This window comes from Lynx rufus, unplaced genomic scaffold (genome assembly GCF_022079265.1).
Source record: "Lynx rufus isolate CCGP_SWC_20201006 ecotype Redwood Valley unplaced genomic scaffold, mLynRuf1.p SCAF_17, whole genome shotgun sequence".
NCBI lineage: Eukaryota > Metazoa > Chordata > Mammalia > Carnivora > Felidae > Lynx > Lynx rufus.
Genome location: NW_025814831.1, coordinates 32,410,898 through 32,474,502, shown reverse-complemented (window position 1 = coordinate 32,474,502; position 63,605 = coordinate 32,410,898). Strand labels below are relative to the sequence as shown.

At 40.8% G+C, this 63,605-nt stretch overlaps 1 protein-coding gene across 1 annotated transcript; it reads right to left on the bottom strand.

Annotated features, from left to right (window-relative positions):
• Positions 1-5,223: 5,223 nt before the first annotated feature.
• On the bottom strand, positions 5,224-41,225 carry SYNJ2BP (synaptojanin 2 binding protein). The gene is made up of 4 exons (XM_047079422.1): positions 41,070-41,225; positions 20,076-20,212; positions 10,230-10,325; positions 5,224-8,248 (listed from the first exon to the last, which is right to left on the bottom strand). The coding sequence occupies exons 1-4, from the start codon at positions 41,131-41,133 to the stop codon at positions 8,108-8,110; spliced, it is 438 nt and encodes a 145-aa protein (XP_046935378.1). The 5' UTR covers positions 41,134-41,225; the 3' UTR covers positions 5,224-8,107.
• Between the last annotated feature and the right edge of the window lie 22,380 nt (positions 41,226-63,605).

Genomic DNA, 63,605 nt, shown 5'->3' with positions numbered 1-63,605 from the left:
GTGCTGGCCTTCGAGTATTTTGGACGGAATCCTAAGTGCAATGGGAAACTTCTAGGGGTTTTTAAGCAGAGGAGAGACATGTTTGAGATTTGTTTTTACCAGAATCTTTGGTCTAAGATAAGCAAATTGGAGGGAGACACAGTGGCTAACGACGAGGGCAGTTAGAAAGCTAATGCAGTGGTCCAAGCAAAACTGGATGGTGGTTTAGACTACGACTCAAGGAACAGTGTGACAGTCTGGGAATGGTCAGTACGAGATGGAGTAAAATGTGTAAAGCGACATGCCACTGAAATAAATGGGCACAAGGACTATAGGGTACCCAGGGTCGTTTGACATGGCTGGAGATGGACCATTTTTCTTTGCCTTAGATAATAGTTGCCCAGAAAAGCGAACTTAAAACTTCCTTTTCCATAAAGTGGTTTCTAGTTAACCATTGACCTCAGATACAAAGTTTGAAACACCATCGCACTGTGGTTGAGGGTGGATTAAAGTTGTGATATGAGAGAATCACTCCCCATTAACTACTTGGGGGCCCTGGAGGGTAAATATTGCCAGACCCCGCAGGCAGTGGAACTAGCCATAATTTTAACTAGTAATTTATTATGGATTAGGAAACCAGCTAACTGAACTTGTTAGAAAATTATATAAAATAAAACTGAAGACTTTTAGCACATGGATTTGGTGATATTTAGTTGTTTGGGTTTAAAAAAAATCTTGTTGCTGCTTCCGTCCTTCTTGGTTATTTTCTAGATAGTTCAGATTACCTTTGGATATCTCAGTCACGTCTGTAGGTTTGGGAGTAAAGGTAGAAATTAGAGGGACAGAGAGCCCACTATAGTAGTAATGGTAGTGTATTCACTATGTATTTTATTTTCTGTATTTTGATGTTTTGACATCTGGGGCCTTGCTGACCCAGAAGGGACTGCTCCTCCCAGGGTTAGATGGTTTTTACAGACAGTAAACAGCTGACTCTCTCATGAGCCTACTTTTCAAATACAAACCAACCAACCCGGAGCCTACGCTCCTTTGTGGAGCTCTCACACTCAGGGTCACTTATACACATGCCCTAAACACCCCAAGGCCAGGTACCAGAAAACTAGGGAGAGCTCCTCTGCCACACAGGCCACTGCAGTTGTTCAAACTAGCCAATCCTAACCCTATATATCTGGTCTTGCCTGTTCCTTCCCATGCCACCATCGTGAAGGTTCTTGTCCATACTTCCTCCCTTTCCCTCTGCCTTATGCCCAATGCTAGTACTTCCCTGTATGGTCCCCATGGCATGGTGTGTCCCCTTCTCTTGGGAACTGTGCATAACGAACTATCTTTTCCATGTCAGCGATCTCCTGATCTTCTGGCCTTACTATACCTCAATTACTCTATTAATACCCAAGATCTAAAACAGGAAAACTACCAACCCTTTCTGATTCCCTATCTTCTATCTGCACCCAAATAGGTTTCTAGCAAACAAATTTTCCATGAAAAAGTTATTATTCATTCTTCTACATTCTTCATTATTACTCATTCTTATATATTACTTATTATATATATTTTTCCTCTTAAACACACAAGAGCAATGTGATGGAGTATAAGGAGCACAGAAAAAGTTCTGGTCTGGCTTCAAATCTTGACCCCTATCCCCCATACTGTGAAGAGCTCAATCTAGCCTATTGGAAGATGAGAGGCCATGTGAAGAATCAAGGCACCCTAGCCAATAGCCAGCACTAAACGCCAAAATAAGGCCATTCTGGACTACCTACTTCTGTTCCACCATCAGATGGATGAAGCTGCATGTGACCCAGGTGTTAGCAGAAGAAACACTCTGAAACCCACAGAATATCACTAAAATATTGTGTTAACCCACTAGGTTTTGCAGTGGTTTATTACATAATTGACAACTGACATATCTTCTTAGCTCCTCAAGGGAGAAAAGCCATTCTGTACACACAACGATAGACTAGTCCTTGGACTTCAGGTCTGAACTTTGTTTAAGCCATGTGACAGAGCAATGATGACCAAGATAAACTGCCTTTTCTCTTCATACCAAGGTCAGCTACATGCAAAGTAACTTGGACCAAAGGTCAATATTCAGTTTTGACCAGTCCGTTCTCATTCTGTGGCACAAACCTATTTCTGCCTTCTATGTATCTTGTCAGGCTTTGGGGGAGTAGAGAGGGTACAAATAAGATAGTAAATGTTGGTAACTGTATGTGCCCTTATCCTTATCTCCTGTATCAAAGCTAAGCCCCAAACTGGTCATTTAGATTTCTTCCTTTCCTCCTTCCATTGTTCTGTCAGAGATGCTATGCTGTTAGAAAAATAAGGACGTATTTATTCAATAGCCTCCAGAATAATGTGGAAAAGATATTGTAAAGGTTCACTGACAAATGCAACAAGTTTTTGTTGAATGCCAATAGGGCTAGGCAGTTAGATCTACTTTTACTTTATTTGCTATACCTGGTATCAATAGCAAAGCTTAGGAGAGATTATCAGCTTTTTAATGGCTTCCTTTACACATTTAATCTCTGGTGATATTCCCTAAGGACTAGGGTTTCATGTCCATGTGTTTTCCATTCCAAGTTGCAACAGGGCATCTATTTGATCTGAGAAACCGACAGCTGTTCAGATCCAGGCATGCAATGTGACATTAAGACCAAAGTAGAAAGGAAGCAAAATACGGTTCACAAGGAAAATAATCTTATAAGAACTAACATTTTAGCCTGCGGGTAAAATGCACATATATTCAGGAATAAGAAACTCGTATTCAAATCAGCATTGCAAATACAGAATTAAATTGGAATTCAATTCAGAAATCTATAAACTAGTAAGAAGGGTCATCCCATTTGCCTGTGATTGGTTAATAAATTTAATGATTACAGTAAATACAAAGTTCTTTTGTAAATGACTCTGTTAATGATTGTCTTGCATTTGAAAACACACTTCAGCCCTCTCCCCCTGAAAAAAGAACATGAACAGTATGGACAACGTTTAGGAACAAGACCTAATGTTTGTATAACTTCTTTAGACACAGCAATACTTTCTTTATAATATAGGCTGATATGGTCCCAAGTGCATCAGGTAAGCAGACCAAGTGCTTTATAGTATGTGTGTGTATATATAAATGTCAACACCAGGCAAGAGTCTATGGCAGTTAAGAACCTGGTTCCGATCAGAATTCCTTCAAATACTGTCCTCCTTCTGATCACAGTTGTCCTTTTGGATGTGAATGCTGGTCTCAAGATCTGAAGACAAAAGAGGAACAGCAAAAGGGGCCTATTCCAGGACAGTAACCAAGTCTAAACCCATTATAGGTAAGAGGTTGAGAGCTTCGTAACTTAATCACCTGCTTCTAGATGATGTTAGCAAAATACTTTAACATCAAGATCCCCAGCAAATACTCCCCCACGATCAAATAGTGAGCCATTTCAGCTTAGAGTGACTGTATCTTATTTATCTTTGTATCCACCACCTAGTGCACACTAGACGCTCACTTGTTGAGAGAAACAACTCTCATCCGTCCAAAGATAAATTCTGACTAAAATTGACTAGAGTAAAATCTTTATTGGCTCCACGTGAGATTACATGAATACCACTCCCCCTCCACACTTGACAGCCTAATGGTTATGTTCCGTTTCTTTACATATTCCGTTTAAATTGCTATTTACACAATATAAACAATGTCCAACATCAAAACACACACACACACTTCTCTAGTTTAAAACTACTGGAATTTGTTTCAGAAGAGCTTGTGTGATTGAATTTGATATTAGTGCTTTCACAGATGATTCTGTGGGATCTCCCAGTTTTGCCCAATGGCCTGCAATACCCTTCAGCTGTCAGCTCTTCCCGTCTCTGTTCAAGGCCCAAAGACAGAAGATACAAGTGGACGGAGATAGAAAGGACATTGTCTATGTTCATGTAGTGGATACATTCAAGTCACAAATATGAGATGGAAAGGGCACTTCTACAATAGACTAAGTCTTTGATCTGACTTAGATCTCAGATCTGTCAGTTTCCTCTCTGAGCTTGGATTTTCTCATCTCTAAGATAGATTAATCCTAGAATCTTTCTGGTTCCCTTTTAGCTCTAATGTTCTATGATTTGGCTCTAATTTATTTACTAGCTGCACACACTGAATCACTAATAACATTTTGCTGGCCAGTCCTTAGCAAATCAGAAGCCACAGAATGCTCCACTTCTCATTCCACATCCACACTTGGGCAGAAGCCCACAGTTCGGCTCTAAAATGCCCAAGTGAGGGGCGCCTGGGTGGCTCAGTCGGTTAAGCGTCCGACTTCAGTTCAGGTCATGATCTCACAGTCCGTGAGTTTGAGCCCCGCGTCGGGCTCTGTGCTGACAGCTCGGGGCCTGGAGCCTGTTTCGGATTCTGTGTCTCCCTCTCTCTGCCCCTCACCTGCTCACGCTCTGTCTCTGTCTCAAAAATAAATAAAAACATTAAAAAAAAAAAAAAGGCCCAAGTGAAATTCTCATTTTAGACTGGAGCAATGCCTGCATGTGATTTGACTATTCAAGTTATTTAAGAATTTAAATGCCACAGGGCATTGTTTACTGACACTGCATACTGGAATGACCCCATGAACTTTATTTTACTGCTGCCTGAGTCCCACCCCCAGAGATTCTATTGAGTTGGTCTAGGTGCTTCCGGGAACCAGAATTTTATAAGCTCTCCAGATGATTCTAGCCTAAGAAAAAGAGGACAACTATTGGCATAGAGCAGAGATTCTCAAAGTTCACTGTCAACCAGTCACCTGGAGGGATTGTTACAACACAGATTACTCAGTGCTGTACTGCTTCTGATTCAGCAGGTCTGGGATGAAGCCCAAGAATTTACTTTTCTAACAAGGTCCCCAGTGATGCTGATGTTTTGACACTTTGATAACCACTGCGAATAAGAAATATCACTGACAGTGGCATCCAATGTCCTGAGTTAAATCCTGATTCTACCACTACCACCTATGTAATCTTAGAAAAGCAATTTATTGGGGCGCCTGGGTGGCGCAGTCGGTTAAGCATCCGACTTCAGCCAGGTCACGATCTCGCGGTCCGTGAGTTCGAGCCCCGCGTCGGGCTCTGGGCTGATGGCTCAGAGCCTGGAGCCTGTTTCCGACTCTGTGACTCCCTCTCTCTCTGCCCCCCCCCCCATTCATGCTCTGTCTCTCTCTGTCCCAAAAATAAATAAACGTTGGAAAAAAAAAAAAATTAAAAAAAAAAAAAGTAATTTATTATCTTTCCTTTGGTGTCTTTTTAAACAATACTTAGACCTCAGAATTGTGAGTCATAAACATACAGTGTACCAATCAGGATTTAGTACACTATCTAGCACAAAATATGGTAACAAGTATTAATTTCCTTTTCTATTGTACATGGCTAGATGGTGTGAATAATTAAGTTAAATCAATAGCACAGATTAAAACTTGGCAGGAAAAGAAAACAGAGACAATGGAAGCAAATGATGTCTTATTAAAATTATTCATATAAGATGATAAATACAGAAGTGTTTTAAGTATATTGTCTTAAAATACTTTCATTCAATTTTTAAAACTTGTACATAGTAATTTAGGTAGCAGGAATATTAGACACAATCTATAAAGTGAAAGATCTATATAGATCATGAATTTTTTAAATGACCTACAATGGACTTCAATACTTCATCCAGAATAAAAGTTTTCTAGAGAATCAGGAAAGTTGAATGGCATACTTGCCTAAAACTTGAATCATGCCTAAAACTTGGATCTTTTAATGCTGTTTAATTCCAGAAAAAAACTAAATTATTAAAGTGCATAAGAATCCCTATTATTAGACAAAGCAAAACTTCTACCAACAAGGGGATAAGTGTCCTATTTATTTTGAATGTCTCAAGGTCCTCTCAAGAGTTGATGTCCAAACCCTGAGATGAGTCCCGGGAGGTAAGCAGGCCCTTTGCGGAAGCTTCTGCACCAGCCTCCAAACGCAGGGCGGGCACCCAGCGTGGTGCCTCCACAGCGGGACTGGTTGAGGTGAGAACTAGAACACCGTCCGTGCTCTCTGTGGGCCCTACAGGTACAGTCGTCTAAGTGAGTCTCAAAGGTACTGAACAGTTCAGGTGTAAGAGCCTAAGTCCTACTGCGATTGTTTAAAGCAAGTTTCTCCTTAGAGCAATGGTTGGCCCAGAGGAAAGGTCTTACTAAGGTTTTTATTTTTAAAAGCCTTCCCTTTACACTCTGGCCTGATGTCATTATGTGACAGCTTTCTTTTTTGGAATTCCTGAAAAAAAAAATGTGATGGCTGCCTGCACATCTCTGTTGCTACATCATGTTCTGAGTTTCTTTTTCTTTATTGTTTTCAACTGTTACTTAACCTGATGATATACTTTTAACTTCTCATCTATTTATGAATTGCCTTAATTAGACTGTGAGCTCCTCAAGGGTCCTCAATTTGTCCCCTTTCTCCAGGGAACTTTCCCAAGTGTTTTGAGTCTCAGGAACTGTTCCCGTTTGCTGTCTGCAGTATAAATTTGACATTCTTTGTAAAAGTGTCTTAACAAAGCTGGTGTCCAACCAACAAGTGTAAAATATTGACTAGATTATCCACGCTAAAAGTCGGACACGGCTGGTTGCCTCAGGGCAGGTGTTCACACTATTGCTGTCGGGATCATGTAAGGCCTGTAGCTGATAGCCAGTATATCTGGAGGGCGGAAATGATTTCTTTTTAAGCTAGAGAATCTGTCTTGGTTCAGCTCTCCTTAGTTAGGGCCTTAAAACCAACATTCAGTAGCACATGAACGGACTGGTTCCTGTCTATTAATGTCTTTGGTATTCCTGAGCATCCATTCATCCATCTCCTTCTCTCAAGGTCTCCCCATGAAACATCCACCAAACTTCCCTATCCACTAAGATAAAACTCTTTTCTTCCCCTTCCCTGCAAAATAGTTTGTTCATTCAAAGCCACAGCCGGTGTTTAGATCCTCTCAAAACTACCTGTGATCCGAACCCTCTCAACTGAGTTGTAAGCAGAGCTGCTTCATGCCTGTCCTGACAGAGAGCAGCTCCATCACTCAGAATTTGCCTATTTCTAGAGACCAAAAGTCTGTTAGATGGCCTGAGAGGGTTCAGGTGCCACCTTGGAGGCACCGTCCTTGTGCCTTTTAGAGTTTTCTCACTGGTTTGGTTTGGCCCCATCACCATAGCCCTGACCACAATCATGCCAGCTGATCCTTTAACAGGACTGTGAGGTACCAAAAAGGTCTCTAGGGCAGCCCAGAGACCAGTCAGATTTATCTTTGCATTTCAAAGGTTGGGGAACGGACTGACTTATGTGAAGCTGGATTATGGCATTTTACCTCCACTCCACCACAGCTATTGTAAAAAGAAATATTGTTCTAAGATTTCTGATTAGTTGGTTTGGTCTTCTCTTTTTCTTTTTGGGCATCTTTGTAAGGCTCACTCCCTCAACTTCTGCTACGCATTGCATTCTTCCATTCAGAACATCCCTTATAACAGAAACCTGAAACCACAGAGCCGCTTTCCACTTCTTTAATTCTCCACGAGGCATCACTATTATACTGTCATATATGGATGTGTGTGTGTGTGTGTGTGTGTGTGTGTGCATTTGCTTTTTTGAAAAAGCAAAAATGCTCTCCTCACCATCCTGTGTTTGATATAGGCACCCAAGTATGTAGTTAGAAATTAAATAAAGGCCACAAAAACTTCCCAAGGAAGATCATTAAGGAGAAAAATCCTCTCTTCTCTTGCAGCACACAGCTGGCCTTTGAGGCATGCCAGCTAAGGAACAGGTATCACCCGTGCTGATGGGAAGACTGGACCTTTCCCTCTTTGGGTTGTAGCTGAACTTCTATTGGTGGTCCTAGCAAAACAGATTAACTCCCCATTTGTTCCAAGCCAAGTCTTGTCTTCAAACAATGCCTTCACTCTCCCATTAGAATATAAGGACTTGGAGATTTGGGTGGCGAGGTCCTGGCTAGGTAGCAGTCTCTTAAAATGATGTGTTGGCTACGCAGAGAGGGAAGGATATGGGAGAATGGCAGGGGAGGAGGGTGAGAGGGAGAGAGAAATGTATCTTCTATTGGGAGCACTGGAAGACAGCAAGCTTTTCAAAGTCGTTGCCGGTATCTCATGAAGGCCCATGCTGCTACCATGGTGAGGGCAAACACTGGCACCAGCACCAGAGCTATGGGGATACCACTCGGCTCCCCTTCACTTCGATGTCCTATAGGCCCATTCTGCACCTGTAACTGGAAGGAAAAGAAAAACATTACTCAAGTGACCAATGTGTGTTTACCCCAACTGAAATGTCCACGCTGACACATGACCCGGGTCCAGACCACCCAAAGCTGTAACCTCCAAGAACTATCTAGCGGGAGCCCTCTCAGTTTGTTCCAGATTGACACATCAGCGTCATCAATTCTCTGGATATAAGTCTGATGGGGAGGTGTTTAACCTTGCTGTGCTACTGACCTAAAAGGATCCGAAGGTAAGCAAGTAACCTCTTTCTGTTTCTGTACTGCCTCCACCAAGCTCTATGTCTATCATATTAGGACAATGAAGACATGAGCTGAAGCCTATTGATCCTGTGGGGAAGCTAGAAATTATGGGGCGGGGGCAGGGAGTGTCGACCTTCCTAGAAATGTTTACTTAGAAAGATTCCCAGTCATCAGAAAACAGTAAGAGCAGATCTGAGCAATGTTAACACAGGTACGGTGCCATTTTGGGAAATACTTTGCAATTCCCAAAAGGCACCCACTCCCTCCTAATATAGGGTCATGTCCTTCATCTCTACTTTCTAGCACTGGGCACAGTAAAGATGAAGTTTATATGAAACAGAAGTAAAAGACTCGGAGGAAAATAAGGAAAAAGAAAAAATCATATCCAAGTGGTAATAACCTTCCACTGCCTAGGCATTCCCTTTTGAGGCTGGTGGCCTTTCTTAATATTAACTTTTAATAGCTAACCTGCAATTATGAGTCATAATACCATCTTGTTTCAGTTCAATGGTATCGACCTCCTCATTGCAACCAGTGAAAGTCTGATCATTCCATCTGAAAGGCAACACTGCACAAACTACCTTTTCTATCCTCTCTCCCACCTACCTCTACATCTTTCACTCATTTCCTGTTGAGATCTCCTGAGAAGGCATGCCAATAGAAAGTATGGTTTTTAGGGCTAGGCCAATTCTCTGACCAGAAATTTTATCAGGAGTTATTTATGGATGTTTCCTAAAATGTGAACTTTGAAAATCATTTCCCACATGCCTTCAAAAAGCACTAATCATACCTGAAGTGTATACCTGTGTTCGTTACTTGCCTTTATCTATTGCACAAAGCCTTCCATGCTTTAGAAACAGAAGAGCCAAGGCAGAAACAGCTGATTACCAATACTGTCACTTATGGATCTGTTTTCGAATCCATCACATGCAGATTCTGCTTGCAACCATGGCTGTTTTCCCAAGTGTCTTTCATGCCTAGCCCCTTCCAATTTTGTACTATCTCCTGTTAGGCCCTTCTTCAGCCTCTGAAGCCTCACTCAAGAGCTGAGTGAGGCAGGACAGCATTAATTTAAGAGGGAGTAACTTTAAAGGCACACTGAACCTATGCTGTAAATGCACTCTGAAGACCTTGGTGCTATGGAAAGAATTAGGTCTACCTGGCTTCTCCACCCATCATCCAAATTATAAAACACTAGGAACTAAGACGTGGATGCAGGGATAGGTGCTGCTTTGATGAAACTCCGAAATCCATTTCCTTTTTCCTGGAGTTCCCCTTTGAGCATTATAGCTTTGGTCAACAGTGTCATCAAGATGGTAAGAAATGGGGTTCATGGTGGTGACAGGGAAAAGCACATAGTGGGTATCAGAAAATCCACCATCTTTCGTTTACACTTTGAGTTTCCTTAATAAGTATGTTCAAGGGCAGACATAGGCTTCCCTCCCTACTAAAATAAAACTGATGCTGGTTGTATTTTTCCCCATTTATTTAAATTTTGTTGTCACGCTTTATATTTAAGGCACGTCACCTTGAAGCCAGGACCTAGGCTGCAAGCATACTGTTTGAATTTCCTTTCATGATAAGCAGAAGTCCCTGCAGACCCCTGCCTGTGCCAGACAAGCTCTTTAAAAAAGTGAGAATGGGAGGGGGAAAAAAAGCCAAACGCACTACCGGAGAGGCTTTATTCCCACAAAAGCCTGGTGCCAGCTCGCTGGCTGCAAATAACACCTACCCTGTGCTGTACTCTTAGGGACACAGCATAGCCTGCGTTACGAAAGAGGTCTACAGCATCCTGGTGCAGCAAGTTCTTTAGGTCTTGGCCATTTACCTGTCAAAAACAGCAAGAAAAGTAGTAAGGGAGGGAGAATGTGAATTCTCCTAAGTCAAAGATTTACATTCATGTGACTGGACATTTAAAAAACTACAGAGCAAATTCCAAGGGCTAGGAGAATGGGAATGTTACGTAGAACTCAGAGTAACTTTCGTCATTTTTAAAGCTATGTTTTCCTAGAACTGAGGTTCCATGGGCCATTTGAAGAGCACCAAGGTTTAAAAAAAAAAAAAAAAAAAGTCTCTCCTTCACCTTAGCTCTTACTGCCGGTCTCATTTTGACACTTGGGTTTCTGTTACAGTATTTGTGTGTCTTCCATGAGCATCAGCCTGCTTCCCTACAGCCGACATGGTCTTCCGAGTTATCCTCTATCCTTTATATTCCTAATCCTTGGCATTGCCAGTGTCAACCCCAGAAATATAACTTGATGAAACTCTACAAATGTAACTCTACGAAACAAACCTACTAGCCCATTTTATTGGTCTTGTTCAATTGTGAACAATTTCCCTTGATTCCATGAATACTCCCATCCTTCTCCAATTTACTATTTTTACACTATTTCTTTGATGATATAAAGTCCTAAAAAAATGTTTCAGTGTAGGTCAGTCCTACCATTTAGAGGTGAGAGGTGACCGGTGGTAGTAATACTTTTTAGCGTCAGGAGTGACAGTGTCCGCAAGTGACATCTATCCTATGCTGTACTCAGTGACACAGCATAGCCCACTCTATGCAAGATTTACACATCTTTGGTACATGTTGGTGTCCGCAACAGCAACAGCACCAAGAACGCTTAATGTATTTACTTGGTAGGTTCTGTGCTGTATGCTTCACATATACTACGTAATGTACTTCTCACAATAATCCTATGAGGTAGACACCATTTTTATCTTGTCTTCACAATGAAGAAACTCTACCCTAAGTCATAGTAGGTATAGGAGCTAGGGCTAGTGTTTTTAAATACTGGAAGGTTAAAGTGCCCTTGCAATTTACTGTTCCTTCTGTGCTATTATTCTTCCACCTTGACTATTCTATTCCACTTTGACTATTCTTTTTTTGTTCATTTATTTTGAGAGAGAGAGACAGAGAGATAGCACTAGTAGGGGAGGGGCAGAGAGACAGAGAGGGAGAGAAAGAATCCCAAGCTTTACTGCATCCTTACCCATCTAGGAGTTCTTGCTGTCAGCAAGGAGCCTGATGTGAGCCTTGATCCCATTAACCATGAGATCATGACCTGAGCTGAAATCAAGTGCTTTGTTGAAATAACAGCACTTGCTGTTGGTTAAGAGTTGGACACTTAACCAACTATTGTCAGCTGAAGCTCAAGCCATTGACTTATTCAAGCCTCTCATCTTGTTACTATCCTCCTTCTCCAAGAGGTTCTCCATACAATCCCCTGCCAATGCCCTTGGTGAATTAATCTAACTAACAACACTTTGGTGTTACAGACTGTCTACCTTTCCATATTAACAGTTTCCTGCTCTATTCCACTTTAGCCACCAACTGGCATATGCCTTTGACTTCAGCAATGGGCATGCTTCAGCTCCAATATCTCAAACTCCCGGACCACAATTTATACTCCTTTCACACTTCATATTCCTCTACTCAATGTGCTCATTATCCTCATCAAAATCTTTTAACCTTTTTAGGCTTTACTTGCATCCTTACCCATCTAGGAGTTCTTGCTGTTATTTCAACAAAGCACTTGGTAAACTATTCGAATCCCTAGCCCCTATGATCTTCTGCCATCTTTCCAGACCTGTACAACACACTGCATTTACTTTCCTTGTCCTGAGTTTAATGTTCCTGGGGAAAAATACACACACACACTTTCCAGCACAGATCCATGCTGGCTGACACTTGCTATATCCTCATGACCTCTCTACTAACCTGGTGAAACCCCTAATGAATTCCCAGCAGCAGCTGTTCCAGACCATTCCTACCATCAAACCCCAACTCCAACCCCATCTCTTCTCTCTGCAGATTCCTTTGCCTTATCTTTCTTGAGAATATGGATAACTTTCCACACACTCTCCATTTTCTTTCCACCTCGTTCCAAGTTTCACGACAGCCTCCCACTGCTGCTTTGCCCTTCTTTCTGAATTAGATGTTTCCTTTACCAAGGCTAAGCTATTCCCTAGTGCTCTTGGTCATATCCCTTCTAGCCTTCTTATAGAACTTAAGTGGTCCCTTGCTCCTCTTGATCCCTTTATTATTGCTCTTGGCTCCTTCTCAACTAAAATTATCCTCATTTACACAGAAAACAGTATAAATATTTCTTGAACCCACTATCACCCTCTTCCCATCTTTTCTCCTCTTCCTTTCATTGCAAACTTCGTTTGAAAGCACTATCCTCCACTTCTTCAGCAGCCATTCACTCTTTATTCCCTGGTACTCTCGTAATATAAGGTGGGAGGAAAGCATACGCTGTCCTGCAGCTCAGCAGTGACTTCCCATTACCAAATCCTACAGCCCTTCCTGTCTTCAGACCTTCTCCCTTTTGCAGTTCTCTCCAATCTCAGCTTATGCATACGTAGCTCTCCTAGTTCTTGAATGATTCCTTTCCTGATGCCTCTTCCCTTCCTTCCTCTTTAAGGCGAGTAAATATTCCTCCATGTCAGTAGTCCTCTGTCTTCTGAACTTCTCTGCCATGATGACCTTTCACAATTTCACCTGTAATCTGCAACACAACTCCCAAATGTTTATCCTTATTTCTACTTCTGGATTTGCCAGTTTCTTGTTGGGTGCCTGAACCCAAATATTCTGTTAGATCCCAATCAATATATCCAACGCCTCCTTTTTTACTTCCCACAAAACCAGACTATCCCAACTTCCCTCTTTTTGCTACTACCATTCCTTCAGACTAAAACTCTGATAATATTTTTAAACTCCACTCTTTGTCAATCTTCACATACAACAGACTGTCAAATCCTATAGCCTAACACAGTATAATTCCTCATACACGATTTTCTTTGAATTGCCTCTCTCTTTAGGCTGTGGATGCTTTCAGATGAACTATCATGATCACCTTCTCTCTGATTCACTTTCCTCTAGGCCCTCCCCCACTCTAACCTATTCAAACACTAGGTCTCCAGATCAATCCTCCTAAAGTACAATCCTATGTATACCACTTTACTGCTTAAAAACAAAAACAAAACTGGAGGCAGGGAGAATGACTGATTTTTCATTCTGGTATGCAAAGTCCTCCAGGAAATGGCTCCAACCCACATTCCCAGTTTAATCTCACGTTATTCCTTTTCATAACTGTGCTCTAAGTCACATAACTCACTGTCCCTAGGACATAAAACATATATTCTTACCTTCATACCTGTGCCCTAGCTATTTCCACCATCTGAATACACTTCCCGTTTTAAAAATTCTATGTATCTAACAAGATCAGTCCTGCTATCTATAGTGTAGAAGTGAATATAGTTTTCTAGTTGATGGACTTTGATTTCATGCTACAAAAGCCACCTTCTGATTAGTGTGTCTGTGTGTGTGTGTGTGTGTGTGTGTGTGTGTGTGTGTGTTTTGGTAGCCATGCCACAGGGAAAGAACTTCAGGAGTCCTAGAACCATCACAATGAATTCTCAACAACTCAACTTTCCAGTTAATTCCTGAGGGAGAGAATAGGTGTGAGACTGCTGATTATACTGAGAAGGCTCCTGTAACTAATCTACCCCATGTGATAACTGTATTTTTCATTGTAAGGAAATAAGTGTTTTCTCTTAGAGACAAATAATGAAGCAGTCATGTCAACAAATGCCAAAGATACCAGAGCTCAGTATGAGAGCCACGTTTCATAATGACATGAATGCAAGTGGGAGAACTGAGTCACTACATGACATGCGATGGCAGGAGTACTGAGGTCAAAGTCATCTTTGCAATCACAGCCAACACTAATTGCTAGGAATCACTGCATATTTATCATCATGTCTGGAGAGGTCTCTTCATTTTACACGTACTAACCTATTTAGTCTTCGCGATGATCCCATGAGTTAGGAACCCCCCATGTTATAGATGAAAAACTTGAAAGGCTAAGCAGCTTGTCCACAGGCATAAAGAATGGAAGCAGCAAAGCCAGGACTCAAATAGCCTGGCCGCAAAACCTTCACTTTAAAATGCAAAACCATACGGGTGCCTGGATGGCTCAGTTGGTTAAGCAGCCCACTTCGGCTCAGGTCATGATCTCGCAGGTTCGTGGGTTCGAGCCCCGCATTGGGCTCTGTGCTGACAGCTCAGAGTCTGGAGCCTGCTTTGGATTCTGTGTCTCCCTCTCTCTCTTTCTCTGCCCCTCCCCCACTCCTGCTCTCTCAAAAATAAAAAAACAACAACACGAACCCATAGAAGTTTACATTGTAAGTAAGGATTTGATTTCAGGAACATATCACTATCCATCATATTGATGTTGTTCACTGAATTTTTACTGGTTTTACAGTTTCATTTGTTTCAAACGTTATACATTTAAAAAATTTTAGTTGTATAAAATATAAGTTGTTCATATATTTTTATTCATGTGCATATATTGAAGCAGCATTAAAATTTAAGAAGCTAAAATTTAGTCAAGTGCCACTTCATTGACAAGACCTTTCTAAAGAATTCTAGTGTGAGTGATTTACTTTTCTGTATCTCCATACTATTTAGTGATCTTAAAGCTCAAAGCGAACTCTGTCCTATATTACATCACTTTACATTGTACTGTAAATAACTTGGAAAGGCTGTATTGCAAAACTCATCGTTATAGCTCCTGTTATATCTAAAGAGTACTTTGAACAACACTTGAGTAGAATAAATGTTACGTGATCTCCTGAGGTTTGCTCATAGACTGCATCCTGTAAGAGCCCGACTGACCTATTATCAGTATTATACAATGCTGAAAGGCCTGGACTCTGACAGCAGCTTTATCTGCCAGTGACTCAGTGTGTAACCTTGGTCCTCACCTGAGCCTCCTTCTGCCAATGGGGAAGAAAGACATTGGTAATATCAGGCAAAAGAAGGTGCTAGACTGGGCACACGCCAATTATACCAATTATGCCTTTCTTTCAACTCTCCTAGTTAAGCCTAAAGGTATTCTAATATAAAAGGACACTTACTCTAATTACTTAAAAAACCAAAATAAAACCCACGGGGGCACTTGGGTGGCTCAGTTAGTTAAGCGTCTGACTCTTGATTTTGGCTCAGGTCATGGTCTCGTGGTTTCGTGGTTTCGAGGCCCACTCTGTGCACTGACTGCATATGGAGCCTGCTTAGGATTCTCCTCTCTCCACCCCTCCTCTGCTTGTACTCTCTCTGCCTCTCTCAAAATAAATAAATAAACTAAAAACAAAAAACAAAAAAACAAACCCAAACAAGAGGCTTTTAGACATTCCAAGGGAATTTCTTTTTTAAACCATTTCTTATCCTCAAGGTAAAACAGCCCCATAAAACAAATCATGATTCTTTGTCTCATGACAAGGCCACCTCTAATCCAAAGCCAAACTGGCTTTCCAAAATTTGCCTCCTCTAAGCATTTTTAGATTCTACCTCATACTGACTAACCACCAAGTTCTGTAGATTTTACCCCTAAATGTATGTGGAGCTCACTCTTTGTCACCACCCATACTAATAAATGGAGGTTCTCGATACGTGATCCCAGAACCAGCAGCATTAGCATTCACTTGGGAACTTAAAAGTTAAAAGCAATCCATGCTTTCACAAGCCATCCACGTGATTCTGAGTTTGAGTTAATTCTAATCTAAACTAACTGAAACAAACTTTAGTGGTCTCTACATCCAGCCTACTTACCCTATTTAATACATATGCTGTGCATACACAGATTTCATCAGTGATTTTCCATTTACCAAAGTAGTGATTTTCAAATATGAGTCTATTGACCCATCACAGAAGACAGTGAGGTCAATCCAGTGGGTCAAGAGCAGTATTTAACTTTAAAAAAGTGAAATTAGAAGAAAACATAACAGAATGTATCACATATAGAAGAGATATTATTTTCTTAAACTTTGCTTCAATTATGTCTGTATGCATGTGCATGTGTGTGTGTATTACCTACTATAGGTCATAACGTGAAACGTTTCAATAGCACTTGCCTACAGTAATGCCTCTCAAAATTTATTCACATTTTTTATTCATACCCCAGGGATCGTGTTATAATGAAGATTTTGATTCCAGTACGTCTGGGAGGGTTTCTGAGACTGCATTTCTAATAAGATCGCAAGTAATGGCCAGATGGTCCGTGGATCTCACTTTTAGTACCAAGCTACTCAACCAAGAAACCTAGAACATTGCTAAACTTGCTACTTCAGCTTCCTTAACTCATGGCATAGTTTTATTGAACTTGAGATATGGCAGATTTGCAACATGCTAGAAAATTTTGCTGACTGAATGTTCGGAGAACTGTAATGGTGGTGTTCTAGTTAACATATATGTTTTTCCCTTTAACTATAGTTGTTAGCAGTCTTCAAAATGGAGTTTCCTATTTTCTGTCTTAGGAAATTAATAAACTGAGTTAAATTTAGTTTTCTTTGATGATTAACAATTTTGAATAGCCTGAAAAAAATTTTTTGAATTGCCTCAAGAGCTCTAACTATAGAATAATATCAATATAAATGTATAAAATGTAGAGAAGAAATGGACTCAATTTAATAAGCACTGACTTCTGATTATACTCTGGATATTTTAATTTCTTGCCAAGATCCTGAAATGAACTTTCAGTCACCAAATTAAGAATTATATTTGACAAGAACAAGAAATGGAGCTGACTAGTGGCCCAATCTGTGTGTACCATTTTGTTATTACAAGGGGTTTGGTCAAAATGGAATATTCATTTATTCAATGCAAAACTCAGCCACATCACCTTGAGCTCCTGAGCTTCATAAAAATGTTGAGTTGGCCAAGGACTGACTATTCTTGACTATCCACCTCCCTTCATTGAGTCAGACACACAAGGAAAATAAACCTAGGCAGTTTAATTTTTTTCAGAAAAATAAAATTTCCCCAGGTTCCCTGGTAACCTATACAAATATTAAATCACCCTCACTATCACATGCACAAAATAAACTTTGGTGAGGAATCTCCATCTCCAGCCCTCATGTCAACCTCAGCTCTATTCCATCGGTAAGATCTGTTTTTGTTTCATGGTGGTCAGATGCAATAGGGCCTTAAATTGCATGGTAAGTCATGCAATTACTTAATATTCCTTGAAAAACATGGGCATAATCTGGGGAGAAATGGAAAGATTGTATTGTCAATAATAATTCACAGGAAACCTAGATCCCTTAATGATACTTCTATTAGTTATCCAAAATGAATGTGCTAAGGAAGTGACTCCAAAGCCAGTAATCGGGTACTTAAGTACATCAAAGGTTAAAGTGAGTTACAGAGGAGACATAACCATTTAGTGGTTAATGCCTAACAAGTTAACCTAAGGACAGAAAGGGGATAAGATGGTAAGGCAACAGAAGCTTATTTCTTAAGGAACAGGGTCTAGAAAGAAGAATTTTGGAGCAAACCTCTGGAAGGGAAACTGGAGTCAAATAAGATAGCCCCAGAAAGAACAGAGAAGGGTGCCTGGGTGGCTCAGTCGGCTAAGTGTCCAACTTCAGCTTAGGTCATGAGTTTGTGAGATCAAGCCCTGTGTCAGGCTCTATGCTGACAGCTCAGAGCCTGGAGCCTGCTTCGGAGTCTATGTCTCCCTCTCTCTGCCCCTCTCCCGCTCACGTTCTGTCTCTCTTTCTCTCAAAAATTAACATAAAGAAATTTAAAAAAAGAAAAAAGAATGGAGAGAATATACTGGCCTTGTCCTCCTGTACATGCTTTTTCTCTTTCTCAGCTTTCCTTTATTTCTCTCCATATCTGTCTTAAAATTTTGCCTTTTCTTTGCTGGGCATTTCCTCCCTCTTTTCTTTGCCATGTCTTAACTGGCCAAAACATAAACTTGAATCATTCTTTGTTATGTGTCTTACAGATATTTGTTTAATACTTAATATCTTTTATAGATCTTTGTAATATTTCTCATATTTCTTTTACTTTGATAAAGTAAAATCCTCCTTGCTATAAATTTTAAAAAGAAGCGAGTTGAGTTTTTTCGACATCTACTTTTTCTTTTCATGGACATTTATCTCCTACCATACCCTTTTAAAAAACTTGAGCGGACCTTCCAGTAATTTCTTTTCTCCGTGAGGCAATGACCCACATAAGTAAGGCCCCTCATCTCAGCTTATGTCTAATAAATTCTCTCATAATGAGCTTTATGTCCTTTTTTCCCCTAATTCTATCCCTTATATTCAGTTTTGATATGAAACCATACATAAAATCTATTAATTCACATGCAACTTTCTGTTTAGGAGAACGAGTCTGAGCTCCTCATTTACCTCTTAGGAAGCAGTACAGTATACTGATTAAGAGTAAAGTCTCCAAATTCAGACAGACCAGTTTTAGCCCTCTGCCACCTACTAGCTGTGTGACCTTGGGCGAGCGGCTTGACTTCACTAAGAACTCAGCTTCTTTAGCTGCAAAATAGTCATAATAAACGTATCCACCTCGTAGGATTACCACAATATTAAACAAATTTAAAGTTCTCAGCATATTGCTCAGCATATGGTGCTCAAAAACTAACCATTCTCATTCTTCAATAATCTATCTTTTACCAAACTTTTTTGAATAACATGGTTGTCCTCTTAACCCCTATACTTTTCAAATGTAACCCAGGCCCCAGTTTCCTGGAGACAATGTGGTAAATGGCACTTTAAAATGCATAGTTTCTAACTACATGCTATACCTTTAACAACTCACTCTCAAATTTTCCTTAATGTACCATTCAAGCTGATTTCATGTTTTTAGGATATCTTTCTCCAGGGAGCCATAGGAAATAATCTGCTTGTAAGCTTCTCAGGATCGTTTTGGGATAAAGGTATTTATCACTGTACCTCTCAAATTAATAAACAGGATCTAGCAGCTCAATGGACTGAAAAGAGGCAAAACAGTTGGTGAGAAGGACGAAAATAGGATGTTACCATCCATGACACTGTATTTATATTTTGGATCAGCCAACCTTTCTGGGCTTGCCTGGATTTCTCAACCTGTTCATCTGTTAAATATATATTGAACATTGTGCAAGGATACAAAAAATTTAAAAAGATCCAGTCCCTGCCCTTGAGGAACTTCTAGAACATTAAAAAAACAAAAACAAAAACCTAATGCTTACCATGTAGTGTCTTATTACAAAATACATAGCAGAGTGAAATGGGAGCACAGTGGACACATATCCAAATGAGAATGCATTCCGATTTCCAATTCTTAATAACAGGTGAGAAAGGATCTGAGTCTAAAAAGGACACTTTAATTCCTACCTTCCTTTTTTGTCTCTTTGGAGTAAAGGAAGACACACATTAGTGTTTCAATTAACAAAAGGGAGGTGATAAAGTATAACTGAAGAAAGACAACAATTGTGGGTTTTAAGTCCTTTTCCCCCATATCGGTCCCTCACCCTCCCTGTTCCCTGTTTTTTGAACTTGGGTAAGTAGCTTCATATTCTGGACTTACAGGCCTTGCTATCAAGTGAGGTATTATCCTCCTTGCTCCATGGCAGGGCTGGAAAAGGTGACTGATCAAGGTCCCTCCCACCGAATTCTACAATCCAGAAATTTCCAGATCCAAAAAGGCAGGCAGAAATCTTCCCAAAGAAGGGGCCAAGGGTAAGAACTGGGGTCTAGGGAGCAAGGAACAGCGAAAGAGGCCGAAGCCAGTTCTCACCGAGAGGATCTTATCACCCTCCTGGAGCCGCCCATCCAGGGCCGCAGCCCCATTCTCTTTGATGCGGCTGACGTAGATGCCACTGTCGTTGGAGACATACTGCTGATCTGTCCCACCGACGATGTTGAAGCCCAGCCCTGAGAAAATCATGGAGGAGTTGTGAAGGAGAGAGTAGCGAAGAAGAAAGGGATTAGAGAAGAAGAGGAAAAAGAAAGAGGAAAGGCCTACTGGGGAGGGGAGGCTGGCGAGTCAACTGTGACGTAACTAGTCAATAGACCCAGGCAAGGTCAATGAAAAGTATCATCAACAGAGGTCAACAGTACCCAGAGTTGCCCACTTAGACCAAGCTAGACTAAAAATACAAACAGGGTAATCAACATAGTTTGTTGAGTATGAAAACAAAAATCTATACTAAACTCAGTTAAAGAATAATGGTGATTCTTGTAAGATGTGCTTCTTACAGAATCAGAATCTGATTTTGATTCTGCTGGTGGCTTTCAGAGGACCCAATTCTCGACTTTCTCGATATTAATGTAACAGGGTAAGCAGTGTTCATGAGAAGAAGCCATGCATTTAACTAATTAGCAAATGAGCTATTTTTTTTTTAATACTTATTTAAGTAATCTCTACACACAAAGTGGGGCCTGAACTCACAACCCAGAGATAAAGCATTGTGCATGTTGTTCTGACTGAGCCAGCCAGGTGCCCCTCAACTATTTTCAATTTAGTGGAGGAGAGATTCCTAACCAAACCTTCCCCTTCATACTTCTCTTCTCCCAACCTTGAGGACAATTTGTGTATGGAGGTGTTTTGGAGGAAATGGTCTTAGGAGTTTCATTTTTCCTTCTACTTAGCATGAAGGGAACTAGGGAGGTAACTGAAGCTTCATGATGGGACCAAATCACCAAATTCACTCTTGTTTCCTTTTCTACTTTCAGTGCAAACAACTACATATTCAGGTAGTTTGCCAAGTTTTATCCACTGTAGAGAACGGACTACCCACCGATTAGCAACTCTCCATCTTGCCCCTCACCCTCACCCCTGGCAACTACCCTTCGATACTTTGCTTCTGTGAGTCATTTAAATAGGTATAAAATTTCAGTTATGCAAGATGAGTAAGTTCTAGAGATCTGAAGTACAACATGGTGCCTACAGATAATAACAGTGTTACCGTACTCTTAAAAATCAGTTAAGAGAGTAGGTCTCATCTGACCACCAAAGTATCATTTCCATGGACCCACCACTCAGCTGTTGGAAGAATTTCACTTTACAAAAACCACTTTTATAAAGGAAAGAAAAGGAAAAGAAAGAATATAAAAGAAAAGGAAAGAACCTCCTGGGGTTTTCTTTATGTCAGATACTGTAGAATTCATAGCCACAGCGAAAAGAGAAAAGGGTTTGGAAACAATGAAAAAACAAAAGTCTGGTGGCACGATTAGAAGGAATGGCCGTAATCACTAGCTTACTATTGGTTTCAACAGAAAAGATACTTAAGGAGACATACGTGGGCTTTCTTAAAAATTCTCCCCATTGATAGGATGAAAGCTTCCATGTAAAGCTCACAGTGTTAACACAAGTACTAGCAAATCAATCTGTGAGTGAAAGAAACACATGGCCAAAAGGAGAGAAGCAGCAGGAAACATCTCATTTACATAGCATACCTTGTGCACAGAGTCTCTGCAGGTAGAGAATGAAAAGGATTTAAGATACATGATAGAAAGAGCTACTTCTAGAAGATGACTATTTCAACTTCCTTGAAGGGTAGGGTATGAAAACTTAAGTTATTAAATGGTTTTTCTTAGAACACTCTTAATTTGTTTCATAGTGGGTGGGAGGTACTGGAAAGGGGATGGTGGGTAGTTATAACTATGAGAAAGGGGATGGTGGGTAGTTATGAGAGAAGACAGAAAGGTAGGTGAAGCCTGATTGTTGAAGGCTTTGAAACCACTTCAAAACTGTGACTGGTTTGAGCAAGGTGGCTGAGGACAACCAGCCTCTCACAATACTAACACAAACTATTTGGAGCAAATCTTTCAAATCTAACATCTTTACTAAACACTATAGGTGACTGGGGATTTGGGGAATAGGAAGCATCTGTTAAGCAGCCTAATGCAATGTAAGTGTTAGAAAGAGGAAGGAATTTACTACTGTTATTCAAAGCTACAGAAGAGTGCCTTAAAAAAAGGAGAGTGGGAGAAATCTAATCGAAATTTTCTATGAACATGTAAGTACAGTCTACTCTCACCCAGAAGTCATGCTTCAGTGGCATGTTTATAAGCGATCACTATGTCAGCTGTAAATGCACTACGCCATTTAACATGAAAACTCTGAGGCTGGCTTCAGGAAGTCTCCTTCTTCATTAAGAGCATTTAGAGAACTGAACTCACCCATAATTCGAAGCATTGCTGAAATAAAATGGGAGTCACCAAAGCACTGGGCAGCAGTACTACCAGTTCAAACCTGGGCCCTACATTAATCCCCAAGTCATCTGTTCATTAAAAATTCCCGATCATTTACTATGCGTCAGGCACTGTGTTATGTTCTGAGGAAGACATAAAGCTAAACTGGATAGTCCCTGCTTTAACCACAAACAGAAATTTACCCTCTTGCCTGTCCCTTTTAGATTGTGCAGAGGCTAATTAGAGGCAGAACACCTGGTCATAAATTCAACTCCATAACTTATCACATGTGTGGACTTACTAAGTCAGTGTACCTCAAATCCTCAGTTTCCTTTTCTGTAACGTAAGGATTACAAGTTCTGCCCTCTCTACCTCAAAAGGTAATTGCTAGGGTCTAATAACATCAAATCTGAAAAAATCCTTCATAATCTACAAAGTAGTTACTGTAAGAGCAGTTGTCAATAAACAGTGGTGCCTGCTACAGCCCAAACTGGACAGTTTGATGGAAAAAAGATTAAAAAAGACACAGTACAAATGTGGAAAGTCCTAAAATATAAGAAGACAGATAAAAAGTCCATCCAACTATTAGAACAAGACTGGTTTGGAACTCAAACTTATTGAAATTAAGTATATCTATGGTGACCCAGACATCCCCATCAGGAAGAGTTTCTAGCAAGGGTGGTATTTAAAATACACAACAGTCAGTCCAGCACATGTACCAATCAATTGCAACAGATGTCAGCTAGAAACAACCAGAAGGAGAAGGGCTCTCCCAGTATGTATCTGCTGATTACCAACTGTGTCTCAGGAAAATCTTCCATAAATAGGGTAGACCACCGATCCTAGTTTGTCTGGGAGTCTTGATGAATACCTGTTATAATTAAAATAGTCCCCTTCAACTTAAAAAGCATCTCATTTTGGACCACTGTGATCATCCTATCTATAAAGGATAATGTAAAAATGTTAACTGCAGCATGTTTTGTGGTAGGGTAAAACTGATGGTAATTTAGATGTCTATACATTAGGGAACTGATAACTAAAATATAGTTAAAAGTCAGAAGCACTAAGTAATCATATCTAAGGTAACAGGGTTTTAAAATGTAATGTTGGTTATTAATAGCCCAATATCTCCTTATAAATTAGAAACCCATGCACACAAAACAGTATAACCTACTTACAAAAATGCATGTATGTATAGGGGCACCTGGGCGGCTCAGTTGGTTAAGCATCTGACTCTCGATTTCAGCTCAGGTCATGATTTACGGTTCATGAGATCGAGCCTCAAGTCGGACTCTGCCCTGACAGTGCAAAGCCGCCTTGGGATTCTCTCTTTCCTTCTCTCTCCCTCTCAAAATAAATAAATATTTTTTTTAAAACACAAAAGACAAAAGTACATGTATTGTTAAAGACATGTAAAGACACGTTAGAATGGGTACCTATGGGGGAAAGGGTACAAGATGAAGTTTAGGGATAAAGGACAAAAATCAAACCAGAGAGGGACCTTGCATTTACTGATGATGACAATGTGTTATGGACCTAAAGGATACAATTAATTCAGCTCTCAGCATCTATGATCCAAAAGGGGCTGAGGGAGAGGAAAAAAGAAAAAGACTAGGACTCAATGGCTTTTTAAAAAGTGAGTGAATGAAGAAGTATTACATAGTGAACTCGGGTTATAATGTGCCAATAATTTTTTTTAAACGTGATAAGATTAAAATGCACTGCTTGGTCTCTAATTTGGAAAAGAAGTCTAAATGCAAGGAAGTAAAGATGGCATAAGAATTACACCACCGTAGGACTAGGAGAGAAAGAAAGTACATCTTGTATAGGAGCTTTGCAAAGTCAAACAAGAAATGCCTTCTTGTGGACACCCCCCAACCTGTCTCCAAGTCTGGACCTTGGGCTCATTTATGTATAAGAGCAGTAATAGTAGAAGCAACAGTTAATATTTACGGAGCATTTAATATGTACCAGCTACCATGCTATGCACTTTGCATACATTATCTCATTTAATCTTCTCAACAAACAGGTGAAGTGATTATTACATTTTACAGATGAATTTGAAGATGAGGCATGAAGAGATTAAGTAATTTTACAAAAGGTTAATCTGGATGTTTGATTCCAAAGTGTGAGTTTTAAATCATTTTGCCATACTCTATCGTTGTAGAAAATAGAAACAACTGCTTTAGGAAAAAAAATCTGCTAAGCAAGGCTGGCTATCTTGGGAGGGAACTTGCCTTTGAGCTGGCCGAACAAGCAATGTTGGAATAATGCTTGTAGAACAGTTCCCAACAGTAATATATTCCAGAGGAAGAACTGGTCATTCTGGAGTTCTGTCACTTTAATCTCAGTCCCTAGTGCTTACTTTCAGGCCAAAGAAAGAAAAGCCCTTCATTTATTTTAGATTCTTGTCTTTAAAATTTGTAAGTTATAAGGTAAAAAACAATGTTTAACCATATTGCTCTAGAAATAATAATTCTGGACATAATGAAAATGAAACAAAATAGTCCATTAACACCAATGATGGTAGCCACTTCTTGAATTAGGAATATCAGATTAACAAAACACCCTTATTTCCCTCACTATCAGCATGCAGGTTTTTTTTTTTTTATCCCAAGATAATCTCACTAATTTTCACTAGATGTCAATCAAACTCACTGTTTGTTTAGTGGTAAAATATATGTAACATAAAATTTAACTTTTTAGCCACTTTTTAAAAATGTTTATTTGTTTTTGAGAGGAAGAGAGAGAGAGAGAAAGAAGCAGAGAGACAGAATCCCAAGCAGGCTCCCCACTGTGAGCACAGAGCCCGACCCAGGGTTCGAACTCACAAACCATGAAATCACGACCTGAGCTGAAATTGAATGGATGCTTAACCAACTGAGCCACCCAGTGCCTCTAGCCATTAAAAAATTTTTTTAAATAATATTTTAATGTTTATTTATATTTGAGAGAGACAGAGTGTGAACAGGGGAGAGGCAGAGAGAGAGGGAGACAGAATCTGAAGCAGGCTCCAGGCTCTGAGCTGTCAGCACAGAGCCCGATGCGGGGCTTGAGCCCACAAACTGCAAGATCATGACCTTAGCCAAAGTCGGACACTTAACTGGCTGAGCCACCCAGGCACCCCTAAAAAATTTTTTTAATGTTTATTTATTTTTGAGAGAAAGACACAGCACGAGTGGGGGAGGGGCAGAGACAGGGAGACACAGAATCTGAAGCAGGCTCCAGGCTGTAAGCTGTCAGCACAAAGCCCAATGCATGGCTTGAACTCACAAACCATGAGATCATAAACTGAGACGAAGTCCGACACTTAACCAACTGAGCCACCCACGCGACCTATCACTAGCCATTTTTGAATGTATAATTAAATGGCATTAAGTACATGCACAATGTTGTGCAACCATCACCACTATCCATATCCAGAACTTTCTCATCATACCAAACAAAAATTCTGTACCCATTAAACAGTAATTCCTCCCCTTCACCTTGGTAACCTCTATCATACTTTAGGTCTCTAGGAGTTTGCATGTTCTGTATACCTCATGTAAGTGGAATCATACAATATTTGTCCTTTTGCGACTTGCTTCTTTTTCATTTAGCATAGTATCTTCCAGGTTCATCCATGTTGTAACATGTATCAGAATTTCATTCTTTTTAAAGGCTGAATAATATTCCATTGTATGTACATACCATATTTTGTGTATCTACTCATCTCTCAGGGGACATTTGGTTATTTCCACATTTTGGCTACTGTGAATAATGCTATGAACATTGGTGTACAAGTATCTATTTGAGTCCCTGCTTTCAATTCCTTTGGGCAATTATCTAGGAACTGAATTGCTGGATCACATAGCAATTTTTTAACAATTTGAGGAACTGCTCAAATGTTTCCCACAGTGGCTGCATCATTTAAGATTCCAACAAGCAATGTGCAGGGTTCAAATTTCTCCATATCCTTGCCAATACTTATTTTTACTTGTCTTTTAGATAATAGTCATTCTAGTGGATGTGAAGTGGTATATCATTGTGATTTTGATTTGCACTTTCCTAAGGCTGTGATGTTGAATATCTTTTCATGAGTTTATTGGCCCATATGCATATCTTCTCTGGAGAAATATCTTTCAAGTCCTTTGCTTATTCTGAATTGGTTTTGTTGTTGTTGAGTTATAAGAGTTCTTTATATACTGGATATTAATCCATTATCAGATATATGACTTGCAAATATCTTCTCTCATTCTGTGTTATCTCTGTGTCTTCTGATGCACAAAATTTTTAATTTTGGCAAAACCCAATTTATTTTTTTCACTGCCTGTACATTTTGTGTCATAGCCAAAAACCAAAAACAAAAACAAAAAAAAAACCCCACCAAACTCAAAAATGTAAATATTTTCCCTATCTTTTCTTTTAAGAGTTTTATAGTATTCGCTTGGGGGGGGGGGAAGGGTGTAGGGGGACAGATAGTCTGCTCACTTGCTTATTTACTTATTTATAAGTTTTTATTTAAATTCCTGTTAGTAAACATACAGTGTAGTAAACATACAGTGTAATATTAGTTTCAGGTGTGCAGTATAGTTATTCAACACTTCCATACAATACCCAGTGCTCATCACAACAAATGTACTTCTTAATCCCCATCACCTACTTAACCCATCCCCCGGCCCACCTCCTTTATGGTAACCCTCAGTTTGTTCTGTATAGTTAAGAGTCTGTTTCTTGGTTTGCCTCTCTCTCTTTTCCCTTTGCCCATTTGTTCTGTTTCTTAAATTTCACATATGAGTGAAATCATGTATTTGTCTTTCTCTGACTTATTTCACTTAGCATAATAGTCTCCAGCTCCATCCATGTTGTAAATGGCATGATTTCATTCTTTTTTTTATGGCTGAATAATACTCTATTGTGTAACATATATTCCAAATCTTCTTTATCCACTCATCAATCAATGGACAGAGTTAGCTCTTACATTTCGGTATCTGATGCACTTTTAGTTTTTGTATGAGATGTAAGGCAAGAATCCAACTTCAGTGCTTTGCATTTGCAGATCCAGTTTTCCCAACACCATTTATTGGAAACTGTCCTTCCACACAACGAATGGTCTTGGCACCCTTTCCAAAATCATTTAACCGTATAGGAGAGGGTTTGTTTCTGGCCCCCCTGTTTTATGCCAGTGCTCTATATATCTGTCCTTATGTCGGGGCCACACTATTTGGAACACTGTAGCTTTGTAGTAAGGCTTGAAATCAGGAAGTTTTGAGTTCCCCAACTTCGCTTTTTCTTTTCAAGATTGCTCTGGCTATTAGGGGTCCTTTGACATTTCATATGAATTGTAGAGTGTGGTTTTCTATTTCTACAAAAAGGCTGATTAGATTTTGACAAAGATTGCATTACTATACAGAATGCTTTGATAGTATTGTCTGTCATCTTAACCATATTAAGTCTTCCAGTCCATGAATGTGGAATGTATTTCTACTTATTCATGTCTTCATTTTTTTTCAGCCAAAATTTGTAGTTTTCAATGTACAAATTATTGCCCCCTTGGTTAAACTCACAAGTGTTTTATTCTTTTTGATGCTACTGTAAATGGAATTATTTACTTAATTTCCTTTGCAGATTGTTCATTGTTAATGCATAGAAACTAAACTGATCTTGTGTGTTGAGTGTGTATCCTGCAACTTTACTGAATTTGTTATAAACCCTAACAGGTATTGTTTGTTTGTAGAACATTTAGAGTTTACTACATGTAAGATCATTTCATCTGTGACTAGAGACAATTTTACTTCTTTCTTTCCAATTTGTATGCCTTTTCTTTCTTTTTCTTGTCTAGCCATTCTGGTTAGGACTTTTAATACCATATTGAACAAAAGTGGTGAAAGCACACATCCTTGTCTTTGTTCTTAATCTTAGCTTTCATGCTTACATAAGTGAGTATGTTGTCAGCTGTGGATTCTTCATACATTGCCATCATCATGCTGAGGAAGTTTCCTTCAATTCCTAGTTTGCTTTTAACATGGAAAAGTGTTGAATATCCTTAAATGCTTTTTCTGTATCTGCTGAGATGATCATGTGGGTTTTTTCCTTCATTCTATTAATATGTTGTATTACTTTGAAGGATTTTTCTTTTATTGAATCATCTTTGCATTCATGGAATAAATCCCATTTTGTCATGGCCTATATTCCTCTTAATATGTTCCTAAATTAAAACAATGTAGCTCTATGATCACCCTAGCGACCTACGTGAACGCAATTTCTGATCACAACCACAGGGAGCAGGACCCAAGCAGAACCAAGTTTATTTCTGGACTCTCTATCAAAATCAATCAACTGAGTTGATGAAATGGGGATTATGGTCTGGAGAGGGTGAGGTCGCTGGAAGCTGCAGGGCAAAGTTCTGGAAAGGAGGAAGGGAGGCAGAAAAAAAAAGAGATCCAGGTATCTTCATGAGTCTTTACAAAGTACTCGCCCAAGCAGATGCTGAGTCAAACTCCAGAAGACTGGACAAACAAAAACTAGGAAGTTGTATGCTGGATAATTCTCAGGGTTGAAAAAGGGCAGGGAGATTTTCAAGTTCTGTCCAGCCAGAATGGAAATCCTCAGTGATTCACTTGAAAATTCTGTGGATACTCACTTAGAACATAACTCATTTGTAGAGTTGAACTATCCCTGAAGTAAATACGACTTTAGAATCATCCTAGAAAAGGTTACAAACAGGCCTTCAGGAGGTCAAACTGATCTACAAGTTACTTAACTGCCTGCTAACCCAAAGTTCAGCACTGTAACATTAACAATATTCATGTAATAAAACAAAATGCAGACAGGCAACAACGTAATAGTCACAATATCCAGAATCTAAAAATTAACATGCTAAGAAGAAAACATGACCCATAATCAAGAGAAAAATCAATCATGAGAAACAAAACCAGAAACAATAAAGGATGAAACAGGCAGACAAGGATGTTTAAAAGGTTATTATAACTATGTGGAAATAATTAAAGGAAGTTAAACATAATGAAAAAATGGAAGATTTTTTTTCAAGTCTTTAATCCATTTCGAGTTGATTTTTGTATATGGTATAAGGGAGTGGTTCAGTTTCATCCCTGTGCATGTTTGCATGCCTTTTGCGTTCTGTCCAGTTTTTCCAACACCATTTTTGAAGAGACTATCTTTTCCCTATTATACATTCTTAGCCTCTTTGTTACAAATTAATTGACCATACATGCATGGGTTTATTTCTGGGCTATTTTGTTCCACTGATGTATATGTGAAAATGAAAGTTGAAAAAAAAAAAAAAGAAAACTCACAGATTTTGAAAACTACAATATCTGAAAGGAAAAATACACTAGATGTGATTAACAGCCAATGTGATACCACAAGACAAAAGATCAATGAGCCTGAAGACATAGAAGGGACCCACAGTAACATGTAAGATAAAAGCAATATGTAACTGGAGTTCCAGAAGGAGAGGAAAAGGGAAACAAAAAACGTTTGAAGAATCTACTGACTCAAATTTGTGAAAAATATACACAAGCAGATCCAAGAAGCTCAACAAACTCCAATCAGAATGAAAAGAAAAGAAAAAAAAAACAAATAGCAAAGTATATCATAACCACACTGCTCAACACTAGATATAAAGAGAATCTTGAAAGCAGTCACAGGGGAAAAGGACAAGTATATACTAAGGAGCAAAGATGAGAATGACACCAGACTTCTCCTCAGAAACTATACAAGCCTTAAGTCAATGCAACATCATCTTTAAAATGCTAAAAGAGCGGTGGGTGCCTGGGTGGCTCAGTCAGTTAAGTGTCCAACTTCGGCTCAGGTCATGATCTTGCGGTTCCTGAGTTTGAGCCCCGTGTCGGGCTCTGTGCTGACAAGTCGGGAGCCTAGAGCCTGCTTCAGGTTCTGTGTCTCCCTCTCTGCCCCTCCCCTGCTCACGCTCTCTCTCTCTCTCTCTCAAAAATAAATAAACATTAAAAATATTTTTTAAATAAATAAACTGCTAAAATAAAAATATAATTTAGAATTTCATGTCCAGTGAATACAGCCTTCAAAAGAAAGGCAAAATAAATATTTTTTTTCAGAAAAACAAAAGCAGGGAGAATTTGTCACAAGCAGATCTGCACTATGATAAATGTCAAAGAAAATCCTTCAGACAAAAGAGGAATAATACTGAACAGAAACTGGTTCTATACGCAGGAATGAATACCACCAGAAATCATAAATACATGGATAAACACTAGTGAAAAGGAAAGGGATGGGCACACACTACGCAGGTGAACTGGCCCTATGAATATTATAAAAAGTAGACTTCAGAATAAAAAATATTACAGAGAATAAAAAAGGACCTTTCCTAATGAAAAAAGTCCATTCACCAAGATGACATTAAAACACAAAATATGACCTGGGTGCCTTGGTGGCTCACAGTCAGCGGAACATCCAACTCTTGATTTTGGCTCTGGTCATAGATCTCAGGGTCATGGAACAGAGCCCTGTGTCAGGCTCTGTGCTGAGCATGGAGCCTCCTTAAGATTCTCTCTCTCTCCCTCTGTTCCTCCCCCACTCATGCTCTATCTCCCTCTCTAAAATAAAATAAAGGTTAAAACATTAAATATGAACACACCAGATAAGAGAACTTAAATATTAATGGAGCAAAAACTGAAATGAGAAAAAGGCAAATAAAAAACGACAGTTGCAGATTTCAACACTTCTTAGCAACTGATAGAACAAAAAAAAAATCAGTAAAAATACAGAACACTTGAGCAAAACTAAGAACCAACTTCATGTAATTTATCTTTACAGAACAGCACACACAACAACTACGGAATAAACATTCCTTTCTAATGCACAGGTAATGTTCACAAAGATTGACCAAAGGCTGCTCCATAAGTAAATCTCAATGAATTTCAAAAGACAGACTTAAATTAGAAATCAGCAAAAATTGGGGCACCTGGGTGGCTCAGTCGGTTAAGCATCTAACTTCAGCTCAGGTCATGATCTCTGTTCATGGGTTCAACCTCCACATCGGGCTCTGAGCCGACAGCTCAGAGCCTGGAGCCTGCTTCAGATTCTATGTCTCCCTCTCTCTCTCTGCCCCTCCCCCACTTGTTCTCTCTCTCTCTCTCGAAAATAAACATTAAAAAATTAAAAAAAAAATCAGCAAAAAAATTGTATTAGTTTTCTTGGACTGCCAAAACAAAATACTACAGACCGTATGGCTGAAATTCTGTTCTGGAGGCTTGGCAAGTCCAATGTCAAAGTACCAGCAAGACAAATTTCATGCTGAGGCCTCTTCTCTTGACGTGTAAGTGGCCACCATCTCATTGTGCGCTCACATGACTTCTTTGTGAGTTCTGAGAGAGAGATTGTGCGCACATGCACAAGCGTGCACTCTCTGGGTCTCTATAAGGACACTGATTCTATAGGATCAAGGCTCCATCCTTAACTTCATTTAACTTTAATTACTTCTGTAAAGACCTTATCTCCAAATACAGTCATATTGAGGGTTAAGGTTTCAACATCTGAATTTCCCAGGGGGGTGGGCACATGGGGACAAACATTCAGTCCATAACAATAAGATATTGCAAAAAATCCCTCAATGTTTGGAAAACAACCTATGAGTTAAAGATGAAACTATAAAGGAAAACAGAAAACATTTTAACTGAATGACAATGATATCACCATATATTAAAAATTGTGGGATGGAGCTAAAGCAACATTTAGAGAGAAATCTACAGCTTTACATGCTCACAATAGAAAATAAATAATTAAAAGGTATAAAATCAATGATCTTAAATTCTATCTTAAGAAGCTAAAAAAAAAAAAACCCCACTAAGTTAAACCTAAAGGAAGAAAAGAAGAAAATAATAAAATAAAAGCAGACTCAATAACATAGAGGGGAGCCTGGGTAGCTCAATCAGAGTCCGACTTTGGCTCAGGTCATGATCTCACTGCTCTTGGGTTCGAGCCCTGCATCAGGCTCTGTGCTGACAGCTTGCAGCCGGAGCCTGGAGCCTGCTTGGGATTCTGTCTCCATCTCTCTGCCCCTCCCCCACTCATGCTCTGTCTCTAATATAAATAAAACATTAAAAACATTTTTTTAATTTAACAGAGCCAAAAGAAAGTTCTTTGAAAGGGTTAATAAAGTTGATGAACTGCTAGCAAGACTAATCTAGAAAATGTAATTTTACAAATTACCAATTTCCAGAATACAAAATGGATTATCACTATACATATCCTAAAGATATTAAAGGGATTAATATCCTAAAGATATTAAAGATAAGGGAATATTGTGAATAATTATGGTATGTTAGATAAAATGGGAAAATTCTTTCCAAAAAAATCACAAGTTATCAAAACTGACTCAAGAAGAAACAGAATATCTGAATATCCCATCTATTAGAAATATCTTCAAGGGGCACCTGGGTGGCTCAGTCATTAAGCATCTGACTTTGGTTCAGGTCATGATCTTACAGTTGGTGAGTTCGAGTCCCACACTGGGTGAGCTTTTGCCCCACTTCTCCTTCCCCCACCCCCACCCCTCCTGGGACTCTCTCTCTCTGCCCATTGCTCACTTGCACCCTCTCTCTCTCAAAAAAAAATATCTTCAAGTGTATTAAAGATATTGAATTCATAATAAAAAAGTATTCCCACAGAGACAACTTCAGGCCCCAAGTGTTACATAAGTATGTTATAGCAAACATTTAAGGAAGAAATAATTCCCTTATGTAAAAAATTCCACAATACATTCAGTAATTTCACAAAATGTTTCTCAATCCACTTTATGAGGACAAGGTAATCTTGATACCAAAACATGAAACACAGGTTATAACATAACTACAGAAAAACATTCTGTATATGGACTCAAAAATCCTCAAGAAAATATCAGCAAAATGAATCCAGCAACATATAAAGGACGAATGTAGGGTTTACCTAAGGAATGTAAGTAAAGTGGTTTTTGCATCGGTCAATCAAATGAACAAATCCACCAGTTAATAAAGAAAAAAATCATGATTATTTCAGCACATGCAGAAATAGCAGGTGGCAAAACTCAACACCTTTTCATGATAAAAATTCTTGGCAAACTGAAAATACAAGGAAATGTCAAGTCTGATTAAAAGCATCTACAAACAGCTAACATCCCTAAAACTAGGTACAAGGAAAGGATGTCCACTCTCTCCACTAGTATTTAGCATTGTACTGGAGGTCCCAGTCAACACATGGGGCACCTGGGTGGCTCGGCTGGTTGAGTGTCTGACTTCAGCTCAGGTCATGATTCTGTGATTCTGAGCCCCATGTCGGGCTCTGCACTGACAGCTCGGAGCTCCGGAGCTCCGAGTAGGTCCCATGCACCACTCCTGTTTCAATTTGCAGAACACAAGGAACTTTTCTGACTTTTGCCAAATGGACACATTCTTCCACTTTGGACTGAAACAGAGATACTGTAACACCTGTTAGTTAAATAGCCAATCCTGCACTAGATAACCAGTTTAAACTCTGCCAGCACCGTTATGATTGTCTCAAAACAAGTTATGTCACCTTGTGGTTTTTACCTTTAAAAGCCTGTACTCCTGGCTCACAATTTAGGGCACAGTTTCCATTTCAGTTGACTCTGTCTCCCAGTGAAACCCCAAATCAACATTTTGCTTATTTTATAGCCTCCTCTTCTTGAATGACAGCTCCTTAAGTTCTCTCTGAAATACCTATGTAGGCACCTTTAGTCTCTCATTCCAGGATAAGCTTTTGCTCAAACACTAAACGAATGTATATGCCAGGTCTCCACTGGATCATGTCTCCATTTGCCTCCTTGCTTTCAAAATGTTTCAATCTCTTCTTTTTTTGCCTTATACTACAATCTGTACACTCCCCCACTACCCTCTTTTCAACTTGCTCCTACTCTACTGCTTCTTGCCCAAAATATGGTAATCTGTATGCTGTAGCAGGCATGAATACACCACAGTTTTGTACAAGGGGGAGAATGATATTACCTACTTTGTTTCCAAAACATTTCCTAAGACATTTAGTATGGTCTTGAGTCTTATTCTGTGACTCTACAAGGAACAGAACATATCTTATGAAGGTCCATAGCTATTTTGGTTATTCTACCTCAAGGGAACTTGGTATATGCCTATCATAATTAATAATTATTCTCCTATTGAACTGCAAAATTCTTAAAAATTGGGATCTTTTATTCTTTATTCTAGTATCTATAATTCTTTTTTTAAAGTTTTTTAAATGGTTTTTTTTATTTTTGAGGAAGAGAGACAAAGCATAAGCAGGGGAGGGGCAGAGAGAGAGAAAGGGAAACACAGAATCTGAAGCAGGCTCAGGCTCTGAGCTGTCAGCACAGAGCCCAACGCGGGGCTCGAACCCACAAACCGTGAGATCGTGACCTGAGCCGAAGTCAGATGCTCAACCGACTGAGCCACCCAGGCGCCCCCTAATATCTATAATTCTTAATCACAGTGTAGGCACATAGCAAACACTAAATGAATGCTTTTAAAAACAGCTACCTTTATTTCCGAGTCTCCTGAAACCAACAGTTTGTTCTGATTCTATCATCTTGGATCTTTTTCCTCAGTAAGTAATTTTGTACTTCTTCAAATACACTCAGTGGCTACTTTTCTGCCTAGTCATGTGGATTTAAAAAATGCTTTTTTTTTTTTAAAGCTTATTTATTTTGAGAGAGAGAGAAAGCATGCCCAGGAGGGGCAGAGAATGGGAGAGAGAAAGAATCCCAAGCAGGCTCTGCACTGTCAGTATAGAGCCTAACACGGGGCTTGAACTCACCAACTGTGAGATCATGACCTCAGCTGAAACAAAGAACTGGACGCTTAACCAACTGGGCCCCTAAAAAATGTTTCTATGGTTCGGCCTCTAACAGCTTGCCTTTCTACTTCTCCAAGGTAATTACTACATGTTTTCCTTTATATTATTCATAAGGATTGTCTTGAAAAAATATTAGTAAGAATGACCCTTGAAGCAACCTTAGATACTCATATAATATGCTCTTCTCACTCTATAAGGTTTTCTAGCTCTTGTATCTCCTTGTTTCTTACATCTTAGTTTCATATCCATTGTAACACATTACATCCACATTCTTTCCTTCTTTCTTGGAGTTAGTGGAGAACGCTGTTTGACTTTTTGAAATCTGAAATAGACCATGTTACTGGTTCTCTTTACTTAACAATATTCTATTATATTTTTCTGAGATTTATCAGTTTTCCTAGTCATTTCATGACACTTACTGACCACCCTGTGTCATGCCTGGCAAGGCAACAGGAAAACAAAAGAAGTGTATATCCTTTGAATCGGAAGAGCTCAGAGTGAAGTAGAGGGAGGAGGAGACACAAATAAGGAAGCAAATATAGAAATAAACACTAAGATAGGGATATGCACAGAATCCAGTTGGAGCATAAAGAGAAAAAAGAACTTTGTATGATGGTTGAGAGCCTGGATTTTTTTTCAAATTATTTTTATTTTAGACAGAAAGAGAGAGAGAGAACACATGTGAGTGGAGGAGGGAGAGTGGAGTGGAGAGAACGCATGTGGGGGAGGAGGGAAAGGGAGAGAGAATCTTAAGTAGGCTCCACACTCAGCATGAAGCCTGACGTGGGGCTTGATCCCACAATCCTGGGATCGTGACCTAAACCAAAATCAAGAGTTGGATGCTCAAGTGACTGAGCTACCTGGGTACAACCCCAGAGCCTGGATTTTTAAGTCACACAGACCTGAATCCAATTCTTAACTCGACCCCTTAAAGAACTGTGTGACATAAGAGTCAAGGTTTTCTCACTTATAAAATGGGATAATAACCATTTCATCTATTCCTAGTTGGGAGTACATGAGACAAAGTGTTTAGTTTGGCAATACATGACAAGCACTCAATAAATGGTATATGATACTCATAACAAGGGGGCAACTAGCCTATATAAAGCTTCCTGAAGGAGGTGATTCTTGAATTCAGTCTTAACCAATGAACAGGAAGGGGAAGGAGTCAAGATGGAACCTTAGAGAAAGGTTAAGTTTCCATACTAGCATTAAGAACTTGTCATAATCCAGTCTCTACCTCAGCAACCTCATCTCCTTAACTCTCCTAAATGAACCTTTCTTTCTATCCAGGCCAGTATAACCCACTGACCTCAGAATATGCTTAACTAATTTTCTTTCTTCTATTACTGTTTAGGCCACACCTTCCCTATGCCTGGCACTAGCCTATAGACTGTCTATAAGACCAACATAAGTTCCATCTTCTTGTAATTGATCAGTCTGGACCTTATCAATGGCTCCATTCTTTGAACTTTTCCAGGACAAGGTCCCCACCACACTTCCTTTGCCCTCTGATGACATGCATGTTCATCATAGTCCTTAACCATCCTTTACACTGAGATTTAACTTTTCACCTGTGACTGTAATGTCTCCATGGGGACATATATTCCATGAGGGTAAGACCTCACGTAAGCAAGAGAAAACAGGGCAGAGATATAGCACTTTAGTCTCAGATCTACTTGGCACATGAATGAACAGATCAACAACAGATCAGCAACAGTCTCAGCGTCAAACCTAAAGCATGTGACCAGTCTGTAGAGACTCACGTGCCTGGATTTAACAGGGTTTCTTGTTTTTAGGTTCTTACCTTGATATGCCCTCAGCTCTATCAACAGCAAACTATAAAAACTTTCCACTGTGGATTGTGTTAGTCATTTAAGATGCCTCAAATCCTTAACGCATGATATAACCAAATAAAGGTCAGGAGAAAGACTGGCAGTCAACTCCTTAGACATGGCTACTATATTGGAAGGTAGTTGATGGAATAGCAGAATCAAAAGCTCTAGGTTAAACTTACTGGCTTTAGAACTTGGGCAAATCTTTAACCTCTCCGAGAGATAATTTCCTCATCTAATAATGTGGATTAATCACTTAGCACTCAGGGTTGCTGTGAAAATTAAATGAGTTAATATATAAAGTAACTAACAGTGCCAGAAATATAATCCCTCTGTAACTATTCATTATTAAAACATTATACCAACCCATCATCCTCTGCAACAAAAAAGAAAAGTAGACACATAGAGATTCTCTTCCTTCTTTAAAGATAATATATCAAGAGCAACCTGCTGAAACCTATTGAGGCCTCAGTCCTGAACTAGGAATCCCAATCCTAACACATGGTGGGCAACAGAGCTGTCTTTATGGCCAATCTCTGCCTGTTACAGTAGCGGGGGGAAAAGCGACATTTGATCCCTGTGATACTTCTTAGAGTAACCACAGCTTTTCAAAATTAAAAACTCTTAATTTGATAAAGGAAAATATAGGAGACTTAGAGACTGTTACTGAGCTGAACTCCCAAAGACTGAGTTTCTTTGTCATAATTTCCCCAAGACTTCATTCTTTCCCTTGCAGTAAACAAGATTAAACAGAATAGGTTCATTTGCCTTCCAAAATGGGCCCAAACACTGAAAATATCCAAGACTCTCGCCCTTGGCGGAACACTGGCACAAAAATGCAGAATACACATTTTTGCTGCTACCTGATTAAACTATCAGGTCTCTGCATAGGAAGCTGTACATGAAGAGTGACAATGTTGCCTACAAACAGAAATGCATATTTCGAACTAGAGGCTTTTCCTATTTCTTCTACAGAAGGGAAGAGCTCTATGTGACTGCTAAAGTTACTGGAAGTTTCTAGTGGTGATAAGGGACGTCCCCGTGTATCTTCATGACCACACAATAAAGAAAAGCTGAATTAGGCTGTACAACCTACCACGTAATCAGCTCTGAGAGGTGATAAACAGAAACTTGAAACATTCTCTTGATAACCGAGGCAACCAAACTTCAAATGACTGTTTTTAGGCCAGTTCCATCCTAAATTTGTGGCTCTATTCTCCTAAAAACATACGTTTATCAACTTACATGAGCAAGACACGAAAATGCTTAGGAAAATTAAAGAAGTCACCTGGTGAACAAATATCCATTGTGAATAAAGGCACATATACTATAGTAATTAAACCACTTCTGAGGGAAATATATTAGCTAGATATAATTATTCTTCTAAATTAGTCCTTTGAAGTTTGTCCTAACACCAGTGATTGAGAAAAAAGGCAATACTAGGAACTATAGGTCTGCGAAATTAACAGGATCAGACATTGTAGCGAATGGTGAGGTGAGCATTAGTCAACCCTGCTATGCAAACACCAAAAAAGCTGAAGTGCTATTACACTGAACTTTAAAAATATTTAGTGAGTTCTGCTCTGCTATAGTCAGGAGACCCTGGAAGTACGGTGGATGCCACAGCAAAAGGACTATGTCAAAGTACGTTAAATTCTTTTTTTTTTTTTTTTTTAATTTTTTTTTTTCAACGTTTATTTATTTTTGGGACAGAGAGAGACAGAGCATGAACGGGCGAGGGGCAGAGAGAGAGGGAGACACAGAATCGGAAACAGGCTCCAGGCTCTGAGCCATCAGCCCAGAGCCCGACGCGGGGCTCGAACTCACAGACCGCAAGATCGTGACCTGGCTGAAGTCGGATGCTTAACCGACTGCGCCACCCAGGCGCCCCATAAAGTACGTTAAATTCTTAAGCAAGAGACAAGAATTAAATCCAAAATCACATCAAAACAGTTCATATAATAACTAGGGATATTTAGGCTATAGAGGAAAGAGACAAAACAGGAGAACAACTAGATATCTTTAAATACTTGGGACAATCAAGAAAAGAACTAGTATTATTTTAACTGGCTCCAAGAACAAGTACCAATGGATGAAAAGTTACAGGGAAGCAGATTTTGGCTTAAAAACACTTTCCCACATAGCCTCAAAAGTCAATAAATAGTAAGCCTCAAAGGTCAATAAATATTAAGAGTGAGAGAAGGAGAAATTTACATAAAGTAGGAAAAGTGCATCTAAAAAGGACTGGGCATACAGAATGTGCATTCAACAAAAGTTAGGAGCTCACGTAAAGCATGACACTAACACATGCAGATTAGAAAGAATTACATTTCCATAAGTTGATTTCCAATCTTCTATAGCAAAAAAAAAAAAAAAAGTATGGATGATTGTGAAAACCACATTTTATGAAGAATAATCTATAACTGGTGGTCAAGATATCGCAAAATTCCACATGAGTAATGATGATGGACTGTTCTAGATAGTGGTGAATGGAAAGGAGTGACAGATTTACAGCAACATTTCAGAGACAGAGCTCACAGTACTTGATAACTTATTGGAGGCTCCTGGAATAACAATATTTAGCAGGTTTTACTGTGCTAGTCTAGCTACTCATTTGTTAATAATAACAACGACAGTAGCAAACACACAGTGCTTAAGAGGTGTCAGGAAATGTTCTGAAAGTTTTACACAGATTAACTCATTTCATTCTCATAACCCTATGAAGTATATTCTGTTATGGGGCGTCTGGGTGGCTCAGTTGGTTAAGCGTCGACTTGGACTCAGGTCATGATCTCGCAGTTCGTGAGTTCAAGCCCTGCGCCGGGCTCTGTGATGACAGCTCAGAGCCTGGAGCCTGCTTCAGATCTGTGACTCCCTCTCTCTCTCTGCCCTTTCCCCGCTCATGCTCTGTCTCTGTCTCTCAAAAAATAAATATTTTTTTAAAAATGAAATGAAGTATATATATTCTATTATCCTGCACGTTTTATGAGAAACTAAGGCTTAGCTTACATCAGTAAAGTTAGTCAGCCAACCAATATCGAAGATCCAGTAAGAGGTTAGATACCAGATGGATCTACGTAGTCCCAAAGCTAAAGCTCTTAATCGATCCACTAGACAGCTGTAAAGGGGAGTCAACAAAACCCAAGGCATGTAGTAGTGTTAAGAGCCCAGGGAAGAGCGTGGGGTAAAAGAGGGTGTTGGAGGCGGAAATACGACTGAGGGCCAAGTGAGGATTTAGCTGTATCAGAATCACCCAACTTGCTTGTTTAAAAAAAAGAAAGAAAGAAAAGAAAAGAAAAACCCAAGCCAGCAAGCAAAACCCTGCTTTGAATCCAAATTCCTAGAGATGGGATCTAGGAACTAACTTTTTTTTTTAAAGCAAAACCGAAAACCTCGGGTAATTTTAAGGCACAAGCAGGTTTGAGAAGTGTGGTAGCAGATCTCTGAGGTTTCTTTCCGCTTTAGCATTCCAGTTGACACACTAAATGAATTTCCCAAAAATGGAAGGAAGGAGAGAGGGATTCTAGCACCAAGAAAACGGCTGTGCCTTTACAGTCGACGCCGCTGATGCTCCCCTTTTTACTCAACAGTCTGTCACAGGCACAGGAATAAAGTAGGCAATGGAAGGGGGGGGTTGTTAAAAAGCAGGCTTTGGGACAGGATTTTCTGGTACTATTAGCACCCGAAAAAACCCTTCCCCCTTCCTGACTATAAACACATGGGATAATCCGACTGAAAAATGACGTGGGTTCCTCAGATCCCGCTCTGGCTAACGGTGGATGCCAACACAGTCTTCTACGTGCTCAAAGAGGTGCAGGAAACCTCTAGGCTGGGGCCTGCCTGCTCCAAGGCCAAAGGAATCGGCTCAGCAGGAGACGGGGCTACTCTGCAATGACAACCTCAAGCACCCTGCTCCCGGAGGCAACCTGTGCCGCACATACCCGAGGGTCCTCTGGTAAGATTGATTTCCTCCTCGGTGACCAAATAATCCACTCTTCCGTTCATGTCTTACTGCTCGTCGGGGTTCCCCACTGAATCGGCTGGGGCTCGCGCAGGTGAAGGTGAGCCAATCTCCGCGCGGCGCTCCAAGCACTACACTTTCGGTTTCAGCGGCCCGCGGACCGGAAGAGGAAGTCGGGAGCGCTGGGGGCGCAGGGGATGCTGGGAGTCGTGGTTCCGGCGGCCGGCGTGAGGGTCTCTCTCCTCGTCGCCGCCGCGAACCGCTGGGTGAGCGACGACCCGGTTACCATTCCACTTTACCGTGGGGGGGGAGGGGGGCCGTAGAGGTAGGAGACATGAATACATCGATTTTGTGAAGAAGTTAAATGTAAAATCCTCACGCCTCAGAAAATCGTTACAAATGGGGGGGCGGTTCCAGACTGGGACGGGCGTATCAAGCAATCCGCTAATATGATTTCAGAGAATGAAATCTCACAACCTTTTATATATCCAGGCAAATACAATCCATTACATACATGGTCTCTGGCAAGAGGACTTAACACAGTTTGCTATATACATTCTTTGGTAAGTCACCCCTGTAAGTGATCATCTGTGATAGTTAATTGTCATTCAAAGGAAAAATAAAACTCTGACAGGCAGGTACTTAAACCTGGAGCAAGGCCCCTAGCCTAACTGCTATGGGGGAGAGGGGGCACGATTTTCCTCGATATTTACATTTCAAAGAGAGTTGTACCTGACAAGAGGCTTTTTGGCTTTTACAAAATTTTATATACATATAAAAGAGAGAAGGAAAGATTTATAATTACAAGCTTGCTCAAAGAGAATCTAAGGGCACCTGGGTGGCTCAGTCGTTTAAGCATCCAACTCTTGGTTTTGGCTCAGGTCATGATCTCGCGGTTTGTGAGTTCGAGCCCTGCATCCGGCTCTATGCTGACCGTGCAGAGCCTGCTTGGGATTCTCTCTCTCCCTTTCTCTCTGCCCCTCCCCCGCTCATTCTGTCTCTCCAAAATAAATAAATAAACTTTAAAAATTAAAAAAAAAAAATCTAAAAAAAGGGAGAGAAGGTAAAGGTTTCTTCTTTTTGGTAACAGGGAAAATTCAAGTTTTTATTTGGTTGTTTGTTTAATTCTTACAGTAAGACTAGTGGATGGACTTACTGTGACTTCAGCCCAGTCTTCCTGACTTTTGAAGTATACTTCCAAAACATGGCTCTAAGGAACCTTCACAGATCAAAAACATAAAAGCCTTAAAGGGTAGAAAGAGGACCTAAATGTGGGAAACAACCTGGAATTAGACCACAAGGATTTGTGGGGACCTTGGAGGGTTGAAAAGCGCAGTTCCAATTAAGGCATTTGAGTTCACATTAAATAATCACACCGGAACCTACTGTGTTTACGAAACAAAACAAGAAAGAAGCAGATTCAGCAGACAAGCCTCTTATTTGCTAATCCTTTGAGAAGTTAATATGGAATAATAGAAAGAACACAGGAGATGATGTTGGAAGACCTGGCCTCAAGTTTCAGTTCCATCTTCTTAAGAGTTGTCTGGCTTTAAGCAAGTAACCTAACATTTCCTAACTATGATTCTCCATCCAAAAAAAAGCCATGGTAATAGATCTTTAAAATGTTGTGGAAAGAATTAAATGAGATGAAACTTTAAATATCACTTCTCACCTTCAAACTCAGATTCATTCCACCCTCACTTCCAAGCCTCCTTAACATGTTGATTGATTGAATGAATAAAATGATCATAATAAAAAGCAGAATATGGTAACTGAAAAAAGTATAAGTGAGATTGAAATATCAAGAGAGAAGAGAGAAAATAGAAATGGGAAAAGAAAATCACCAGTGGAGAAATATGCAACAAATGAACAAACAAAAGAGAAATAGACTGGTAGATAAAGGGGAAAAAAACAAAACAAAACTATTGATTACTCAAGTGGGGAGGGATTGGAGGGTGAGCAAAATAGGTGAAGGGGATAAAGAGGTACAAAATTCCAGTTATAAAATAAGTCTTGGGGATATAATGTACAGTATAGGGAAGATAGCCAATATCCTAGTAACTTTGTATAGTGACAGATGGTAACTAGATTTATCATGGGAATCATTTCATAATATAAATAAATATGTACTATGATGTACACCTGAAACTAAAAGGATATTGTATGTCAGTTATGCTTTACTTAAAAACTAATTAGTTAATTTGGAAGAAAAAAAACAAAGCTTCAAAGCTTCTTCTAGACTATGGAAGGGGAGATCACTACCCTGTACCTGGAAGATTGCCCTTCTCACCTGAGCACACAACTTCAAAAGGAACACATAGGGCACTAAAAGAAAACAGGTCACCAAATAAATTTACGAAATGCTGGTAATAAGTGGGAGTGACAGATTAGGCATGTAAATTGCCTTTATACCTTAATGTAAATATAGTTCTCTTAAAGTTTATTTTGAGAGAGAGCAAGAATCCCAAGCAGGTTCTGCACTGTCAGTGCAGAGACGGATGAGGGGCTTGAACCCACGAAATCATGAGATCATGACCAAGAGTTGGATGCTTAACTGACTGAGCCACCCAGGCACCCGATGTGTCTCTCACTTTAAATCAAAAGCTAGGAAATTAAGCTTAGCAAGGAAGGCATGTGGAAAGCTGAGACAGGCCAAAAGCTAGATCTGTTGTGCCCGTTATCCAAGTTGTGAATTCAAAGGAAAAGTTCTTGAAGGAAATGAAAAAGTGGTGTGAATGTAAAAAAGTGATACAGCCTTATTGCTAATATGGAGAAAGGTTAGTGGTCTGGATAGAAGATCAAACCAGCCACAACATTATCTTAAGCCAAAGCCTAATCCAGAGCAAGGCCCTAACTCTCCAATTCTATGAAGGCTGAGAGAGGTGAAGAAGTTTCAGAAAAGCTTGAAGCTAGCAGAAGTGGGTTCATGAGGTTTAAGGAAAGAAGCCATCTCCATAATAAAAGTGCAAGGTGAAGCAGCAAGTTCTGTTGTAGAAGTTGCAAGTTTTCCAGAAGACCTAAGATAATTAATGAAGGTGGCTACACTAAACAATAGATTTTCAATGTGGATGAAACATCTATTGGAAGAAGATGTCATCTGGGACTTTTATAGCTAGAGAGAAGTCAGTGCCTGGCTACAAAGCTTCAAAGGCCAGCCTGACTTTCTTGTTAGAGGCTAATGCAGCTGGTGACTTTCAGTTGAAGCCAGTGCTCACTGACCTTTTCAAAAGTCCTAGGGCCTTTAAGAATTAGGCTGAATCTACTCTGCCTGTGCTTTATAAATAAAACAAAGCCTGGATGATGGCACGTCTGTTTACAACATGGTTTACTGAATATTTTAAGCTTACTGTTGGGAGCAACTGCTCAAAAAAAAGGATTCCTATCAAAATAGTACAGCTCATTGATAATATACCCAAGTGCTCTGATGAAGATGTACAGTGAGATTAATGTTGGTTTCATGCCTGCTAACACAAGGTACAGCACATGGGTCAAGAAGTAATTTCAACTTTCAAGTCTTATTATTTAAGAAATAGATTTCATAAGGCTATAGTTGCCCAGATAGTAATTCCTCTGATGGATCTGGGCAAAATAAATTTAAGAACTTTCAGAAAAGATTCACCATTCTAGATGGCAGTGAGAACATTTGCAATTCATGGGAAGAGGTCAAAATATCATTAACCAGATGTTGGAAGTTAATTCCAACCTTCATGGATGACTTCGAGGGATTCGAGACTTCAGTGGAAGAAGTAACTGCAGATGTGGTAGAAATAGCAAGAGAACTAGAATTAGAAGTGGAGCCTGAAGATAGGACTGAATTGCTGCGATCTCAGCATAAAACTTTAACTGAGGAGGAATTGCTTCTTATGACTGAGCAAAGAAAGTGGTTTCTGGAGATGGCATCTACTCCTGGTGAAGATGCTGTGAAGATTGTTGAAATTACAGGGGCGCCTGAGTGGCGCAGTCGGTTAAGCGTCCGACTTCAGCCAGGTCACGATCTTGCGGTCCGCGGGTTCGAGCCCCGCGTCGGGCTCTGGGCTGACGGCTCGGAGCCTGGAGCCTGTTTCCGATTCTGTGTCTCCCTCTCCCTCTGCCCCTCCCCCGTTCATGCTCTGTCTCTCTCTGTCCCAAAAATAAAAAAAAAAAAAAAAAAACGTTGAAAAAAAAAGAAATTACAGCAAAGTATTTAGAATCTTATTACATAAACTTAGTTGATCAGCAGGATTTGAGAGGATGACTCCACTTTAGAAAGAAGTTCTGTGGTCTCTACAGTGATTCTACTGTGCTATCAAATGACTACAGGAAATTGTTTGTTAAAGGAAGAGCTCATTGATGCAGCAAACTTCATTGTTGTCTTCCCTGTTTGAGGAAAGCATCCTAAGACCTTGTTTGGAAAATAAGAACTATTGAAAAATGCACTAACCAACCAATCTGCCTCTATAGACTGTTTCCAGCCTGCTGTTCTACTGTAGTGTAGACCCCGATCTTGAGCTGCAGCCTCCAACTAGCTTTCCAACTTCCAGCCCAGCCATCCTTGCTTACTGCAGACTGGTGCGAGCCAGTTCTTTCATCTATCATATTGCTACTATTTCTCCTGACTAATGGGGATTTTGTACAAGTCACTGGTTTTTGTACACTGACTCCTTAGTTTGTCTAAAGTCTGAAATCAAGGAGAGATTCTCATCAGCAACCAAGAACCTCTCCCTTTAGTCCTGAGCAGGTTTTTCCTCCAATTGCAACCCAAAGTTTTACATGTCTTCCTGTCCCTATTGTTTATTTATATTTGTGCCACTAAATGTTTAAATGTTGTATAGACAGAATTTACCACCCCATAGATTCTCTAATTATTTAATACATTCTATATATAGCCTAAGAGCTATCTGTTTACTTTTTACATTTCAAAAATCTTGACATAAAACCAGCATATATTTAGGCTCAATATTAATAGTGAAATTGAAATGTGCATAATAAAACATGAAAATATAAGATAAGGGGCGCCTGGGTGGCGCAGTCGGTTAAGCGTCCGACTTCAGCCAGGTCACGATCTCGCGGTCCGGGAGTTCGAGCCCCGCGTCAGGCTCTGGGCTGAGGGCTCAGAGCCTGGAGCCTGTTTCCGATTCTGTGTCTCCGTCTCTCTCTGCCCCTCCCCCGTTCACGCTCTGTCTCTCTCTGTCCCCAAAATAAACAAACGTTGAAAAAAAAAAAAAGAAAATATAAGATAAATTCATTGTTGTCTTGTTTTAAGAAATTGCCACAGCCACCCCAACCTCTAGCAGCCACCTCCCTGATCAGTCAGCAGCCATCAACATCAAGGCAAGACCCTCTGCCAGCAAAAAAGATTAGAGCTCACTGAAACCTCAGATGATCGTTAGTACTTTTTAGCAATAGAGTGCTTTTTTTTTTCTTGGTAATAAAGTATTTTTAAGTTAAGGTATGTACATTGTTTTCTTTTAGACATAATGCTATTGCACATTAAGACTACACTGTAATGTAAATATAACTTATGTGCACTGGGAAACAAAAAAAAATTTTTTTGCAATAATTAATTTTTTTCAATATTCACTTTATTGCAGTGGTCTGAAACCAAACCCGTAGCATCTCTAAAGGTGTGCTACCCAGGGCTCACAGGTAGCTAATGGTGGTACTTCAGGTGGGATAGCATTGCTGGTAATGAAATCACCAAAACAAGGTGGAGGTTGGAGCTAGAGCTGTGTTTTGCTGCTAGAGAAATGCTGACAGAGATTACAAACAGGAAAGAAGTCTCTTTTCCCAGATTGCAAACTCTTGCCAATGGTTCCAACTTGGCAAAACCTAGCCAGAAGGTAGCTGTCAAGGGAATATGGGAAATGTAGTTTGTAGAGAGTCCCAGCATCAGCATTAAAGAGTACTAGAGAAGGGTAGACCTGCTGCTGTGACACAAATGAATAAGTAGCAAAACACACACACACACACACACACACACACACCCAAACACACTTTTTTAAAAAAAGTGTCACATTATAAATAGGTGAACTGGGGCGCCTGGGTGGCTCAGTCGGTTGAGCATCCGACTTCAGCTCAGGTCATGATCTCACCACTTGTGGGTTCCAGCCCCACGTCGGGCTCTGTGCTGACAGCTCAGAGCCTGGAGCCTGCTTCCGATTCTGTGTCCCACTCTCTCTCTGCCCCTCCCTCGCTCATGCTCTGTCTCTCTCTCTCTCAAGAATAAATAAAACATTAAAAATTAATTAATTAATTAATTAGGTGAACCAAATAATATTAGCACACCTCTTTCTCTCTGGATTCTTTCTAGTGGAAAAAACAAAATGATCACTAGGTATATCACAAATTGGTACCAATTTTATTAATTTGGGAAGTACCCCAACCCCCCAATCTTAGTGCTTCTCATGAAACTGTGTCAGAAAATACAGCTTATATATGAGGCTAGTGTGCAATATACACTTTAGTAGCCTGCAGGTTTTCCTGAAGAGGTATGGCTAATGCTGTTGCTGCATCAATGGGGACTTCCACCTGCCTCTGGGAGGATGCACAGAGAGGGTTAGAGAACAGCTAGGGAGCCTTGGCATACAATGAATTGGCCTATAAAGTTGATTCTAAGAGGGTCAAACCCTGACCCATCAGATAAACTGTTATGTTCATTAAGCAGGTGGTTGTGGGGTTGATTTGTTTAACAGTGTAATTAGGCTGTCTGATTCACATACTATCCATAGTATAGTATAGTTCATATTGCAGATATTTCATAAGATTTTAATTTCTACTTATAGGTATTTTGGTTATTTTAAATTTTATTCCTACAACAAGCAATTCTAAGTGAAAATTTAGAATCAGTGTGAGTGTCAGGAGAATAAAATTCTAGAAGGGGATCTTCTGGGTCAGAGGGTAGGTATATACTAATTTGTGGAAAATATTACCAAATTTTACTTCAAAGATCTTGTGCAGTTATCCCTCTATGAACATTATATGAGGATGCTGTTTTCCATACTGGAATTATCATCACATCTCACATCCTTGCCAAAATGCTAAGTGGAAAATAATATTTTAATTTGAAATTTTCACTTATGAATGCTGTTGAGATTATTTTAAACATTTTTATGGCTCTTTATTTTTTATCCTTTTTTGTTTCTCTGAAAAATCTTGCCCTTTGTCCATTTTTCTGTTGGAATGTTTTTCTTTTTTCATATAGGAAATCTCGGTCTTACAGAGAAGTTACAAGAAGATGACATAGAACTTCCAGATACCTTTTACCCATTTCTCCAGTTTCTTATAATTGACCTCTCTTCACTTTATTCTCTCTCTTGCTCACTCTCGTGCATGTGCTTTCTTAGTATGTGAATATATATATATACACAAATATACATATGTACACATACATGTACATATTCATGTACATACATATGTATCCTAGACATAGATTAATAGAAAGAAAGAAGATAGTGGGAGAAAAGAAAGGAAAGCAAGGAAAAAGACAGATGGATAGGGACATATATACACGAAAAGGCATTCTAGTATATAAGTTACAATATAGTTATCAAAATCAAGATTTTTAATATTGATACAATACTATTATCTATTTTGTAGATGTTCATCAACTGTTCCCTAAATGCCCTTTACATCTTTTTTTTTCCCCCTGCCCAAAGTCCAAGGATCACACACTCCATTCAGTTGCCATGTCTCTTTAATCTCCTTTAACCTGGAATAGTTCCTTAGTCTTTCGTTGTTTGTCATGACGAGAATACAGAACAATCATTTTGTAGAGAGCCCGTCGATTGTTGTTTAGGTACTGCTTTATTTTTAGAAGCAGTACCACAAAAGTAATGTTATGTCCATCTCAGTCAACGTTATCAGTAGGCACAAGATGTTAGTCCCATTATTGGTTAACTTTGAACACTTAATTACAGTGTTGTCCACTAGATGGCTCCACTGAAAAGTGACTATATTTCCTTTTACAATGAATAGGAAGTTTATGGAGAATTACTTTAAGTAATTATTCTTTTTTTCATCAAATTTTCACCCAGTTATTTTAGCATTCAATGATTACCCTCCATTGAAGCAGTTGTTAACTGGGAAGATTGTCAAATGATGACTTTTTTATCCATAATTCCACCTACATCTATTATTTGGCATTCTACTATAAGAAACAACTTTCCCCTTTCCCTTATTTCATTTATTTATTATCATCAGTATGGACTCATGAATTTCTGTATAATTGAATGGCTTATAATCCATTACTCTTATTTATTTTAAAACTAAATTGTCTTAGATTTGACCCATGGGAGCACCTTTAAACTGGCATCTTTGTCCTTTCAACATATCTCCATCATTCTTTGAGCATTTCATTACTTTTTGGCACACAGTGTTTTAGGCTCATCTTGTATTTCACCTGCTCCAGCCCTGGAATTATCATTTTCTCAAAGGATCTCTGTTTCCTTTGAGCAGACAATAGTATTTATAAAACAAGATCTGGGGACTAAGTCTGCTCATTATTACTGGGGTATACTTGCTTCTAGTCCCTCTCAGAAGACTGAATTAGATAATACATTTGTCTCTATTGAAATTACTATATCCTTATCTATTGGGAGACAATTCTCCATGTATCTCTTATATTTGTATACATCTTACATGCAGATGACAGATATTATTCCAGATTATCTTTTCAAAGATCTTTGTGTAGTGGACCAGTTTGGAAGGTAAAAGGTCATTCTTCAGGAGCGCCTGGGTGACTCAGTCATTTGATCATCCGACTCTTGATTTTGGCCTCAGTCATAATCCCAGGGTTGTGGGATCGAGCCCTATGTCGTCCTCCATGCTGAGCATGGAGCCTGCTGAAGAATCTGTCTTTCCCTCTGCCACTCTCCCTCAATCTGTCTGTCTAAAATAAAACTTTTTAAAAAATGTCACCCTTCAGCGCAGAAGGCGGGTTTGCTTACTGCCTATTATAATAAAGATAATGTCTCCCTCCAGAGCAGAAATCGGGCAGATTTGCAAGCAACCTATCATAAAAGACGTTTCCTAAAGCTCAGAGTTCCTTAGCTCTAATGTAAAATCATTATATGTGCAGTATCCTCAGGAGCCCTCTGCATTGCCCCCATGAGACTTTGGAATAAGTTAAACTGACAAGAGCATGAAATTTCTGCTCCTTGCTGTGCCATGAGAAAGAAAGTCCTTTGTCTCTGAACCGGGCATCTCATTATCTTCTGCTACCATCCATGATATTTGTAGAGGCCGCTTTTAGGCAACAAGCTTGAGCAATAGAAACCTGAGTAAGGTAAAAGGGCCCATGGTGACCACCAAGCAGAATGCAAACAGGCTCACTAAGTGGTCCACCTCGAAGTAGCCATAGACTCTAACTGACCAACCAGGCACAGTTCCTAAGGTTACCAAAAGGAAAATTCCATACGTTCCCATACCTCCTCACTCTGCCCTATAATTGAGGTCCTTCACCATCACTTCTCACAGACCGTCTCTCCTTAGCTATCCTGCCTGCTGCTCCCTTGTGGTATATTCAGTAAACTTCTGTCTCTTGTCCTGCCTTGGGTGAATTCTTTCACCACCCACGCTGCTGGACCCTACCCAATTGGGACACCCCATATTTAGTGGCCCCCAATCTGATCAGAGCGCCCACAAAACTGTGGCAGGCTAACTTGTTAGCTTGAAGATAGGGTAAAATCTTAGACCTATCACATTTCTTGACAGTTTTTGGTGACTAAGATGGGACGCTAACAGAAACATGCTTTTCTGGAACAAAAAGAACAAAGTCCTCCACAGGCCAGAGTAGAGGATTAAAGAGGACTCCCCAGGATCCACTAGCGAATGCTGTTGATCAAGTGGTGGACAGGAAGGGACTAAGGTTTCCTCTCTGCCCTACCTTCAATAGATGCTTAGAGGCTGAGCAGTGAGTTAGGATTAAAACAAGTCAATCAAATGCTCCTTTGATTGTTGTTCATTCTCCTCCAAAGTGGGATGGGAAAGGGTTGTCATTATGACAATAGAGGCAGAAATCCCTGCAGCCCTAGCCAAAATGCAACGTGGCTGTAGCTGCTGAGTCAAAGCCTCCTCAAAGCAGTAACAAATCATGTCCACAATAAAGAGGTAGAAATTGAGTGGACCAAAAACATTAGAAGCTAATTTAATTGAGCCTTAAGTAGAGTGGGTCAGGGTTTAGTGCAGGCGCCTCTATCCTCTGTTACACTTTTGAAAGAGGATTTCAACTACCTCCATTTTGACCTCAAACTTTCTAATTGATCAAGTTCTTCTTTCTGGCTTATCTCTTAACTCAGGCAAAAGACCCTGTGAGCCAAGCATCCCCTGAAGGGAACTGATACTACCCCTTCAAGCAGTAAGGGCTGCACTGAACCAGCAAGACCCCACCCATGACAATGAAGACCTGACCTTTACTGCCCACCTGCAAGTACCTACTTACCTTTGTCCCACATTTTCCTGGTATAAACCTAGAAGTATTTTTGGCACTTTGGAGAAAGTCTTTGAGATGTTAGTCTGCTGTCTTTGTCTTCCAGTGTTGGGCTCACTGAAATAAATTCCTTTCTTATTTCATCTCCACTCATCTCTCTGCATTTTTTAAATAAGTTTATTTATTTTGAAAGAGAGCGTGTGCTCATGGGAGCAGAAGAGGGGCAGAGAGCAACAGGGAGAGAAAGAATCCCAAGCAGGGTCCATGCTGTCAGCGTGGAGCCCAACTTGGGACTCAGTCTCATGAACCATGAAATCATGGCCTGAGTCGAAATCAAGAGTCTGAGGCTTAACTATCTGAGCCACCCAGGTGCCGCATCTCTCCGCATTTGGGTTTTGTCAGTGGTTAGTGGCTGAACCTGGTCTGTTTGGGACCCCCTGAAACCAGGTGTTCTTGCACCCCTGCAATCCCTGATGTGGTCTGAAGTGGGGTTCAGGAGCAAATGGCCAAGAAACAATTCTTGAGACGTTTTTGGTGCAAAAAGGGTGTTTTTATTATAGCATGGGGACAGGACCTGTGGGCAGAAAGAGCTGCACTGGGGTTGTAAAGAGAGACTGATTATATAAGATTTTCTATCCTATGGGGGGAGGGTGATGTTAGAGCTCCAGGAAATTGAATCTATAGGGTTCTGGAGATTGCTTTTTTCTTGCAAACTGATGGAGACTCAGGCCCTGAATAACTGTGATCTCTGTCAGTTAACCATTTGCTTTTCCCTCTCCTTTTTTGTTGGGCATCCAGGAGTGCCTGAAGAATGTGACACATATCTCACCTGGGGCGTGGTTGTGGGGTGTTAGCTTGTGCTGTGTCTTCAGCTTCACCCCTGGCTAACACTTCTATTGATTCTTCCCTATTGCCAAGGGCCTGTGTGTTTTAGTCTGCTACTTAGAATACAACAGACTGGCACATTAATGCCACCCCTTTGGGGCCATGAACTCTGGAAACAAATTGTAGACACTGAACCATCTGGGTCACTCATGTAGTTGTTCCTGGTAAAGACCTATTCTCTGATGAGATCAGCAGGAATCAAACTGGTGATTAAGCTTTGTATTACCTATCATACCACGTATGGCAGAACATCTACCATCATATCCTGGGCAGGAATTACAAGCATAGAACACATCAATTTCTACTATACCTGGCAGAAAATAAAAGACTCTATGTTTCTGATGCAGAGGCTACCATTGTCTGCTAGGCTTGTGATTCTTGTCAAAAGCTTATGTTTGTTTCAAGGTAAGAGAGCCCAAGTTGCATGCGTGCTATCTCTGCCTGCTCCTGGCAGACTGACTACATCAGGACTTTGATCGCTTCTTGGGGCTACCAGTGGTGCCTTGCCACTGTTGACACTTTTTGAAGTTACAGTACTCCTGTTTCAATCAGATCAGCTGACCTCGGCCACCCATTTGTGGCCTTTGAAACTACTGTGGGTCATATTTTCAGCTTTCTGAACCATTTGCAGCCTGACAATGGGACACATTGTAGTGTGAATGCATGACATTAAGCCTTTGAATGCCGAGGCAACCATTTCAAAGATATCCGTCTCAAATAAACATATTGTTAGCTACACAAATAGATAAACAGCTAGGCCACTCCACCCATGAAGCTCCTCTTTTGCAAAGCTCTGGGTAATCTAGATAACTGACCACTTGAATGACAGTGCTTTTCCTTTCCCGCACTTTAATTCCTACTCTTTTAAACATTTTTAAAAAATTTGGGGCACCTGGGTAGCTCAGTCAGTTGAGTGTCCAACTTTGGCTCTGGTCATGATCTCATGGTTCGTGGCTTTGAGCCCTGCATCTGGCTCTGTGCTGACAACTCAGAGCCTGGAGCCTGCTTTGGATTCTGTGTCTCCCTCTCTCTCTCTCTGCCCCTCCCGCTCATGCTCTGTCTCTCTCTCAAAAATAAACATTAAATCAACATCTTTAATTAAAAAACATTTTAAGTTTATTTATTTATTTTGAGAGAGAGAAAGAGCCAGGAAGGGGCAGAGAGAGAGAGGAAGAGAGAATCCCAAGCACTCCCTGCGCTGTCACACAGAGCCTGACTCGAGCCTGGAACTCACAAACTGTGAAATCATGACCTGAGCTGAAACCAAGAGTCAGAGGCTTAATTGACTGAGCCACCCAGGCGCGTGCGCCCCCCCACCTCCCACCTCTTTTGTTTTAAATTTACCAATAAAGAGTAAACCAGTGAGGCCCTCCACCCCAATAAAGATAGAACCCCAGATTCATACACTCTCCCCCCACCCTAACCTGGCCATGTGCTCCCAGGTATACTGTGTACGCATGCAGGACTTGTGAGTAATAAACCTCGCTTTTTGAAAGTTCCCTGATGGTTATCCCTGAGGTGTGTCAGGCATTCATAATAAGAACCACAAGGGGCAGTCCGGCCACAACATTGGCTCCAGTGGGACAAATGTCCGAGTCACAAGAAGTAGTACAAGCCCAGGTGAATGCCCCCAGGCATTCCTAGCCAATAGCATCACTACAGGTAGGCTGAGACCTACACGAAGCACACATTTTATGCCTAAAGCCACTCATAGTGAACTGACAGTAGAGTTATTCAACAAACCATCAACATTCCCAGACATGAGGTATTATTTGAGTGTTGGAATAGCCTCCAAGAACTTGACTTGGAGCGTAAAAGAAGATTTACACTTCTACCTCCCTCACCTACTGTTGGTTCACACACATTATAAGATGATTTAATCACTTAATGAAGCTATCTCTAGAAAGGGATCATTGCCTCTTTATTAGAGTAGGCAGTTAGGTTTTCACAGGATGCCTGGAGGCCAGCAAAGGGGGAGTTCTGGCCCCCTCTCAGGAGAGTCGGAGGACTGTGCAGGCAGCACTCTAAAAACAAAGCCACCAGAAGTTGGACCAAACCAGGCAGGTCCAAGACAAAGGAGGCCACAAACCCTGACCAAGTAAGGGAGAAAAGGCACAAACCTCTCTTCCAAGGAAAAAAATCCCTTTCCCAAGTAATAGTCTACCCCCTTGTTGACAACTGTCAAGAAAAGATAGAAAACCACCAGGGGCATGTAGCTCTCTCTTGAGCGTACCTGTCTCACATCACCAGAGTGTACTCCCACTTTAATAAACCCTTCACTTGCGTCACCCAACTGTTTTGTCTAGTCTGTCCTTGAATTCTTTCTTGCCAAGAGACCAAGAGCCTCTGGCGATATCCCGGTGACTAGCTGGGCGGAGACCTCAGGGGTCAGGGGTCTCCCCACACTACCCAGCAACATCTTAACCACTTCTTCCTAGATTATGATAAGGATACAAGGGATAGGTGTTTATATAGCACTATTTGTAAAATTCTGCATTCTGCTGTGACCATTCCTAGGCATGATTCATCTTTCATTTCCCTGGTATATCACCCTGGCAGTGCTTCCTCTCAGTGCAGCCCGACTAGAAGGAGGCTTAGAGAATTTAAACCTAATTCTTTTCTAATATTATAAAAGTGCCCTAGTACCACTTCTACCAGCCCCTTCCAGAGAGAAGGTCCGGGTCTCAGTAGGAGATTTTACAAAGATTTTAGGGGCACCTGGATGGCTCAGGCAGTAGAGCATTCTCCTTTTGATCTCAGGGTCCCGAGTTTAAGGCCCCTGTGAGGCACAGAGCCTACCTGGTTAAAAAAAAATTTTTTTTTTTAATTGGGGAATTTTTTGTTATCTACAGGGGTGACAAAAACCAATTTTGTCGTAGCAGAAAGAGAACAACAACCCTGGAACTATAGGAGGGGAATACCTGTGTCCCAGGGAGGTAAGGAGGAAAGAGGGATATTAATGATCTTTATCTTTCAGAACTTCCATTTGAACCTTCCTCATGAAGGACATTGCCCTAATGCAGCTCTCCCAAACTCTTGCAGGAATCTAAAATTTAACTACCTACTGAGTCTGCCATCCCATAGCAGGCAGCTCTGGCCATGATTTGACTACCTTATCTAACCTTATGGAGAAGCCCATTGGAAAAAACAGGAGTGGCCCCAGTTCCTGCACCATGCAAAACACCAGACAACACCTTCAGATGCCTCCTTCATCCCCAAGCAATAGCTTTCACTCAGTCCCGAAGGTGGGCAGATACCACCCCGACGGGTGAAGTAGACATGACAAATCAGAGAACTGTATTCAGTCCCTGAAACACAAGGACAATTTTCCAGTTTGAACGGAACTGGGAAACATAAGGCTTACCGGCCACTAGAAAATCATACTGGAGGTACTGTAAACCTAATACTCTCAGATTTAAATGCCGTATGAAAGGACCTCAAAATGTTAAACAACATTTTTTTAGGCATTAGGTGTACCTTTGTGGTATAATTTTTGTGTATAACAGGAATTAACTGGCCTCCCTTCCCAAAACACTTTCATCTTAGGAATGATCATAGGGGTCTCCGTGTGTTTAAGGAAACATGACCAGTAGACCATGTAGCCCTCAAATGACTGCAGAGTTCTCTCCAAAATGAGGATACTCTCATTCATTTGGGGAAGATTGCCAGACAGATAATCAACTTATCATTTCTGCACATGGTAATGGCAGCTTCCTTACAATGCTGAGAAACTTATTCCAGGTTTTAGCTAATATGATCAATGACACCACCTAAGCATTGGAAAGACAAGAAAATCCACCAGCTACTTATGTTCCCAGGGAGGGCCCAGAAGGCATCTCTTCCCTGAATAGGTAAAGAATGACTAATGAAAGGTGACACTGGCACCTCTGAGCAGCTCAGTAGCAGCTATCTTCTGGTAGACCTGGTCTGATGCTGCCATGGACCTGGACTCCTAGTCTCATTGAACGAGACAGGATTCCAGAGAGGCAGGGGCCACAAGGAAGCATTTAACCATCAAAGGCAAAGCATTTGTAATTAATGTAACATTAATCAAATTGGAATGTCAAACCAGTAAACGTTCAGTCACAGGGGTCTATGATGATGTCTAATAGAACATGATATTCCTATGAGAAAAATAGATGGGAATCAATCAGGGCATAGCATGATTTATGCAAGCAAAAACCTCTAAAGAATGATGTTAGTAGCCACAATGGAAAATGATGAGCTTTCACCCAGTTGCCAGACCTGCACCAGTTCTCAGACCCAGACTGCTTGACTGAAGTGGAAGCAAGTCCTTTCAAAGAAAGACTCTGGAGGCAATAGTGCATGTATTTATAGAACTCACGCCCTCACTCCTTCCTCAGATGATACTCAGATCTTGGAGAAAGGGAAGTGTTCACATCTTAGCAGCGTTGTCAGCTACAGGGTGTGAGCTGCCATTAATAACAAGAGAGACAAATGTTATGGTGACTGTCCCTGAGTGTGGGGGCATGTGGAGGCAAGGTAACAGATAGCTGGCACAGGTTTTTCTCATAACCTATGCCGTGTCTGTTGTCATTCTCCTGGCCCTTCATGAAAAATTGACAGATGTACTTAGCAGCTGGCAGAATGCTTTCACTGGTTCCATGATAGAGGGAGTAAGGGTCACTATAGCAACAAAAGCCAAGAGAAAGCCCCTCGGACAGCCTCCTCTACCAGCATAGGAGCAATATGCAGCTAAGACAGTAGCAGAGATCATGTTTACCTAAAAGACTTAAGAATGGTGGGCCGCATTTATTCCCATTCAGGATTCCTGTGTGGCCCCTAAAATAACCTCCCTGGTTGTGGCAGTTGCTTATTCTGTGACCCCCTCAGGTCACCGTTCAGGGGAGTAGTCCACTACAGGGAGCATGGATGAGCGGCAGTCTCCAGGTATCTTACCTTAGCAACCATGAGAAATTAACCCCAGGCCCTGTTTCCCCTGGGAAGCCCTAGCCAATGTCTGAGTGTGTTGGCACTGAGCAGGGCCACTGCTGCCCAACACAGGAGGCTGTCAAGGGTCACCCTGGCTCAAGGGCTCCTGGATGAATCTGATTCACACCAACTCTGATGTCTGAGGCTCTTCCACTGTGATTCAGACTTTTTCTCCCCCCTTTCACAGAAGAAGTATTGCGGCCTGAAGTCTCTCTTGGTCTACTCTTACTCCTCCCCCTTTGTCCTTAGAGACATTTCCTTCAACAAATCTCCTGAAGGTCAAGACATCTGTCTTCACATCTGCTTCTCCAAAGACAGTGGTGCTGTGATCTGACAAAACAGCTGGATGGGCTTGGGGACATGCTCAATCAACACTCTAACACTCTTGGCAAGGAGGACTCTGTCCTAAGAGGAATGTGAAGAAACAAAGATAATCCCTAGACTGCCCTACATGGCAGGTAGCCCAATACTGAGGAATTTACCAACGGTGGCCCAGGCAAAGGTCCTGATGGAGGGCAACCCTCCCTCATGTGCAACGATTTAGGCATTTGGACCATACGGAAGCCACAATGTCTACAAGGATGGCAGAGTTGACAGGTTATGACTAAGTTGTGTCGATGAACTGTAAAAGGTAATGAGAATGAGAGGAACTGCCCTAGTTTACTAAACGTTAAAGGCCATGTGTGAATGCCAGAAGGCTTTTTGGGTTGCTTACCGAAGGGCCCTTCTGTCCTGGCGTGGAAGAGAGATCACAGCTGAGGAGCAATCTCACGATCAGATAGGCTTCCAACAGCAACAGGGACTTTTACATGGTCATCTAGAACAAGTATGTTATGCTGGGGAAACTCAGGAGTTCGAAACATGAGATGGTGACATCTGGGTGGATAGCCCTGAAAATATTGGCTCTGCACAGCCATATGAATGCCCGGAGCTTGTCCCGCCACAAGAGACTGTCCCCACTTCTCTTCCTGGCTGCTGTGCGACACCAAGCATAACCCGGCTGGACAAACTGCGCTGTGAGAGGAATGAGATTCCACCAAAGTAGCTGCAAGAATCACCCTGGCAAAGAATCACCCTGGCAAGGACACCATCCCAGGGGATGGGACTCACGCACTTCTACGGGGACTCTCAGAAGCACACAGAAAGCAATCGCCCATCCTGGGCAAAGTGGAAATGCTTAATTTTCCATGGAAGTAGGCAGAACAAGGCTGAGAGAAGTAGGCATGCTACACTGCATATATCATGTGAGGCCAGAGGACCCAGCAGAATGCACTGGGAAAGACACAGAGAACAGATCAGTGGTTGCCAGAGGACGGGGGAGAGGGGAGAGCAAAATTGGAGAAGAGGGTCAAAAGGTGCATTTTCCAGTCATACAACAAGCAAGCCCTGGGGAGGCAGCATACAGTGTGGTGACTATAGTGAATGAGACTGTATCATATATTTGAAAGTGGCTGAGTAGATCTTAAAAATTCCCATCACAAGAAAAAACTCTTTTGTAACTATGTATGGTGACAGATGCTAACTGGACTTAACTGTGGTGAGCGAGCGTTTTGCAATATACACAAATATCGAGCTATTACACTGTATGTACACTTGAAACTGATATCATGCCACATGTCGATTACACCTCAATGAAAGGAAAAAACACGAACTGTGCTGGTGTAAGGAGAAGCATCACCTCTCAGGAGTTCTGTCGTGTCTCTCCTCCACAGTCCAGTTTGATGATAAGACAGATTGGCCCAGATCGGTGTTTGGTAACAACTATGGCGGTAATGAAGTCTCTGTAAGTAGTAGAGGCCAGGTGCCTGCTCTTCACAGGCCAAAGCTAGGGAACCACAATTACCATACAGTTTGTCAAGGTTGGAGAGGCAGCTAAGGGGAGTCACCTGTAGGGACTTTTGAGGTGGTAGGAAGCATAGCATCTCTGGTGGCAAACAGATGAGTGGTCACCAAAGACAGTGCTGCCTCCCATCTACGATGGGAAGAAGGCAAAATTGGCAGAGCAGGAGGCTGAGAACGGTTGCCCCAGTAAAAAGTCATGATCCTTGTGCAGCTCCTGGAACAAAGATGATTTTCAGAGACAGTAGCTGTTGATTGAAGAGATTGCGGGGTTCCCAGGAGGAAGGACCTATCAATATCATGACACATGGATAATGTAATGATTCTCCCAGTCCTTCTCCCACAAAGCCTATAGCCCTTTTCCTGACAGTCTGCCTCCTCATGTTATAATAACGATACAAAGCTGAACTCATTATACTAGAATACCTCAGGTTTAGCATAACCCAAGAATAATAATGAGAATAATGGGAATAATGGCACGTATTAAGTGCTTAACATGTTCCAGGCCTTTCTTGGGTGCTTTCTTTTGACCATGACAAAATCCTAGCAAAGTGCATTTCACCTCCCAATGGAATGTGGACCTTGAAACTGTCACAGCCTAAGACTTTGTCCAAGAGCACATATTTTGCAGGTGGTAGATCTGTTGACACTCATGTGCCATGACACAAAACTTCTTATGTTTCCACTGTATCTCCCAACTGTTACTTTAAATGCTATTTGTTTAGGGGTGCTTGGGTGGCTCAGTTGGTTGAGAGTCTGGCTCTTGATCTAGGCTCAGGTCTTAATTTCAGGTTCATGAATTCAAGCCCTGTGTTGGCCTCCTTACTGGGTATGAAACCTACTTTAAAAAAAAATAGCACCAATAAAATGAACAAATAACAGGAATTCAGGATATAACCAATTGGAAAATGGTCCAATAACAAGTGTATACCAGTGCAAACAGGATTGCTATATGGGCATGTAGAAAACATTAGAATCCATGTCTTAATGAAATTAAGAGCTCCTAATGTCATCTATGGAATTAGTAAGAATATGACCAGACAGGAAATGTAAAAGAATTTAAACACATAGACCCCTTTGTATTGCCAGGGCATTTTATTCCAAGGTGGCAATCTCAGGATAAGATGGTGTAATTATCAGAGTAATTATTTTTCATTGCTCCCAGTAGGTGTCAATATGATTTTCTCTATTTTGTGCATTTCAGTATTATTTACTAACAGGAATATTGGTGCTTCCACAGTTTATTTTTCAGCTCTCATCAAAACTTCTTTTAATTGGATAAGGCCACCAATGATTAATGCAAGCAGAAAAACAAACATACGAATAAACAGTAGAGCTAGTGCCTGGTGTATATTAATAATTATTTTGGGTGTGAGACCTACTTCTCTGTCAGGTGGGGGACCACTGTCTATACTACCACCCAATCCTCTCTCATCACACGATGGCGGTTTCCAACCTTTCATACAGTGACAATGTTTCTTGTTGTTGCACACCCCTCTGAAGTTGCATGTCTTGACATCGCAGTCAAAACCCATGTCTTCGTAAAAAGTACAATTCTGTTTCAAACAGTATTTTCCTGGGCCACATGTTGCACCATCCACTACAAGCCCCATTTCTGGCGTATCTGTCCCATGGTGTGCGTCATATCCAAAGCATTTTTCTTCTGTAACACCTGGTATTATTATATGACGAAATGTAGTGTGCTCACCTCCACCAGGAATTTCATGGACATTACTACAGTGCAGCATTCCACAAAGAACATCATCTTCTTCACATTTAAAAGGTCTTCCTCCTCCTTGTGACACCCTCACTCCACAGTTGCCAAATCGGTCACCTAGTATATTCAAATGTTCATAACACTTCGGTGAAGCATCTTTAATTTGGAAGCCAAAAAGGGATTGACACTGCATGTCACGGTCACTACAGTTTCCTCTCACACAAACAGCTAATGCTGAACATGGGGTTCCATCTTGGGTGTACATGTCATTTGGACAATTATGCGTTTTCCCATCACAGTATTCTGGTAGATCACAAATACCAAGTAGGTCTCTGCAAATCGTTCCAGGTTGAGCAAATGTGCAGTTAACACAGCAGGGTCCATGGGGCGCCTGGGTGGCGCAGTCGGTTAAGCGTCCGACTTCAGCCAGGTCACGATCTCGCGGTCCGTGAGTTCGAGCCCCGCGTCGGGCTCTGGGCTGACGGCTCAGAGCCTGGAACCTGTTTCCGATTCTGTGTCTCCCTCTCTCTCTGACCCTCCCCCGTTCATGTTCTGTCTCTCTCTGTCCCAAAAATAAATAAACGTTGAAAAAAAAAATTTAAAAAAAATAAAAAATAAAAAAAAAAAAAAAAAAAAACACAGCAGGGTCCTTCACTGCAGTCACTGCCAAGGGAGAGGTAACAATTGGTCTCACAACATTTATTCTCTTTACAATCTTTTAAGGAGCCACAGTCACATTCTTCTGCCTCATTTATGATCTTGTCACCACAACGAGGTGCTACATAAGGAAAATTTTTGTATAGGACATTTGGTATGCTCATACAAGGATCCCACCTAGAAATCCAGTGATGCAGTCTCGCATAAGAACAATTGCTCATTGTATCCATTAAACCAGGCTCAGGAGTCATAACACAGTAGCTTCTTCGAAAACATATGCAGCCAGGTACATCATGGAGGAGCCCCATATTATGACCCAATACATGTGCTGAAATGGTTGCAGCCAAAAATATGTGGTAATTTGCTACATATACAAATAATGATCCCCAGTTGGGGTTGCATGTTCCATCCAGGTGACCATAAAAATGCTGTCCTGAGATTTTGTGTCCTGTAAGAAGCAATGAAGTATCATGTTCAATAAATCTGTGAATATTATAAAATTTCCACAACCCAAAGCTCTGTATAGCTTTGAATGCACTACTTTTTTTTGTTACATCTGTAGGATCCCGACCATTCCATATGCACAAAAGACGTACGTAGATGTCTATAAGACCCTGTTTGTAAATCGTATGGAGTACGTTGTTTATCATCACCACACCCTCTATTGCCTGTGTCACATTAGGCCTCATTAAATATAATGAGTGAGAAACTGTGTAGTGAATTTTTAAATATTTCTTATGTGGCCACCACAAATAAACGGGGGCTGCCCTAGGAGCTCCAGAAAGTATTGCCTCTTCATATGCCTGATTTGTAGATTGTTCTTCAATCTTACACCTTTGAGACTCTGACGGTCTTCCTTCTGACACAAGTAGAGAAATCACATGCTCGAATCTGGAAGAAGCCTCCAATGGTTTTATTTCATAAGTGAAGTCATCCACCTGCAGCATGCCATGCAGACCCCCGTAGCAGGTGTCCAGTGTGCCCATGGACCCAGGAACCCCTTCCAGGTAGCTGTGGTAGTAACAGTCTCGAGGGACAAACGGGTAGTCCTCCTGCATGGCACCTTGATCATTGTCGGTGATGACAGGAAAATGTTTGGGCAGCAAGCTCCTCTTGACTTTCATGTGAACCACATGTCTTTGGCCTCTGAAGTGGATCTTATAGGAAAGTTGGCCTTGTCTCTCAGCTCCACTCACCCTGTGGGACACCTTCCTGGGGATCACAACTTCAGAGGAAGTGAAGCGCCATCCCGGGAGGGCATGGGAGCAGCAGACCGGGGACAAGAGTAGCCAGAGCAGAGGCAGCCAGAGATCACCCGTCAGGTGGGCCTGGGCCCAGGCAGGCCCCATGAGCGAGGGAGCCTGTGACCACAGAAGATGCAGTCAGGTGGGGGGCAGGCGAGATGATCCCCGAAACAGCAGCTTTCCTGGCAGTGGAGTCCTGAGGAGACCAGAGAGAGACTGGGGGCTGGGCAGAGGCCAGACAGGTGGAGGAGGGAGGGGAAGCTATTACGTAATAATGGTGTGCTCATTAAGGAGGGGGGGGGCTGTGCTCAGTGAGTTGGGTGTCCTAGCACAGGGGACCTAGAGAAGAGGACAAATGGGAGGAATTGGGAACAACAGTGTGTATACCTGAGCTGAAAGGTCCCATGGTCTCTTGGAGAAGTCACAGGGGAAGAATAAGGGCATTTGGTGGAATTTTAAGTGAGCGAAGGACTTTTCTTTCTCAAACCTAAATGACATCAGGGATCAACATGTAATTAAAACAAAGGATGGAGGCTCAGTTGGTTAAGTGTCTGACTTCGGCTCAGGCCATGATCTTGCGGTTCGTGAGTTTGAGCCCCACGTCAGGCTCTCTGCTGTCAGCACAGAGTCCGCTTTGGATCCTCTGTCCCCCCTCTCTTTCTGTCCCTCCCCTGCTTGTTCTCTCTCTTTCTCTCTCTCTCTCTCTCTCTCAAAAATAAACAAACATTTAAAAAAATTAAGGAAAAGAGAAAACAAAGGATGGAGAGGAGAGTGGAAACTTCTTAAAAGAATTTTGAGGAGAGAATTAGATTCTCT

What these genes read in the sequence shown, in the direction of transcription:
- SYNJ2BP (XM_047079422.1), bottom strand. Translation starts at nt 41,133, where the DNA reads ATGAACGGAAGAGTGGATTATTTGGTCACCGAGGAGGAAATCAATCTT. An exon ending in TCTTACCAGAGGACCCTCGG is followed by an intron (nt 20,213 to 41,069) that starts GTATGTGCGGCA and finishes TGATTTTCTCAG; the next exon opens with GGCTGGGCTTCAACATCGTC. An exon ending in CCCTAAGAGTACAGCACAGG is followed by an intron (nt 8,249 to 10,229) that starts GTAGGTGTTATT and finishes TTTTCCTTCCAG; the next exon opens with TTACAGGTGCAGAATGGGCC.